Below are 64,000 nucleotides of genomic sequence, written 5' to 3' on the forward strand. Positions count from 1 at the left end.
GAGCATGTACTCCTAATAGAACATTAAGGGGGAAAAGGATGGTAGTCTTCAATTGCTTTCATGTTTCTATACCCGAGAGACTTAAAGTCATTATATCAAGAAAGTCCTTGTAACATTTGTAAGGTACTGACTCTTGGAATGTGTCCCACTGACCTCAGATAGGGCTAAGAAGAGAAAGTGTACCCGACCTTAGGCTCTTTCCTTCCCTTGGTGTATATCCAATTGCTGTACCTTTAGGAGTTAGACGTTTAGGAGCCCTAAGGTGCTAGACAATTCAAGGAGGGTGACAGCTTTCAGCATTCTTGGAAGAAGTTCTAGAACTTCTAAGGTTTCAACCAGGACCCAAAAGAGTTGCAACTGGCATATTCTCGGGGCGGCGGGGGGTGGGGGGGGCAATCTTCTTGTTTTGGTGAAACCTTGATGTGACATCTGCAATGGTAGTTACCTATTGTTGCTCAGGACAAGCCTACCCTCTCAATTCCACTCTGAGATGCTGGGTCTGGGTGTGGGCAAACCACATTTCCCAGAACCCCTTGCCACCTGATTTCCTTTTAGGCTCTGCCTATGGGGGGCACTGGTGAAAAACTGGAAGGTGGGAGGAGATAAGAAGGGCATCTCTTCCTGTTTTCAGCTACTGTGGGACTCCTCCAGTAACTGCAGTTAGTTCCAGCTCCCTGCTACTCTGGTTCTCAAAGCCCTCAGTTCAAGGGCACCCCTCAGAGGCCCGAGGCCCAGCTGCACAGTACCGTCTTAGAGGTCCCAGCACCAGAGAAGTTCTACAATGGTCTCTCAATCAAGCCAGCCTATCCTTCCAGTTCCTCCATTCTGGTAATGCTAAATCTTCCCTTGTGTTCTCTCACCCCTAGAGATGGTAGCTACTTCTTACAGTTGCTAATTTTGGGATTACCTCAACATCAATTTTATTCTTTTAGACTTCTAGCATCTGTATAACCAATTCCTTGTATTAAGACCCTTTTGTTTGAAATGCCTAGTGTGGTTTCTATTTCTTGGACCTTAGTCAATATGGTACTTGGTACCAGGATTATTTCCCACCTCCTGGAACACATGTGACTTTCTAATGCATCACAAGTACTTGCCATCTCCTCATCACGTCCATTCAGCAAAATGTCACCAATGTAATGGATCGGTGTGATGTCCTGTGGAATGTCAGGAAGACTAAGTTCTCTTCAGGCAAGATTATGGCAGAGAGAAGGATAGGTGACATAACCCAAGGCTAGACAAGTGAGGATGTATTGCTATCTTTCAAATACCTCTTTCCTAACTGGATTCTGATGGATACAGTAGCCACTTATAACCACTGCAATTCAAGGATGAACCACACTGAGGTTGCAAAAAACATGATATCTTGTAGAAAGTCTTAAATCCCTAGACTCAGAGAAGGGAACAAGATTTTAAAAATAATAATAATAATAATGCTGGATAGACAAATTGTGACATATTCATTCAATATGTATTGAATGGCCCAACAGTCTATGCAGCAAAGAAAAAGAATGAGCATACCTGCACCTAACCAGAGAGATGAATTTCTGTGACATAATGTTGAACAAAAAAACCCAGGCAAAAATGAATACATACTGTATGGGTCCATTTCTATGACATTCAAGAACAAACAAAACTATTTCTGGTGATATAAGTCAAAATAATGGTTGTCTTCTGAAGGGGGATTAGCACCTAAGTGAGGGCACATGGGAGATTTCTGGACTGCTGGATATTTCTACATCTTAATTTAGATGGTGATTACATGGATATATACTAATGTAAGAACCAGCCAACTTATACACTTAAGGTTTGTGCATTCTGTATGTGCATGTTACATCTCAGTAAAAAAGTAATATAAAAGTTTCAGTACAGACTAGACATTAAGAGTATTTATAGAATAAATGGATATGTGACTTGAGCTTTCCAACTTGGTTTCATTTATTTCCACCAGTAATAACTAGTAGAAGTTTAGAAACTTTTTGAATTGTGTACCAAGTGACATCCAGTTTAAAAATACAATTTCTCAGAATAATATGGTTTAACTCTACCACAAACAAAATACTGTGGGTCTTGTCAGTTTATTTAAACTATTTTGTATTTCTAATACTCAACCCACATAGACATTTGTATACAAAGGTAAAGATTTTATTTTAATCAGATTAGTATTCACCACCCTTTTAAAGTGCCCAACTGGACTTATCCTGTGGAGGATACACAAGAGACAGGCACTATCTCCGAAGGAGTCACAGTCTCTCTGTGCCTGCCTTTTCTGGAGACCAGAGCACAGATTCAGACTCTGTATTTCCTACTAAGACCAGACCCATGTCAATCTGGAAAGTGGGACAGATAAAATCTGTGCAACCCATCAAGATCTCTTGTGAAAGCTTATTTCCTGACTACTGGTTGACAAATGCCTTTAGTGCATCAAAGCTGAGAGAATGTGTATGTCTGTTGTACAGGCCAATTTCATGTTTATCACTGCACCCTAACACTAATAAGGTTCACAGTTATTGAGCATCTGTGACCTGCTAGTCCTATAATAGCTTCATATGTGTAAACTTATTTAAATCTCACAATAACCTCGAGTTACATAATGCTGCAATCCCCATTTTACAGATGATAGAACCAAGTCATTGACATTAACTTACTCTAGGTTCAAAGGTATTCCGTGTCAGGGCTGGAATTTGAACACAGGCTGATTCCAGAATGCACTCTCTTAATCATTACCATGTACAATTTTTAAATTGAGATATAACTGTCATATAACATTGTGTAAGTTTAAATTGTACAATCTGTTAATTTGATACATTTATATGTTGCAATATGATTACCACTACAGAGTTACATAACACCTCTACCATATCACATAATTATTTCTTGTTTGTGGTGGGAACAATTAAGGTCTAGTCTCTTATGTTACCATATATTCTTAGCCATCCAAGGTAAGAAATGATGGAAAGCTGTGCATCTGGAAGCAGGTGATTTGAGCTATTTTAATAGAGCAGTGCAGTTATATCACAGCAGACTAGGATGACATTTCAGGATCATGCAGAGAGCTTGAGCTACAGTTCCCTTTCCCAACTATATTACATTCCTGCTGCTTGCTGGATTGTTTCTTCACTTATTCAGGTTACAAATAATTAGTGCATGCCTCTTATGTACCAGGTTTTTGTATTTTGTGTGGGAAAAGAGAAAACAACTAAGACAGCCTCTTCCCTATTTCTGGCATATATTGCCCTCAGCTTCTTCTTCCTAGTCATAATTTCATTCTGCTTATCTTTGCATCAGTTTAAACTGTTGCTTACCGATGGGAAGTGACCCCAAAGTGACTTTTTAAGAGTCCTGACCTTTTGCCTTTTGGCATCCATTAACAATGGCCACATCCGAGTCCTAGCTCTCAGTAAAATGCCTTTTTTGACAGCTCAGCGCAAGGTTTGTTTTTGTTTTAATTTGGGAGTGCTTCAAATCCAACTTAGTTCCATCATTTACCTCCTGACAGCTTGATAACGAGGGAGCAATAACTCCCTTATCTGTGGGCTGTTTAATGACGATATAGTAGCGCCCTGGGAGCAATAGACTAAGGCCCTTTCCAGATGCCGTATTTTAAGACTTTCAGCTGGAAAAACCTTCACTATGTGAAATTTATTCGGATTATTTTAAGTCAGGATTTTGTCTTCTTATTTAGAAACAACAACAAAAAAATTGACCGCTGGCTTGCTGCCTCCTAGATTTCTGGCTGGGGGCCATATGATCATCTAATTTGTAGTTTTTCAGGCAGACAGAGGTTAGAAACAGGCAAAAGTGGCCTCAACAGCAGATAAATGTGTCAAGCCTGTGACAGGAATTGTGAAGACTGCTATAGAAATAGCTTTTTTAAAGTCACCCCCTGTGCTACAAAGCATAGCTGTCTGTTCCTTTCCCCGTTGTCCTTCGCCAGGTTCCCTTCGACAGTTAGGTCCAAGAGACTGATACTCAGTTTCCTCGGTTTTTGTTGCCGACAGGTAATTATGCTAAAAGTCTGTAGTAGTAGATCTTATTATGCTTGAGTACATTATGCATTCTAGAGCAGAAGGTTTTTGCTGGAAAGCTTCACTGTCAGATATGATTTGCATTTTTTACTAGATGCTTTCTTTGCTCCTTGAGGACAAACATGTTAAGGATTCCTTTGTGCATAAACAGAATAGCAAAACACCAAACAGTCTATCTGTGGGCTCGAGTCTGTGTTCTTAACAAGACTGGCATTGCTTCAAAAGAGGGCATGCCTTTGCTGCAGGACCTAGATGCAGTTTGTGTTTGGAATGGTGAGGGTGAGGGAGCAGGACAGAAACTTCGTGCAACTCCATCTTAACTGAAAACAAAAATGCCAAGTCCTCAAATCAAACCAAATAGCAAGTATTGGAAACTAAAATCACTTACTTCTAATATTTTCTAAAAACGTTTTCTATTGGTCTTTTTGAGCCCCTTGCCCTGATAAGTGCTGAGGAATATGCTTTTACTGTGCCTACGGAATAATCCTGTCCTGTGGGCAATTGCACTGAAGTCATCTCCAGCCTGGGAATTCAGGGATTCAAGACAGAGAGACTCCTGACACCAAACGCTGGGTGTCGTTTGCCCTTCTCCGTCCAGGAGGAGGCTGGCACCGAACCTGGAACATCTCCCGCGGCCCTGGCCTTGGTCAGGGGGTAGTCTTGATTTACGCTGCCCTGAGCTGCCCCTTCTTGGTTGCTTTTGAAGGCTGTGGCCGAATCGGCTTGAGCGCTTGGTAAGAAAGTCTGTGGGAAGCTGGGTGTCTGTCCGCCTCTAACTCGGGCGAGGGCCGGGCACCCCAAGAAGGCCTCTGCGCGGACAATGCTGCCCGCCCGGGCCCGCACGAAATCTCCCGGCGCACTCCGCGTCCGCTCTCAGAGGCCCGGGCGGCCCGGCGTGCACTGCGGGTCTCCGAGCGGGCAGAGCGTGACGCCCGGTTACGAGGCCGGCCGGCGCCTTTGGATCCGCTCCGCGTCCTTTTTTTATTGCCAACTCCCTGGGACTCGGCCCCACGAATGGAAAGCAGCCCTGTAAATTCAACCCCGTAGAGTAGGCGCCAGCCAATAAAATGCGCAGACCCGGGCCACGTGACAGTAGCGGGGCGGTGCTCTGGCGGCTCCCTGATCTCTATGGTTTTCGCGGCTCGCTAGAGGGCGTGTGGTCCACTGGAGGACTCCCTACATTCTTCCTCCATTACCTCACTGCCTCCGGTGGCTGCTGGGATACTGGAGGACTCGGGTCCCGGCTCGACTCAGTCCTCCAGCTGCCCGGGGAATACCTCTAGCAGTTCTTCCCTGCCGCCACCGCCGCCCCGCCGCTTCCTCCTCCGCCCGCCCGCCGGCCTTCTTCGCCCCGCCCCGTCCGCGCCGCGCGTCCGGCCCGCCCGCGGGCCCGCTTCTCTCGGGAGCCCCCACCCAGGCGCATGGCTCCATGAAGCAGGAGGAGAAGGTAGAGCGCGAGAGGTCCCGTCCACCCCGGCTGCGTCTGGGCCAGGAGAAAAGGTGGGAAACTCGGGCTGCGCCGCGCCCTCCTCCTCCTCCTTCCCCGCTGGGCCCGGCCTCCCTCGGGCCTCAGTCGCCCTGCCCGCCGGGCCTCCTTACCCGGAGGCGAGTGGAGGGGCCCGGGACGGGGTCCCCGGGGTCAGGGGCCAGGGTCCCGGGGCAGCGTGGGGGAGGGGCTCCCTGGCGGCGGGGTAAGTGGGCGGGCAGGCGGGGCCTGCGGGCCTCGTGTCCGGGCCGGGGGCAGGGGGGTCGGGAGGCAATGCTGGTGAGGGGTGGGCGGCCGCCCCTGCCCTGGGCCGCGAGGTGAGGCGAGGCGAGGCGAGGCGAGGCGAGACTCCAGCTCCTTTCTGCACTCCCTCCAGGAAACAGTCTCGGGTCTGTGTAAAGTTTGGTGGTCTCCGGCGCCGCCTGGCGGCCCCCACCCACTGTCCCGCCGCCCCCTCCCCCGCCCGGCGTCTGGATTCCACCCCCGCGGCTCGGCCCTCGCTGTCCTACCCGTCGCCCCGGCATCTCCCCAACAACCCCCAGCGCCCCGTACTCTCCCTTCCCACCCCCTTTTTTTCTTACCTTTCACCTTTCTCTCTGCCTGCTGTGCCCCTCCCCGCTCCGGCCTCTCTTTTCCCCACTCTTTCTCGTCCTTTTCTTGCCTAACTCTTTTCACGCGCACGCTCTCTCCTGTTCCTCTTCTCCCTCTTCTCTTTTTTCCCAGCCCCACCCTCACTCCCTGCTTCCTTATCCACCCGTAGCCCCCATTTCCATTATCCCTCCACCTTACACTCTTTGGGTTTTAAGCTTCTCTCTCCTTCCCAAGCTGTGGGTTTTGCCCTTCATTCCTTGTCCTCCTCCCTCCCCTGTCCTGATCTGAACTCCTCACTTTGCCACACTCCCTTACCCTTATCCCTCTGGGCCTATCCTCTTTCACTGCCCTCTCCTTGGATAGTGTGGGTGGGGCTTGGAGTCTCCTGTTTACATCTTTGGGAATAGCTTAATTTTGTACAGGGGGGGTGGGGGGGCGGGGAGAGTTGTTAAAGGATTGTGAAGAGATTTGTGCAAGACTAATAGTAAGGATGGATGACTCTTACCAACAATTATCATCTCCACCTGGGATGACAAGATGGCCTGTCCTCAGGACCTTGGCATACTGTCCAGTAATTTCTTCAACACCATCTTTGCAGAGAATTTGGGACTATGCTTGTATTCTGAAACCAGTGGAGAGCCTTGAAATGGTATATCTTGGCCTGAGAGCAAGTTTTGATCTAAATAAGTGGTGGAGGAAGTTTTAATGTGTGTCTCATGTTCAGGTTCAATAAAACCTTTGATCCTCACTGTCCTCCCTTCTTGGTGATGACGCCAAGGATGAGGTGATTCAGTGCATGGGACTGCCATTGCTGCCTTATATTTAGATTTTGAAATGTTTTGAAGTAGGGAGAGCCTGTTCCCTAGCTGTTGTTTTCTTTTTTTGTTTTTGTTTTCTAGAAATTGCTCTAGGAGTTGTAATTTTTCACAAGCTTTATCTCACCTCTGGACTGACTTGATTTTGTTCATTCACTACCCCTGAATTTCTGTCTTAGGTACAGGAAGAAGGAATGGAATCGGAAGGAAGAAAATTCATTTCAGAGACAAAATAGCTCCCCTCCTCTGTTATAGCTGTACCCCTGGCAATAGAAACTGTCTGCTTTCAGTGAGTATTTATTACCTTGGACATACTTAGAATATTTAGAATTTGTTGCTGTTAATTGGTTTTAGCCCTGTGCTAGGACATTAGGGTGTAGACTTTTTCACTGGTATTTTTCTGCTTCCTTGAGGGGGTCCTAATGTTGATGGAGTTCCTTCCACTTGTCCTCTTAAAATAAATGTGTAAAGATGAACTTGTTTTCCATAATCCCATTAGAGTGACCTAGATGGTGGTATAGTAGTAGTACACTTATCCTTTATGTTTTTAGTACGTAAGTCTAGCTCCCACCCCTTCCCAAATTACTCATTTTTTTAAAACAACCAAAGATCAACACTCAGAGGTTAATGCAGTTCCTGATCAAGGTCAATTATTGGGTCTCTTCTATACAGTTATAATCTTCAGAGAGTTTTGGAACATTTTGCCCTAAATCTGCTATGGTGATACTGTTTTCTGGAAAAATTTTTATTACTGCTGTGTCCCCTTGAGTGTATTAATTGTATGCATACACTTGTAAGATAGCGTTTTTCACAGTTCTTCACATCTTATTGGAGCCTCATAATCCCTCCGTAAGGGAGGCAAAGGACAAATATTTTCATTTTATAAATGAAAGAACCAAGGCCCAGAAGGATGTGGCACTTTGCCACAGATCACATAGTAAAGGAAGGGGAACTAAAAACAAAACTTTTGACCCCTGTGGGTTTTTTTTAAGCTACGTTGAAATGAAAATCTATAGCCCTGTGCATTTTTGTAAATCTGTAAATTAAAAAATTTTTAATTTAAATTTTATGGGTAGATCTGTATTTTGCATGGAAAATTTTCACACAGCAAGTGTTTGGATATGTGTACGTGTGTATGTTGAGGTTTCAAAAATATAGAAGTGATTATTTGAAATGATTACCAGAATGTTTGTGGGTTTTTCATCTGACTGTTTCTTGGAATAGTTACATAAGTAGGCCAGAATTACAGTTCAGGTGCCATTTCCCTACTCATACCACATAATTATTAAATTGAATTTCAGTTCAACTCTCTGTGTCACAAAGGAAACAACAACCCATTCCTTTCTGTATAAAGCTTGATTTGAACAGACATTGGGACACTACATAATAACAACAACAAAAAGCAGGCACTCCTTTTTTCTTTGCCTCTTTCCTATCTCCCAGATCTGCTTTCTTTGTTATAAGGTCATGCTCCCCAGTAAGCTGTTTTGAGGCTTGTCTTCAAAAGGTGAATCCAGATTTTTTTTCCCCAGGCTTTTCTAGATATTTTAACTTGGTTTTTGTTCAAAATCTAACTACTTTGACGCGGTATTTCCATTAGTACTCAATATATATCAAGACTTTTACAATAATAGCATATTTAGCAAGTTTCATCTCCTTGCAGTGTATATCTGTAAGCTTAAAAGAGGACTCTGCTGGAATAGAACTATGTACAACTCTCAAACAGCCCAGTATTCATACTTTATATTTTTTGGCACCTCACTGTGAACAGAACAGTGGATGATTTATTGGAAGCCATTGCTCTCCAAAGAGGAAGAGCATCAAGGTCATTAAAGTAATAATTTCATGTTAATAATAAGATCTTTTTTGACTACAAGGTAGTTCTTAATAGAATTTTATTATGAGGGCATTTATTTTCCTAGAAATTGTAAGAATTCTAAGCTATGTTATTTTTATAACATACCCTACTTACATTAGGTAGTGGTAGTATTAATCATAGCAGACACTTGAATAAATAATAGTTAATGTGCCAAAGGATGTTAGATGCTTTTCACGTGTTAGTTATTGAATGGTCACAAATAACCTTCTGTGGTATCAGGAACCTAAGTCCACAGACCTGTGACAACCTCCCTGAGTTTGCATAGCCAGTACGTGACAAGTCTGAGTTAGAATTTGAACCTAGACTGTAATCCCAAAGCCTAGGCTCTGCCCTCTGATGTTTGGAGCTGCTCTGTGAAGATGTCAGTGAACTTAAGGAGCCTTGGAAGGGAGGAGGGCTATGCTGTCCGCCAGCCAGATCAGTCAGGGTATCTTCACATCTTCCTCTCCATAGTGGTCTCTACACCTTTATAAACATCAGAAGTTTGGGGCATCTGGGTGGCTCAGTCAGTTGAGCATCCAACTCTTGATTTTGTCTTTGGTCATGATCCCAGGGTTGTGGGATCCAGTCCCACATTGGGCTCTGTGCTGAGTGGGGAGCCTGCTTGAGATGATTCTTTCTCTCTTTCTCTGTCTCAATCAATCAGTCCATCCTCTGCCCTTCTCCCCCTGCTTGCGCTTTGTCTAAAATAAATAAAATGCAAAAATATATAAATAAATAGACATCAGCAGTTTATGAGACATCATTTGTATTTACTCCTGAAATGATAAATTGTTTTTCAAGCAAATAATGTTCCAGTGGGTAGCTCTTAAAGCACCTCGTCATTTAAAAACAAAAAAAAAAATTTCTCAGGTACAGTTCAGAAGCTAGGTATGGCCTGTTAAAGGAAAGCCTTGAATCATCTTAAAACTAAATACCTCCCAAGGCTAAGTCCAGGACTAACCAGTGACTGTTGTGTTTTAGCAAAGAAAACCGCTACAAGCATAAATCAAACCAAGAAGTTAATTTAAGAGATATTTGATCTAATTTGTGGAATGAATTGGACACATTGGCTATCCATTTAGCTGTGAATTAAACCATTCCTTGGTTTGGGCTGAATAGAGTTGACATTGTTGATAAGATTTGTAATTCAGCTGCCTTCAGCTTCTGACGCACTCCACAGTCAACACCTCATGGTGGAACCAAGGATCTAAAGATTAGTTTGTGCCATAAGCATTCTTTTTATAAAAAAGACAAACTTTGGGTGGCTCATTCAGTTGAGCATTTGACTCTTGATATCAGCTCAGGTCTTAATCTCGGGGTTGTGAGCCCCGTGTTGGGCTCCGCACTGGGCGTGAAGCCTGCTTAAAAAGAAAAGATGAACTTCAGTGAAATTACCAGATTTGTAGGTAAGACTGTTGGTGTGTATACTATATGCAGGGACTGTGTTAGGTGCCGTGAAAGAAAACACAAATGCCGCAGCCTCTGAGACGGAAGGCAATGACGAGCTCAGTGCTGGCTGGGACAGAAGCGTAAGCTCCCCAGCCCAGAGCAGCAAAGCACTGCTCCGCTTCCCCAGAGGGAGGAAGAGCTACCATCCAGCTTTTATTGTGGAACCTAATGACAGCAGATCCTTTGAGGGTTGTGTGTCAGGGAGGGCGTGGTGACTTTTTCAGCAACAAACATACTTCAGTGTATTTGATGCTTGTTAGGTTAGGAGATCTTGAAAGAAGAGGTAAAACCATGATTCTTGTTCACTTTTCCAGCTTTTTGTGGAAGTATAGTTATTGTCTCCATCTGGTGGAAATCCAGTTTTAACTTGTTCATTCTCGTTGACTGTTCTAAAATGGACAGGCAGTAGGAAAATGAGATCTGCGCTGCTGGCTTTTTAAGTGGCCCTTCGGGGGCACCTGGGTGGCTCAGTGGGTTGAGCATCCAACTCTTGATTACAGCTCAGGTCGTGATCTTACAGTTTCATGAGTTCTCGCTGGCCTCATGGAGCCTGCTTGGGGTTCTCTGTCTCCCTCTCTCTCTGCCCTCCCCTGCTAACACTGTCTTCAAAATAAAAAAAATTTTTTTTAATTAAGTCACTGGCCCTTCAGTTTAGCTTTGAAAGAGTAACCAGCTGAAGGCGTGGAACCGTCTCTGTGATGTATGTGTATACAAAGGTGGTTGATGAGCCCAGTGCTGACTGGATTTTGGGAGCATTGTAAGCCACCCAGCCCAGAGCAACTTTTTACACTCAATTCCAGTTATTTCAAATGAACCAACTTCATAGTATCCATTCAAGAATGTTTCTGCTCAAAGTACCATCATTGGTAGTTTTCATGAGATTTGGGAAAGGTTAAGAACAAATGCACACGCGGTTTTAGAAAAGATAGAGTATGCCATTAGGGGTATTTGGTTTTAGCTGGTTAGTCTGTTGTATTGAAATGCTGTTCTGAGATCTCTTAGGCTGTACTCTACGGAGCCAAACTATTGGGGAAATGAGTGACTCTTTGGTCATTGGAGGACAGTCCTGAGAGTGGAGTCTGAGACTGCTTAGTTGTGGTGAGATGGCCCACTTTATTAGAGTAGGATTAAAAGCATCCCAAAGAGGGGCGCCTGGGTGGCTCAGTTGGTTGGTCGTCAGACTTCGGTTCAGGTCATGATCTTACGGTTTGTGGGTTTGAGCCCTGCGTCAGGCTCTGTGCTGGCAGCTCAGCCTGGAGCCTGCTTCAGATTGTGTGTCTCTGTCTCTCTCTGCCCTCCGCCGCTTGTGTGCTATCTCTCTCTCTCTCTCTCTCTCTCACAAAATTAAATCTTAAAAAAAAAAAAGTCTCATAGAAAAAGTTTTGATGAAGGGTGCCTGGATGCTGGATGGCTCAGTCTGTTGGGCATCCAACTTCGGCTCAGGTCGTGATCTTGCGGTTTGTGAGTTCAAGCCCCGTGTCAGGCTCTTTGCTGATGCCTCAGAGCCTGGAGACTGCTTCAGATTCTGTGTCTCCCTCTCTCTGCCCCTACCCCACGTGTGCGCTGTCTCTCTCTGTCTCTCAAAAATGAATAAATGTAAAAAAAAAAAAAAGTTTTGATGAAATTGATAAATAGGGTTGATGTTGTAAATATGTATTCACTCCCAGCACTTTGGTTTACTTTACATTCTTTACCTGTAATTCACTTGTTATTTGCCTTATGCTGACAGAATATGTAAAATATTGGCCCCCTTAAAAACATGTCTTTGTAATGATTCAGTAGGAGGGGAGATAGAGTGAGTAGGTAGACTATAGATGAAATAAGATTAGCCATATGTAAAAAATTACTAAAGCTGGTTATTTGGTTCATTACACTATCCTACTTTATGTTTGAAATTTTTTATAGATTGAAATTTATAGAACAAATTTTTGAAGAAATACCTTCTCATGTATTTTTGATGCAAAAAATCTAACTCCGCCTTTGGTCACTAATTGAGAATATCGATTGAATTGTTTCCTTAGTGGCATCCAGAGAAATGCTTGGGCCTAAGGAGCCACAAGATTTGGGTTGGTTCTATTGATTTCAGATCATAGTTTAGGTGTGGGGAGTTGTTGAATGTAATCACTTGGTATCGGTTGTGATCGTGCTCCATGACAGAGCAGTGCTTGTACATGGTGGCACAGAGGCAGAATCTTCCTAGGCTTGAGTTCACCTGCCTGCCTTGGCCTGGTTTGAAAATCCTTTCTGTCACTCCATTGTGGGGTGTTTCACCAGTCAGGTAGCAGATAACACCTGCTAAGGAACACCTGAGTTGCCACCATGTCATGACATTTCACTCTTTCTTCAGGTGTGCTTTGGTGCAGTGAGAATGAGGAAACGTACCTTTTTTTGACTTTTGTGTTTCATCCCTTCTCTTTGCTGCTTTGAACTTTGGGGCTTTCCGGACACCCTGTTAGAGCTTCAGCTCTTTAGAGGTAGTTCTGCTGCTTCATTCAACATGTGTCTTAGCCCCCAGCCCACAGTGATACACAAGATAGAAAGGCAAGAGGCCAGTGACATCTACTGTGGAATCAAATGACAGTGACAGGGGCACTGGTAATTTTCAGGGTCATGGCTTGAGATCTTGGCTTTCAGCTTAGGTTGGTTTTTTTCCTGCTCCATTTTTATTTTTATTTCATTGAGTTTTATTTATTTATTTTTAGTAATTTCTGTTCCCAATGTGGGGCTTGGACCCATAGCCCTGAGATCGAGTCACATGCACTTCCAACCGAGCCAGCCCGGTGCCTCTCCTGTTCCATTTTTGTTGGCAAGATTCTGTGAAGTATTAGGTTTGTTTTTAGTATACCCTTGAATGTAACTTGTCTTTTTTAATCATACCCTTTTTTTTTTTTTCAACGTTTTTATTTATTTTGGGGACAGAGAGAGACAGAGCATGAACGGGGGAGGGGCAGAGAGAGAGGGAGACACAGAATTGGAAACAGGCTCCAGGCTCTGAGCCATCAGCCCAGAGCCCGACGTGGGGCTCGAACTCACGGACCGCGAGATCGTGACCTGGCTGAAGTCGGACGCTTAACCGACTGCGCCACCCAGGCGCCCCTTTTAATCATACCCTTAAGAAATGACTGAATCCAGTGGATATTATTGGCAGGCGTCATTCTTCTTTGTGGCTGGTGGAAGGACCCAGGCCTTGGAGTCTGACAGATAGACTGTGGTCCAAATCCTAACTCTGCCACTTAGCAGCATGCTATCTGGCTTTGGGCAAGTTATCTTGCTTATTAAGCCTGAGGTTCCTCATCTGTAAAATGATGGTTACGTTGCCTACCTTGCTGAGGATTTGAGGTTTTGAGTATTTAATGAAATCCTGTTTAAAGAGCACCTGTTCAGAGTAAGCACTCCTCTAAGTGCTGAGTGCCTAGCAGTCCTGGCCCTCTGGGAATTTCCATCCTAATGGGGCAGTTGAACAAAAACCCAAAGTGATAAGAGCAGCTAAATGTATTATCACCTAGTACATGGCAGGCACTGTTTCAAGTACTTTATTCGTATTAAGCTCATTTAATTCTCGTAAAACCCCATGAGGCAAGTATTATTGTTGTTCCCATACTGAAGAAACTGAGTCATGGGGACGTTGATCCTGGAGGAATCTGAATTTGAACCCAGGCCATTTGGCTCTGGACGCACTATTTTTAAGAAAAATGTTCTCTTTTTGTTTTTAAATTTTTTTAATGTTTATTTATTTTGAGACCGGGACCAGGATCAGGGGAGGGTCATAGAGAGAAGGAGAATCCCAAGCAGGCTCCCTCTTAGGGCAGAGCCTGACATGAGGCTTGAACTCATGAACCATGAGATCATGACCTGAGCCGAAATCAAAAGTCAGATGCTTAACTGACTGAGCCACCCAGGTGCCCCTGTTTTTTGTTTTTTGTTTTTAATTAGAGAGTGTGCATGCATAAGTTGGGGAGAGGGGCAGTGGGAGAGACAGACAGAATCCCAAGCAGCCTCCACGCTCAGTGCAGACCCTCACGTAGGGCTTGAACCCACGACCCTGGCATCATGACCTGAGCTGAAATTGAGGGTTGGACACTCAACTGACTGAGCCACCCAGGCACCCCTCCCTCTTGTAACAGTCTAAACAAGACAGTGACATCCACGTTCAGAAACAAACTTGTCATTGGGGCTTTTATTGTATCAAGTACCTAAGGCTTTCTCAAAAAGAAGCTGTTTTCAAGTGAGACATTGAAGTGTACAAGCTATTATCCTCAGCTACAGACAACTTTCATCACACTAAGAATTGCCCTAAATACAAAAATCTGTATTTTGCTATGGATTAGCATATATCAAGAACATAAATAATACTTGTGAAATTTTTGTGTCTCAGCCTAAAGTGACGACTTGTTTGTGTAAAAATAATGGCATTGCAAATGGGCATGTAAGTATCTAATTTGATTTAAAAGGTTATAGAATTTACAATCAAAATACCGTATTATATAGAGCATTGCCTAAAAAGGCATATATCCAAATCACAGGAAAATTTAAGTATGCTTTTCTCAAGGCAGCAGAATTTTACAAACTTTGATATCATCACTATTGAAATAACTAGGATTAGGGCACCTGGGTCACTCAGTTGGTTAAGCGTACAACTCTTGATTTTGGCTCAAGTCATGATCTCACAGTTTGTGGGATCAAGCCCTATGTCAGGCTTTGTACTGGCAGTGTGGAGCCTGTTTGGGATTCTCTCTCACTCTCTCTCTCTCTCTCTCTCTCTCTGCCCCTCCTCTGCGTACATGAGTACTCTCACACAAAATAAATAGGTAAATAAACATTTTTTAAAAAAAGAATTAGGATCTGTTTTCCTGATTCTGTTGAGTCAGAGAAAGGATCTTGGTCGTGTTATAACTATGCATTTTTGCCTCTGGCTGTTTAAGAAAAAAACTTAGTAAAAAACCCTTCCTTCCTTCTGTTCACATCATCAGATGGGATGTTCTGATTTTCTCGCTTGTCCACTGCCACATGTTGTTAGGCTGAGTGGCTTTGCCTGCATCTGCCTTGCTGTGACAGGGAGGAAATGGCTACCTCACAAAAGGCCTCTGAAGCTTAGGTCATTTCTGTGAATAAAGGTTCCTACTAAGTTGTAGCTTTTTTTGAATTGGAGTTTTAAAAGGATAAAGAGATGTGTAGAAATTGGAGTGAGTTCAGAGAACCAAAGAAAATGAGCAAGGCATTGGAGAGCGAGAGCTGTGAGGACAGAGGGTTGGGAGCCTTGTGTTGGAAGGCGTGCTCTTCTCAGAATGGCAGCTTTCATATTCACTAAGGTCTAGGGCCAAAATCATACAGATAGATTTAGGTTAGTGATGAGTAAAATGCTGAAAGGATGTGGTCAATGAGGAAAAAGCATGAAAGTCCTTCTGGGGCTCTTTAAAAGTAGGGCGGGCTAATTTGGAAGTTCTAAAAAGGTAGAGAAGACAATGATGAAGAATCTGACAGGTCCAGTGCTGTCTTGCAGTCTTGAAATGTCCTCATCCATCTTCATGATGGCTGCCATCCCATCCTTCTGCCCCTAGGAGTCCTGGGCAAGAGGGGCTGTAGTTGCCTGCCTCTGTCTGTGATGATCATAAGCTTTATGGAAAGTGAAAAATAGTTCTTCTTTAGGAAAAGGTTAGGAGTTCCTGGCCTGGAGATCAGGGTCTTCCAGTTGTGTTGGTCTGAAGCCTTTTGTGACCTGGTGACCTGGATGAGAAAGAGGATTTGATGACTCTTACCCTCTCCATGTAGACCCTGTCTTTTGGTTATTTTCTCCTTTTAACTAATCTTTTGAATGAATGCTTAACCTTTCTCTTGTTGTTAGGGTTCTGCAGCATTCCAGACCTCGAGCACTGAATCAGGATGGGAAAAAGACGTTGTGTTCCTCCACTCGAGCCCAAGTTGGCAGCAGGCTGTTGTGGGGTCAAGAAGCCCAAGTTATCTGGAAGTGGAACGCACAGTCACGGGAACCAGTCCACAACTGTCCCCGGCTCTAGTTCAGGACCTCTTCAAAACCACCAGCATGTGGATGGCAGCAGTGGTCGGGAAAATGTGTCGGACTTAACTCTAGGACCTGGAAATTCTCCCATTACACGAATGAATCCCGCATCGGGAGCGCTGAGCCCTCTCCCCCGGCCAAATGGAACTGCCAACACCACCAAGAACCTGGTGGTGACTGCAGAGATGTGCTGCTACTGCTTTGATGTCCTCTACTGTCACCTCTATGGCTTCCCACAGCCACGACTTCCTAGATTCACCAATGACCCCTAGTGAGTAAATCAGGTACAGGGGACAGTGAGAAAGGCGTGACGACGTCTTTCTTGGGTTGTTCTCTTGAGATCCTGTACTTATACAAAGCTTTGGCATCATTTGGGCAGAGGGTAACAGGATTAGGACGATGAGAAATGTCCAGGCATAGCTAAAACGGTATCTGGATTCAGGAGTGGAAGAGGTCTACATTATGCTTGGAGGAGGTATAGGCTTGTTTTTAAGGTCATGTTCTAGAAATCAGGAGGATTTGGTTCTTCTGTTCTTGGTTCTTCTGTTGGTTTGTTGGTTCATATTGCAGTGGGTAGGAAGCCACACCATCACATCATTGTGGACCTGGATGTTGAAGTTCAAGTGAATTGGATGTGTCTGAGGGCCAGGCTGGAGACTAGGAGCTGTGATGCTCTTAAGGAACGTCCCCTCACTTTGTTGGTAATCCCACATGGCTGCTGGTACCCCGCCAAGAGTGTCAGAATCTGCTTTACTGTTTTCAGTTCAAGACTCTGTTATTTGTCCCAAGCTGTCTCAAGGTGTCAATGACTTAAATGAAGAATATGCAGGAGCACCTGGGTGGCTTGGTTGGTTAAGCGTTCTGACTCTGGATTTTAGCTCAGGTCACGATACCACGGTTCATGAGTTTGAGCCCCACATCGGGCTCTGGGTTGACAGTGTGGAGCCTGCTTGGGATTCTCTCTCCCTCTACCCCTCCCCTGTTAGTGCCCACACATACACCTTCTTTCTCTCTCAAAATAAATAAAAATAAAAGGGAATATGTATAATGTGAAGAAATTTCATGCTGGTGTTTTCTTCCTCCTCAGAATTGGAAGCAGGTTTGAGGTGGCTTTAGTTTTTTTCCCCTTTTTTTTTTTTTGCCTTAATGTTTATTTATTTTTGAGAGACAGAGCATGAACAGGGGAGGGGCAGAGAGAGGGAGACACAGAATCTGAAACAGGCTCCAGGCTCTGAGCTGTCAGCACAGAGCCCCACGTGGGGCTTGAACCCACAAACCGTGAGATCATGAGCTGAGCCAAAGTCAGATGCTCAGCCAACTGAGCCACCCAGACGCCCCTCTGAGGTGGCTTTAAAAGCACTGAAGAGGGGCGCCTGGGTGGCGCAGTCGGTTAAGTGTCCGACTTCAGCCAGGTCACGATCTCGCGGTCCGTGAGTTCGAGCCCCGCGTCAGGCTCTGGGCTGACGGCTCAGAGCCTGGAGCCTGTTTCCGATTCTGTGTCTCCCTCTCTCTCTGCCCCTCCCCCGTTCATGCTCTGTCTCTCTCTGTCCCAAAAAGAAATAAACGTTGAAAAAAAAAAAAAAATTTAAAAGCACTGAAGAGATGCTTTTGGAGCATTCATTGACCTAAGATGATTCATTCCTCAACTGTTAATGCCATATTGGGGCAATGCATAGCCCCGCTGGGCAGGGAGTAGAGAGGTATAAAGAAAAAATCCTCCCTCTTGGGAGACTTACTGAGTTGGCAGATCACACACACAAAGCTAAATAGTGTGTATGGCACACTGGGCAGAAAGAGAGGGGAGGTTATACCTGTGTGATTGTGTCAGAGGAGAGCAAGTATAGAGGAAAATGTTCTAACTTTTTAGGGAAGTATTGCCATGGGATACCATGGTCAGAAAATTCCTGACTGAACATGTGGAGATTCTGAGCTTTGATCCTAGTGGGATCAAATGTGTCCCTAGCAGGAGACAGACATAGATTTGGAACAGTGGGTAGTGGCTGCAGCGCTGTAAGGTATGGGCTGTTGTATTCAGGGGCTGATCTTTCCATCCTGCAGACAGTGGAATTTTTGAGGGGTTTTGAGTAGGTTTTGGGACAGGAACTTCGGCTGCTGCTGTTCAGGTGTTTACTGGAGGAAAAAGATAGGTGGCAGATCTGCTTCATAACAGTGATCAGAGTAGACAGCTTTAAAAAATTAAGTTGCTTTTAGAAGTATTTTGCTCAATCTAAGAACTAAGGGCATAGACATAGAGAAGAATCTCAGGAAGAAGAGACAGCCCTGTAACCTGTTAGTAAAATATCTGTTCCCATCAATCTAGTGTAGCCTGATAAAGCAGGACTTGGCCTAAAAGCAGAAAGTGGCAACTTCCACTAATAACAAGCTTTCTTAAGGATACATAGTTTTTCTTTTCCAAACATTTATGAGCAGGACCAGGGGCAGAAATAATTAGAACAGTGTGGGGTCGTGGGGAATGGAGAGGGCATATGCAGGTTGTGTCTTCATGAAGGATGTAACTGGGAAACATGGACACTTCTAAGAATAATTAAGAGGAGAAAGATATGGAAAATTAAAAGAAATTGAGTCCTGGGCAGAGGAAAAGGAAAATACCCCAAACGTGTCAAAGTGAACTGAACCATAGGCAAGGAGCACAGGAAGGGCAGAGAGCGCCTCCCTTCAGGCTGCCGTGCTGTAGTGTCCTCCCGTCTCCATCTGCATGGTTCCCAGGAAGCCAGAGTCCTTCAGGTAGCTGCAGTTCAGGAAACAGTCCTTTTGGGGAATAACCAAAATGAACAGGGCAAAAGCAAAGCTTTGTTCTTATCCATAACTGATTTGGGGCTGGAGAATGTTTTTTGTTTTGCTTTTTTAGTCCGCTCTTTGTGACATGGAAGACAGGGCGGGACAAGCGGCTTCGTGGCTGCATTGGGACCTTCTCAGCCATGAATCTTCATTCAGGACTCAGGGAATACACGTTAACCAGGTAATGACACCAGACGTAAGCTGTGCAGATAAATTGGCTAGAATTGAAAAGAACTACTTGACTTTATTTCTTCTAAGTGGTAAAAGTTTGAGTGTTCTTCTTTTGGTAATCAGGAATTGTGGGGCCTTAATCTGGTGAGTCACTAATCAGTTCAAGTGTAGACAGTTAATAGCATCATGTTATTTTTAGCACGTTAGTACAGATGGGTAATCAATATTCTCTGCATAGCTCAGGGTTCATAAGTATTTGGGCATATAATGTTGGCTCCTAACTCCAGAGCAGCCTCACTTCTGTTTTCTGTCCCCTCCAGTGCACTTAAGGACAGCCGATTCCCCCCCCTGACCCGAGAGGAGCTGCCCAAACTTTTCTGCTCTGTCTCCCTCCTTACTAACTTTGAGGATGCCAGTGATTACCTGGACTGGGAGGTGAGAACAGCCGCATTTGGAACTCTGCATCTCTCGTTGCATTTGGGTTCGGGTTAGTACATGGTAATGTATCTCCTTCATTGAGAGAGGGTATAAGAATGTAAAAGCTGAGTTTAGAAGCAATTGGGGGCCATATAGGGGATAAGAAAGGTGCTGTGATCTTAGAATTAGGGAAGAAATGTGAAGTCTTTCTTTTCTTGTGTCTTCCCAGTCCATTCTTTTCCCTATCCTTCTCCCACTCCTAATAGAAACTGATATTGGGGATAAAAGAGAGCATTTCAGATCCCTCTTGGCTAGTCCTTGAGTAAAAAAGTTGTTGTTCGGAGCCATATGTGAGGAGTCATGAGCCTAAATCAAAACCCTGTGATATGTTTAATGGAATAGATTAAAAGTGGAATATTTAAGATTATTGGATGAGCTACTGAAAGAATGTATTTCTGCAACCCTCATACGCGGGAGGGGTGGCTACAGGTAGACTCACAGCTTCCCTCAAGCTGAAGTTACTTCGGCTTCAATACCTGAGGAAAGAGTTAATCATGAAGAGTAGCAGGTTCTCCTTTTCTCAGACCTGGATTGAGCTCGTCAGGGGACAATGTCAATTAAGTGTGGATGACTGCAGTTCCATTAGAATAAGTAAATGCCATTTATTGGTTATTTTTTCTGTAGGTAGGGGTCCATGGGATTCGAATTGAATTCATCAATGAAAAAGGCGTCAAACGTACAGCCACATACTTACCTGAGGTTGCTAAGGAACAAGGTGAGTTGGACAAATGGAATTTCAGTGAAGGATACTATTCACACAATTACCATGTAAAGGCAGGAAAGTGGAGTGTTGTCTTTCAGCCCAACTGCAACTACAAATGAGTGCCTTTCTTCCTCTTACCATCTATCAAGTCTTAGGGAATGAGAAATAAACTCCCAAAAAGATGCAGGAGCTGAGGGTTTCCTTTGTGGCACAGTCGGTTAAGCATGACTCTTGGTCTTGGCCCAGGTCACAGTTTCACAGTTAGTGAGTTTGAACCATGCGTTGGACTCTGCTGATGGTGTGGAGCCTACTTGGCTCTCCCCCTCTCTGCCCCTCCTCCATGAGAGCGTGCATGCGCACGCCCACGCATGCGCTCTCTCTAAATAAATAAACTTTTTAAAAATTCATAAGAAATAATTTTTTAAAAAGATGTAGGAGCTGAGAAAGAAGAGAGGTTAAGACTTCCCTTACTCACCCCCTAGTTTCATTTCTTGGTGAAAAATTTTGTTTTTTGGCCCCCAAAATGAGTAGTATTTGTAGCAGAATTCCAGTAATCAACTGGATGATTTTATGGAGCTCATTGTAAAGTGAAGTTGCCTGTATCACTGGGTTTTGAACTTTTGGTCATTAATTATTGAACAATGTTATACCTAGATAAAGGGAAAACATAATCTTCCCTCTTCCACTCGCTTGCTCTCTCTCTCTCTTTCAAAACTTAGTAAGTTCAAGGGGCGCCTGGGTGGTGCAATCGGTTAAGCGTCCGACTTCAGCCAGGTCACGATCTCGCGGTCCGTGAGTTCGAGCCCCGCATCGGGCTCTGGGCTGATGGCTCGGAGCCTGGAGCCTGTTTCCGATTCTGTGTCTCCCTCTCTCTCTGCCCCTCCCCCGTTCATGCTCTGTCTCTCTCTGTCCCAAAAATAAATAAACGTTGAAAAAAAAAAAAATTAAAAAAAAAAAAACAAAAACTTAGTAAGTTCTTATAATGAGACAATAAAGGTAGGAGGTGGGTTAGATAGGTTTTCTCTTTAAAAGAATATTTAGAATACCTTTCAATGTTGCCTCTGTGTTCTGTGATACATAATTCATTTTTCTTTTGGGACATCTGGGTCGCTCAGTTGGTTAAATGTCCAACTCTTGATTTCCGCTCAGGTCATGATCTCATGGTTTGCGAGATCGAGCCCCGTATCAGGCTCTGCGCTGATAGCAGGGAGCCTGCTTGAGATTCTGTCTGCCTCTCTGCCCCTCTCCCTACTCTCAAAATAAATAGACTTTAAAAAACGTATTAAACATAATTTACTTTTCTTTCTCTCTTCTCTTTGTCCCTTTCTTCTTTTTTGTCTGTTTTTGAAAATAATATGTAAAACACAACAGTATTTGTTGGATGTGAACCTGGAATAGAGAAAAATAGCCATTTCAGTGTATCGATGAACTAATTATGTGGAGAGTGATTGCCTTATTGGTTTACATCATGGTTGTGTTTAAACTTTTTCAAAAGCATTGTGGATGTAGCATAAAAAGGAAGCCTTTTAGCTACCTTAAGGTCATAAGTCTAACATTTCTGTATAAGGAGGCACACCATAAATACTTCCTAACAGTGAGATGTGGTGACAGTATAGGTAAATAATGAAATTACTTGTGCCGTTTGAAAATTGGTTGACATAATTTAAAAATTGGGGGTAATTTTAGGGGTTTCTCTTTGGTTTCCAATTTTGATACATTTGACTTTATTAAAAATGTACAGAAACAACATAATATATGTGTGAAAAATTTTCCTGTCCTTCATGAAGGAATAGCTTCCCTCCTGCTATCAGTTCTCTGTAATAGAAAACAGGACTTCTAGAAATGATCTAAATAAAGGAAGAGCTACACAAAGGAGTATAGGTGACAGAATTTGAATTCTCTCCTCCCACAGAACAGTCTTAGTTACCAGCACTAGTCCAGCAGGCAGGTCTTAAGTTGACACTATGTTTGTTGCTAGGTAATTATGCTGGGATCACATCTGACAGGAAAGACACAGAGCAGAGGGCCTAGGGACAGCTGTTGTGTGTGTTGGGTTTATCATCTCACATCTCAGGTTCTACTTGGACTGTCAGTGAGGCAGATGGGGCTCTAGGGATGTGGGGCCAGTATCCAGGGCTCCCTTTGACTGTAGCAGACTTGGCGGCTTCTCTTCTCTTGCCGTGTTAGAACATGCCCTACTCTTGTGTCATCAAGCACTGACCTCATTGTGCCTCTCTTCTCAGACTGGGATCAGATCCAGACAATAGACTCATTGCTCAGGAAAGGTGGCTTTAAGGCTCCAATTACCAGTGAATTCAGAAAAACGATCAAACTCACCAGGTAAACCCACTGTTTCGTTTTCTTTGTCACTTTAATTTAGTTGGGGATGGATGGAGGATACTTGTGATGGAAAGGGTTAGAAAAGATTTTCTCTGCTAATGTCCCTAAAGAAGTGTGGGTCAGGTTTAAGCTGGGAGGAAGCAGTGGCAGCAGAAGCAAAGACTCCCCAGTGTCTTGGGCATCTCTGCAGCTGAAGTGATGGCAGAGCTGGAGCAGAGTTTAGGCCACGATCAGGTGGTGGGTGTCTTTGCCAGACCCAATGGTTGGGAGGCTAAGAGGGCAGACTGAGGCCAGGAACAAAGGCTCTCAGCGTAGAGTTCCAGGGTCAGTTGAAGTCACATGCAGTCAGGTGGCAGGGGATACAGGTGGTGTGTTAACAGGATAGTCAGTGCTTTTTACAGAGGGTTCCAAGAAAGGCCACACCTGTTGGGGGAGGTTGCCTCATGTGATAGAATGCACATGGACTTGGAGTCTGAACCCCAGTTCACCGCTGCCTAGCCATGACCTGAGCCGGTTACTTACTCTGCCTCTTTGAGGGGGAGGGGGACTTTGCTGTATATAAGAAGTGAATTATAATTCCTTGGGGTTGTATTAGATGTGGTAAGGTAATGTATGAAGAATTTCTAGCACAGGGCCAGGCAATAATTGTAGGTGGTCAGTAGATGTCGGTTCTCTTGCCATCCCTACTGAAATCGGAAACACTGAGAGGTTTAGCTTCTGTGGGCTTCTGTGGGCCTCTGTTGGCCCCTTCATCTGTAAAATACTGAAAATCATATACTAACCTCACAGGTCTATTTGGAAGATAACCCAGTGTTTTTGAAATGCTTTGGATTCCAAAAAAAAGAAAAACTTCAAATACAAAGCATTATTATTATTATTATTATTATAATTTATTTGAACAGCCATTTCCCTGTCAAAATTCAGGAATAATCACCTTGCAGTGGAGGAGTGATTACAGTGGGAAAGAGATGGCTCTGGGTAAGGATTGTCACACCCAGCTCCTGTGGTCTGTAGTAGGCTCCATAGGTTTGTAACACCCCATGCTTCGCATCCTGACTCATGGCTCTTTCCAGAGCAAAGCCAAAGTGCTATGAACTCTGTTCTGATGACCCTGTGATATGATATGGCATATTCATCTGGGAATTGAGACCCGTCCTATATAGCCCCAGGATCCTTTAACCTGCTGCATCAGAATTTGACCCAGAATAGGTATCTGTGCCCCTTTTAGTTATCAGTAACTTGTTTGTTGCTTTTCTGCAAATTGAGGTTGCATTTCTGTCAAATTTATCACATTTTATGCAGTAGATATGCAGTTTGCACTGGGCATTGGTATAGCCATCTTCCAATCTGCCACCCGCGTAATTTGACCTTGACATTCTTCATCCAGACCCCAGTAGCAGATTGCTTAAGAGCAGCCTGACGATAAGCATATGTAGTGTTTAAAGGTGGGATGTGCAGAAAATACATTCTCAGGGGTGAATTGTGATTGTGCTTTTTCATCTTGTTCATTTGTAATAACAACATTGTTTTCTTGTGCTGTCTTTCATTTTCTGTAAGTAAGATTGCTCTTGGTCTTCCATCTTATTCTTTCAAAATGTGGAATAAGCTTTTGGTTTTCTCTGCTGAGTGACTTTACAAAATGAAGGGTTTGAGGTTCCTAATACCCTTTCCTGTTTCCTTATACAGGTACCGAAGTGAGAAGGTGACAATCAGTTATGCAGAGTATATTGCTTCTCGACAACACTGTTTCCAGAATGGCACTCTTCATGCCCCGCCCCTCTACAATCATTACTCCTGACACAAGGCTGCATGACCAGTCCCACCCCCCTGTGGCCACCAATGGCTATGACATCATTGGAGCAGATGCCTCCTCTTCCTGGTCCAGTTACTTCTATTACTGCACCATTTTATGATGCTAGCTTCCGTTGCCAAGTCTGCCTCCAGCTGACTGAGGGGGGGGGCAGGGTTATACTGAATGAAACAGAACTTGAGGGGCCCAAGCCTTATCTCAGCCTTTCCTCAATATGGGGTTCCGTTGGATTGGGGCTCCTCCGTGACTAGTGAGAATTACCGTGTGGGTTCAGAAGACCCTTGGCATGCAGGTGCCACTGGTGATTTGCCGCCTGTGTGTTGGCCACACAGTGGAAGCTGGAATTGGTGGTCCATGAAGGCTTACCCCACACGCACCCCTACAGCCTCCCCAGATCAAGTAGGTGTATTCCCCTGGCAGTCTGGGCAACGGAGACCAACAAGAAACATTTTTAGGTTGTTTTAAATTCCTTTTTTAAACTTCCAGTTTATTGCGTACCAAGAGTTGATCACAACCTCCATGCTTCATAAGTGGACGCCATGTTAGGGTTGAGCGTGGGCACCATGAGTCCTCTAAGGCTCTTGGACAGAGACCCACATCAAGATCGGAAGCCCTTTGGATGGCGTTGCAGATCTCATTGCTCAATTAGCCTCGAAGGTTTTAATTCTCATCCCACTCTCAGTTGGATTTTCTGGCACTCTTCCTGCATCGAGTCTCCTGGTATTGAACAAAGCTCTGTGGTGTAGCCTGCTGAGGACTGGACTGGGATGCCCGTGGGAGGTCCCGAAATCATCGCTGCATGCAGTGAGAAAGGAGAGACCTCTTCCTTACCACCCGGCTACCTCACTCCTCTACTGGTAGCAGTGCCTATAGCTGGATCTAGGTTCTCAGAAGGCATAGGTGTTCAAACAAGCACTTGGGTCGGGATTCTAGAAGGACACGTTGTCATAGGAAAGAATCCAGGGTCTCCACGCTGTTTTCTTTTCAGGCAGACATCCTGAGGGACCTTTAAGCAGAGGAGTTCCTTGTCTAGTTTGCCTGTAGAAGTGGGAAGACTGTTGCTGTTTCAGTCCTTTCCAGGACTTTAGAACAAAGCTGTGTAATTAACAAGATGAATCTTTATCTTGCCTAACATGCTGGGACTCTTCACCCCACCATGGTAAAGTTCCAAATAGCTCATTTTATTCTAGGTCATTCAAACTTTCATGTGGCATATTTATCCCTTCCCCATTGTTGCTGATTCCAAATAGCTGTCAGCAAGTTTCTTCTCCCTCTTGCCTGTTCTTCACTCATTTGGTGGCAGAGTTCATTGAAGCTGGGGACTTGGAAGATGCTTTGGAAACATTGTCACAGAGGCACTGCTGAACGGATTCACAGGAAGAGGTGGCCAGTTGGAAGAAAGGACCCGGAGGGTGATACACTGGTTTTCAACAACATGCTCAGAGAACTCTTGAAGTGGATTGGGTGTCAATCCGGTGAACACAATTGTTTTGATTTAATTTATTTTTAAAGTTTATGTGGTGATGGTGTGGCTTTCCAAAATGGGCAAATATCCAAATCAAAAGAAATTTTGAGTTTTCTTCTGCCAGGAATGGGGGAGGGGGAGCAGGGACATAATCCAAGAAATGACACACATGCCATTCTAGGCATTGCTGTCTTGTTTCCTGGAAGAAATGGATGAGGGTGAGCAGATTGGCTCGGTACCATCCTCTGCTGTTCGCGAGGATCTAGAACGTGCAAGGGAAGCGGGCGGACGGCGGGGTGGCCAGGTCAGGCCACACCACCCCACCTTACTGTTGTGCTGCGTTCTCGCATCCTGCCACTTGTCCCTTGCGAGGTTAATGAAAAAAAGCTTTTGAAGATGAAGGGATTGTTTCGTGATTTCCTGCTGCTGAAAATAATAAATGTTTTGTTACAAACAAACGTGACGATAGTTACTCTTAGGTGCCATGGATTGATGTCAGGGTGGTCAGCTCTGGACTAAACCACCCACCTCCAATTTGTACAACAGTATTGATACATAGGGCTACACTCATTACTGTTCAAGTGTTCTATGTTAAAAGTTGTGTTGAATTTCTAAAGATTAAAAAAAGCAAAAAAATTGGTGCTAAACTTTCATCCCTGAGCACGCTCAGTGAGACTGGTCATGCAAGCATTTACTACAGTGCCATGCTCTTCAAGCCTGTTTTTCTTGTGGAAATGTTGCCCTATTTGTCTTCCCCAGTGTATAGTATGTTTTTTATTTTGTTTTACTGAGGGTGGGGTAGGATACCTGCCATTTATGAAAATGAACAGAAAACTTAAAAACCCACAAAATGGGGAAAAAATCAGTGCACAAGAATCGGGCTGGGTACGCCCAGCACCACACTGAAGTGGGCTCAGTGGTTTTGGAGTGAAGAAGCCTTACTCCCTGCACATTCCCTCATGCTCCCATACAAGTCCAGCAGTGGAGATGCTCGAGTCCCTCTGGCCTTGTCAGGGGGACTCAACGAGTCGACCAAGGAAAACTATTTGGCCCCATAAGAAATGCCACTGTCAGTGTCTGTCCTGAATGGGGCCTAGTCAGGAAGCAGTCTGGAAGTGTACGGTCACAGTCACTTCATGAAGATGTGTGGCAGGTGGCTCTCAGGAAAAATACTAAGTCTGGATCATCCATGTGGCAGCTTTGCATGGGGAGATGACGGCTCTGAACTCGAACTGAACTACCTTCCATGCGCTTGACCAAAGCGGTGGTGAGGGTGGCCAGTACATATGGTGTGAGTGGCAGGTGTAAAAGAGAAGGGAATGTTTTCTGCTTGGTGTTCATTTTGTCTTCGGGCTGCTCAAGCTGAACAGTAGGTAACCGCTGTGAAGGAACCAGCCCACCTTGGCCGGTTTGGTTCAGAGTTCGTTTTACCCCTAGCTGTGAGTGCCTTTTGGTCTGGAAAGTTGGCTTGTCTCATAATACCCACAGCTAGGACATTCTCTCTGTAATTATGAGTCGTCCTTGTTTTATGTTAACTAAGAGAATGTCTTTGATCACTAGGATTTGTCCGTGTTGGATTGTTTCCACTGTGAGGTTCTTAAACTTTTTTGCTTCATAATATTAAAGCAACTCATGTTAGAGACCCTTTCAACATGAAAGGTTTGTAGTTGAGACATTACATATATTTTATTGTTTATAATAAAAATCATCTATACAGAAGTCCTGGGTGTTAATTTTAATATTTGCACAAGACCTGTTTTCCATGATGTGTTAACACCTACACTTTCACTAACTGTTGATGCTCTTTTCTATCGAGATTCTGGAGCCTAGGGAGCTATGTGTTCGTCTTGTTTATTTTGATTCTTAACTTCCCTGAAGCAAGAGACTTTGTATGGCCTTCAGTGCAAAGACTTCAGACCAATTCTTTGTATTACACTTGGTTGCCTCTTGGCTATATAATTTCTGAGTGCAAATCATTGAACTCTTTAACGAAGTATTGTAGAGAATAAATCATAATGGGTAAAAACTGTTCTTTGTCCTGCCTTTTTTTTTTTTTTTTTTAGAATAGTAGTAACATTCATCTTTTTAAGTTTATTAGTGTATTTATTTAAGTAATTTCTGCAACCAACATGGAGCCCCAACTCACCATCCCGAGACCAAGATTCACACATTCTTTGGACTGAGCCAGCAGACGGTGTTCAGTCAGCCAGCATGGTTGCATGGTGTCCATCATGATCCTCATTGTATTTTTTTATTTACACTTGCATTTTTTTGTGGGGCTGGTAGCAGTGCCACTGGCTTTTTAGAACCAAATTTCCTGAACTGAGGTTCATGAACCTTTTAAAATTTGGATTTTTCTAGAAAGAAGGTTCATAGTTTTCATCAGATTTTCTTTTATAACTGATATCAAAAAAGCTAAAAGCAAGGGGTCAGGGCAGTAATGCTCTAACTGAAGCTATCATTGGGTGACCTTAATCCAAGCAAAAACCCTGGGACATATTGGTGTGGTCTAACGTTGTTGTGTTTGTTTGTTTGTTTTTAAGTTTGTTTATCTTGAGAGAGCATGAACCAGTGAGGGGCAGAGAGAGGAAAAGCAAGAGAATCCCAAGCAGGCTCCACATTGTCAGCACAGAGTCTGACCTGGGGCTCTGAGGTCGTGACCTGAGCCAAAACCAAGAGTTGAATGCTTAACTGAGTCACCCAGGTGTCTCTTGGTGTTGTCTAACCTTAAAGGGAAACATTCATTACTTTTGGACGGCCCAGAAAAGAGGCGAAGTGTTTGAAGAAAATGGCCCAGAACAGTTTTTCAAAAATACAAATACACGTGTGTTTGGACTGTCTTAAGTTTAAATCTTTATTTGCAAGGATGGTTTTTTGTTTGTTTTGTTTTTAAGATACCCAGTTCTGCGGCCCTTACCCTTAGCAGAACTCATAAGCCTGTGGCTACAGGTATAACGTGCTGTCAGGGCTGGATAATTTGGAAATAGACTACAAGCAACTGGTTAAACACAGAAATTGGTAGTAACACTGCAGGGTGTGAAAGGGATTCTCTGTTTCTTAAAGAGAAATTCTGGTTCTAGAAATTGCTGTGTGTTATACTATCGCCTGCAGTTAAACAGCATGGGATGCCATATCATTGTGGGTTTTTGGGATTGGGGGGTGGGTGGTAGGTGGTGGTAGTTAAACGTGCATAACCTAACATTTGCTATTTTAGCCGTCCCTATAGTCTTGAAATGTGAACTAAGCCACCTGATCAGAGATCGGCAGGGCTATTTCTTGTGGGAGTGGAGGTGGGGTAAGTGCTCTAAAGCTTCTTCCAGATCACTCTGGGTCTGACCTCGATTGAAGACCTGGCTTTGAGATACTTGAAGGACTTGACTCTGAACCAACACTGCACAAAGAACCATAGTAGTGTCCTGAGGAATGTAATGCAAGTGCTGTCCCTTCTGAGTGTTTTCCTCATTTTGAAATGAAGCTCTGACAAGGATTTTAGGATCTCTTCCCTCTGCTTACTTTGTTTCCATGAGGTTCTGTATGCTAGAGCAAATTAAAAAACAAGTGACCCCTCCAGTTTCAAGACTGTACCTATTGCTAGGGGAACCAAACAGGAGAGAGAGGTTTCAGATTCATCCTGTCAGCCACTCAGGTTCCTGCTGCGAATCCAGCCTCCCACCTGCCACCCGCAGTATGGCCATTCCTTCTTTGATCCCACCCTGGTCTCCGACCAAATAAGTAACCAAGGATGCTGATACTGGAATCTTTAGGCTGGCAGTCTGCTAGGCCTGAGCTCAAATCTTGGTTCTGCCATTTATATGCCAGACAGCTAGTTACTACTCTGAGCCAAATGTTCTGCTTTGTGACAGGGCTGTGAACCTCCAAGGTAACCTGCCAGGAAGGCTTTGCCCAGGCCCCAGTGTACTGCTGCAATGGCTAGATGACTATCTGGACTGTCATCCAATGTCAGATGTAGATGGGGACCACTGGGCAAGTATCAAAACCTCTGGGACCCCTAAGCTACTCTGGACATGTGGGAGGAAGAAGCATAACTATGCTCAGACCTTCAGGTCAGGACAGGCTTTCTGAAAGGGGTGGGTGCTGAAGTAAGCCCAGCTTGACCTCAAGCCCTCAAGAGGGCTTTTCAGAGAGAGTCTTAACAGTTCCAACACAGGGCACACTGCCCAGATGGGCTTTAGAATCCAAGAGTGGGACTCTCAGGGCAGCCTCCAGGAAGTTGTTGTACCTGGAAGGCAAGGGTGGTTTGCACAGTTACATAACCTCCCCACATCCCCACATCCCCATTCCGTTGTATCTCTAGAGATTGTATTAATAGTGAAAGGGAGGGGGTCACGTGTTTATTCCTTTGGTTCCCTTTGTACACTTACCAGGCGACTTCCAGCAGCGGGTGCCAAGATTTTTTTTTTTTTAATTTTTGAGAGAATAGATGAAATTGGGAGATTCTTAACATTAACTTTGAATATAGGGAGAAGTGGGAAACATATCAGCATACTATATTAATGGCAGAATACCTGGGTCCAGGAAAGACATTAGTGATTCAGTCTACAAGAGATTCTTTGAGAAGCAGACCAAAAGGTTACAAAAGTTGTAAATTACTATTTTGGTTGAAAAAAATGTAGAGCAACATTAATAAAATATGTATTACAGCAAACGTGTTTGCGTAAGTTCTGTATAATTAGTGTTTTCCTTCATTTCCCAAGAATTATATGATGAAAATAACATTTAAGGAAATTGAAATATGAATTTACCTCAGAGTGAATATTCCTCTTATGTACCTGATAATTTCATTCATGTTACTACCCCCCATCTGTTTTGACTAAATGTTAAAGAACAGTTCCAGTGCCCACCCCTGCTCCTCAGATCTCTTGTGACTCACCTACCCCCAACCACAAGTAACTTTTTTCTCTATGTATCTTAAAAAAAAATTTTTTTTAATGTTTTTATTTTTGAGACAAAGACAGAGCATGAGCAGGGGAGGGGCAGAGAGCGAGGGAGACACAAAATTTGAAGCAGGCTCCAGGCTCTTAGCTGTCAGCACAGAGCCGGATGCGGGGCTTGAACTCACAGACTGTGAGTCTGACCTGAGCTGAAGTCAGAGGCCTAACCGACTGAGCCACCCAGGCGCCACTCTATGAATCTTTCTATAGCATTTTCTTTCACTTTCTTTTCTCTGACCACTTGCCATTTTCTGTCTTTTATTATGGAAAATAAGTCCAGATTTTGCATCAGCTGCTTTTGGTCATCTTGTGGGGACATATTTATGACTGAATCATCTTTTTAACCCCAGGGCTTTCCACATGAGTGTTTATAAAGGTTTCCTGAATGAAAATGTTGTAGACCATCCACCTTGCAAACATCACAGTGTGCATTAATTCTCTCCTTACTTTCACCTGTTCACTTCTTTCCTGCTGTGTGTATATACAAGATACCAAGTGTTGGGGCGCCTGGGTGGCTTGGTCGGTTAAGCGTCCGACTTCGGCTCAGATCATGATCTCACGGTCCGTGGGTTCGAGCCCCGCGTCGGGCTCTGTGCTCACAGCTCAGAGCCTGGAGCCTGTTTTGGATTCTGTGTCTCCCTCTCTCTCTGCCCCTCCCCTGTTCATGCTCTGTCTCTCTCTGTCTTAAAAATAAATAAACGTTAAAAAAAAAAAATTAAAAAAAAAAAAGATACCAAGTGTTGGGTATCCAGCTTGATGTTGGGCCAGCACATGGTAAGGTCCAGTAGGTATTTGGTGCTCTTAATGGCCTGTTGGTTGGACAGATGGAAGAAAAAGGCCTATACTGAGTTCCAGGCCCATTTCCCACACCCAGCTGCTGCATGTCCCCAGACTCCTCATCAGCACATTTGTCCTGCACATCCAATGAACCGTGTAGGAAAACATTTTCAAACAGTCTGCCTATGCTATGTAACCTACTATTATTTTACCCAGTAATTTTCTTCTGGAAATACAGATATACAGCAAATTAATTTTGTAAAAATTACTATATTTATAAATCAAAAGAACACAGATTACATATTGTCAAGTAATATATATATTTTTAATGTTGATTTATTTTTGTGTGTGAGAGAGAGAGCACGTGTGATCAGGGGAGGGGCAGAGAGAGAGGGGGACAGAGGGTCCCAAGCAGGCTCTGCTCTGACAGCAGAGAGCCAGATGTGGGGCTGGAACCCATGTTACCCATGAACTGGGAGATCATGACCTGTGAAGTCTTAGGCTGAACCGACTGAGCCACCCAAGGCGCCCCTTAATTCATCATTTGTAAACACAGTTTAAAGGACAACTAAACACTGTTCACCACAGAGACAAATAATGCACTAATTCCTTCCTTTGTTGTACAATCTTCTATTTTCTCTCAAGCCGAAAACAGCATCGTTTTTCATTTGCTTACATTTCTGTGTATCATCCAAATGTTCCAACAGATGTATTAAAGGTCTCTCAGCATCACTTCCCACGTGCTCAGAAGTATCAGAATAATTCACTACAAATCGATCACATTTTTTAAAATACTTAAGCGTTCAAAGAAATTCCACTGTGTTTTCGGCGTCACTAACCCAGCTTTCCATCAAAAGGAGTTCCTAGGGTCAATTAGCGCGTTCCCGCGTTTCATCTAATCCTTCCCCCGGCTCTAGGAAGCAGGCCTTACGACAGGCGAGGAAGCTGAGGCTCAGAAAGGTCAGTTGACCAGTCCGAGGACGCGCGACAAAGGAACCCTCGGCTCCCCAAAAAGCTCCGGGACTCCGTCGCCCTTGTCCGCCTGGGCATCCCAGAGAGCCGCGCCACCCCCACCAGCTTCCTGGTGGAAGCCCACCCCATCCTCTGCGACCACGCCCCTTCCGTGGCCGGGACCCGCGCTTCCGCTTCCGGCGGTGTGAGTGGGACGTGCGGCGTGGTGTGGCGTTTCGTGGCGATGGCGGCCGGAGGTAGCGATCCGCGGGCCGGCGACGTAGAGGAGGATGCCTCACAGCTTATCTTTCCCAAAGGTGGGGCTGGGGCTGCGCGACTGCCCCCGCTGTCCCGAGTGGTCGCCGCAAACCTGGCGTCGCCCCGTGCCTCGCCCGAGGCCGCGGCGGATAGCTGGGCGGGTTCCCGGCTGGGAGACTGGCAGGGAGGATGGGGGATGCGGCCGTGGGAGGGGCCTGGGCCCGCACGGCCACTGTACCTCTAGAGGGGCCAGTCGGATTCCACGCCTGCTGCCTTGGAACCGTGGGCGCCCCGCTCCACGCCACCCCTGAGCAGCCCCTTGCTACTCGTTTAAGTAATTTACCCGATAAACTGCGAAGTGCTGCAGGAATGTGGCAAGGATGAACAAAGCGACACTAGTTAAAGTGGTAAGGACATCATTAATCATTAATGTGCCATTCCAAGGGCGTTTGGCTGGCTCAGCCAGTAGAGCATGCGACTCTTGATCTCAGGGTCATGCGTTCAAGCCCCACATTGGGCAAGGAGCCTATTAAAAAAAAAAAAAAGGTAATGTAAGGTTGCAAAAGGAAAAAGAGACTAGCGTGGACTGAACTTCCGATGTGTGCAGAGTGACTGGGCCTTTTAAAGGCAGAATAAAGAAATGGGGAGGAGGTGAGTGGGGTCTCCATAGGATCAGGGAAGTGAAAAATTACAAAAACCGGGAAGGGGGGGGGTTGGTCGATTTGAAACCCATTTGGTTTTGTTAACTGGTGCCTGCAAGAGTTAGACTTCTCCTCTCCCACAGCTCTTACTGTGAACTGACGGAGGCCCTACCTTCAGGTGTTGGCTGGGACAAACAGTAAATTTCTTGGGCAGACTTGGGTTTTCAGAGGCAGGAGCTTTAAAGGGGCTAAGGTCATCCTAGGAACATGGCCTTGAGCTGTTAGAAATTATGTTAGTGTTTTGTTAAAGTCTTTCTGGGCCAAGGTTGAGTCCCAAAAGGAGGACTCAGAGGAGCCTGGCTAGAGTTTGGGTCAAGGAGAGCCTTTGTCAGAGGACTGCCTACAAGTACAGCACATTTTACTGTCAGGGAACTTCCTTTGTGCAGTGTGATGTATTTTATTTGCAATCCCCCCCCCCTTTTTTTTTTTTAATTTTAGTTTTTTAATTTACATCCAAGTTAGTTAGGTTATAGTGCAACAATGATTTCAGGAGTAGAATCCTTAATGCCTCTTACCCATTTAGCCCATTCCCCCTCCCACAACCCCTCCAGTAACCCTCTGTTTGTTCTCCATATTTAAGAGTCTCTTGTGTTTTGTCCCCCTCCCTGTTTTTATATTATTTTTGCTTCCCTTCCCTTGTGTTCATCGGTTTTGTGTCTTAAAGTCCTCATATGAGTGAAGTCATATGATTTTTGTCTTTGACTAATTTCGCTTAGCATGATACCTCCAGTTCCATCCACCTAGTTGCGAATGGCAAGATTTCATTGGTTTAGATTGCCGAGTAATACCCCATTGTATACATATACCACATCTTCTTTATCCATTCATCTGCTGATGGACGTTTGGGCTCTTTCCATACTTTGGCTATTGTTGATAGTGCTGCTATAAACATCGGGGTGCATGTGTCCCTTCGGAACAGCACACCTGTATCCCTTGGATAAATACCTAGTAGTGCAATTGCTGGGTCGTAGGGTAGTTCTATTTTTAATTTTTTGTAGAACCTCCATACTGTTGTCCAGAGTGGCTGCACCAGTTTGCATTCCCATGAGCTGTGCAAAAGAGATCCTCTTTCTCCACATTGTCGCCAACATCTGTTGCCTGAGTTGTTAATGTTAGCTGATGTACTTTATTTGTAATTTAGAAGCCAAAAATAGGCAAGAACCTTAAGATTTTAAAATAACCATATTTTACAGATAGTGGAAAATGCAAACTAAATCTTCACAGTATCCACCTTAACAATAACCTTAAAATTACCCAATAATTTTAAAATTGTTATATCCACGATAAAAACTGAAACTCTACACCCTTTTCACCCAGAGGAAACTACTGTAAACAATTTAGTGCTTATCCTTCCAGACTAATCTTATGTTTATTTATTAATAGATACATACAGTATTTTTCTTTGTAAAAATGAGATTATACAAAAGAAGTGCTACAGCCTTTAAAAATTTTGACGGTGGGGGTGCCTGGGTGACCCAGTCAGTTAAGCGTCCGACTTTGGTTCAGGTCATGATCTCACAGTTCATGAGTTCCAGCCCCAAGTCAGGCTCTGTGCTGACAGCTCAGAGCCTGGATGGAGCCTGCTTCAGGTTCTGTGTCTCCCTCTCTCTCTGCTCCTCCCCAGCTCGTGCTCTGTCTCTCTCTTTCAAAAATAAATAGACATTTAAAAAATTTTTCTTTTAATAAAGAAATTTTTTGACAATATATTGTGTAGAACTTTTTTGTTTTTGTTTTGTTTTTAAACTCCAGGCCCATCGTGGGGCTTGAACTCATGGCCTGGAGGTCAAGAGTTGCTTGCTCTGCGGACTCAGCCAGCCAGGCACTCCTGTCTTATTCTCTTAAAGGGCCGGATATACTTAGTGGTTTACCATAATACTATTTATCTGTTGATAAGCATATAGGTGGCTTCCAGTTTTTTATTTCATAGGCTCAAGGTCAAATTTCCATAGGATAGCTTCATAGAAGTTTTTGGCAGAATAGAAGTGTGTGTGTGTGTGTGTGTGTGTGTGTGTGTGTGTGTGTATGTGTTTAAGTGTAATAACTGAGACAGAGATGCTTTCTTAATGTATGATAAAGCTTATTGTACTTGGGTTTTATCTAGGTACTTTTTATTTTTTACACTCTGAAAATATTTGTTTTGATAAAGGCAGGTAGCATCTGGTACACATGAAAATTTTATTGAATTTGGTATAATTAGATCTTAGATTCTGTCAAGTAATGGTATGTCAGAGTTCTGAATATCTCTTATCTTTAACTTCTCAGCTCATATGTGGGGAGGGGGGTGGGGACACAGTGTTTATTATGTAGTTTAGAACATGTGAAGATGTGGGCACCTGGTTTGCTCAGCCAGTAGAACATTTGACTCTATGTCGGGGGTTGTGAATTCAAGCCCTATTTTGGGGGTAGACTTGACTTAAAAAAAATGTGAAGATATATAAAAACAACAGTAAGTACTTAAAAGTTAAGGAAAGCCTTTGCTGTAGATAGCAAGCAAACAAATGTGTGCTAATTCATTGTAGGACAGAAAGAATGCATGAGGCAACTGAAAGCATCTGAGAGTTTGTAGTGGTAGTTTTCACAGCATGTTTGCCTGAAAATACAATTTGTCCTTTATCCATGTGATATAATTAACAGCAATTCTACTGAAAAAACTAGTAAGTAAGCCATTTTTTCCAAAAATGTTTGTATGATCCCAGTCCCTCCCTCCCTCAATTAAAGAAATCCCCTAGAATATTTTGTACTAGAGAGAAAATTTTGTAGTAGAAGACTATCTGAAATTGCTACCTTTATCATAATGTTTGTAATGAAGCGTCCTCAAAATTCCCAGTGGAGGGGCCCCTGGGTGGCTCAGTTAAGTGTCCAGCTTCAGCTCACGTCATGATATCATGGTTTGTGAGTTCGAGTCCTGCATCAGGCTCTGTGCTGATAGCTCAGAGCCTGGAGCCTGCTTCGGATTCTGTATCTCCCTCTCTGCCCCTACCCTGCTTGTGCACGCGTGCGCACTCGCTCGCTCTCGCTCTTTCTCAAGAATAAACATACATTAATTTTTTTTTTTTTTAATAAAAAAGAAAATTCCCAGTTGAGGTACTGGTCAAGGAATATTTTTCCTTCTTACAGGAAGGAATTGATAATTTGGATGAATTGATAAATAATTTGGATTAATAAATTGTGGCTTTGGTTCTTAAAAGATCAGTACAGAGGAAGAGTAACATGCATAGTTTGGCTGCTTTGACCTTTCATTGTTTGAAAGGAGTGAAAGTGATGTATAAATAGTACTTGGACATTACCCTCAGTAAAGAATAGGAACAGGTGACTTCCTGGTGTTCTGACAGTTCTGTTCTGTTACATTTAACAGGTAAATTTTGCTTGGTACGGAAAGGGAGGCATATCTTACTTGGCCAATTTTCCAGGAGCCTTAAAAGCAGCAATAGCTGTAACAAACATGGAGATGATTCTTACTAGTAATTCTTGTTTAGCCTATTGGTTTCCATTTTCTTTTTTTTCTTTAAGTTTGTTTATTTTGAGAGAGCTTGCCCACAAGTGGGGGAGGCGCAGAGAGAGGGAATGAGAGAATCCCAAACAGGCTCTGCAGTGTCAGCATGGACTGGAACTTAGAAACCGTGAGATCATGACCTGAGCTGAAACCAAGAGTCAGATGGTTAACTAACTGAGCCACCCAGATGCCCCTGATTTCCATTTTCTGAGTCTGTATCAATGCAGCAGCCTCAGAAGTTGAGATTAACCCACTTTTTAGCTGCTGCTGCTTTTTTTTCTCTTATGTCACTTGTGACTGTCACTTCAGAGATGTGGAGTCCTACACTCCTAATATTTACTGCTTTCTCAGCTCATTGCTTTGAAAGCAGTAGTTTCTTCACTTGTACATCACTTCACCAGTGAGTAACAGGCAGTGACCTGGGCTGGACAGGAATTGGCTCTGAGTTCCTCTTGTTCAAATTCTGCTGACCTCGAGTAGAAAATAGCTTTTTGGTGCCTTTTAGATTCAGAAGTAATGAGAACCTTGCAAGTAAAAATACTGTTTCCTCCTGCTGCCACCCTCCCCCAGCACAGACTGTTGTGGAAGCAGAGTGGAGCTCTTGTCACCTGGCCCGAGAGAGGGGGGCCACCCCTCTGATCGTGGTATTAGTGATTTCCCGAGAGTAAACATACCCAGATCCCATGGAAATGCTAAATTGCATGTAATTTTGGGTTTTCCTCATTAGTCTTCATCAGTGTGGGATTAGAAACATGAATCCATGTTTATGAATGGTTCCTATTCTGGAGGAACTCCCTGATAAAGAAAAGGCAGAAACCAGCTCTAATACTTTATAATAATTATTAGGAATGTATGTTTCTGTGGGATGCAAGGGAGACACTGGTTTCCCAAGGAGATAATGTTATTCTGAAAATATAGGGAAAGTTTGCCATATATTATGGAAAAACCTAGTTTTTTTATTTATTTCTTTTAAAACTAGTTTTTAAAGACTGCTTACTGGTATTCTTACTGTTCATGAGGATTATTATAATTTTTTTTTAAGTTTGTTTTCAGAAAGAGGGCACAAGCAGGGGAAGGGCAGAGAGAAAGAATCCCAAGCAGGCTCCATGCTGCCAGTGTAGACTCCAGTGTGGGACTTGAACTCACAAACCTTGAGATTATGACCTGAGCCAAAATCAAGAGTTGTACATTTAACTGATTGAGCTACCCATGTGCTCTAAGAGGATTTTTTTTAATGTTTATTTTTTATTTTTGAGAGCAAGTGTGGCAAGGGCAGAGAGAGAGGGGACAGAGGGTCTGAAGCAGGCTATGCGCTGTCAGGCTGATACCAGTGAGCCCCATGCAGGGCTTGAACTCATGAACCATGAGATTATATATAACCTGAGCCAAAGTCAAATGCTCAACCGACAGGATTATTTAAAAAAATTTTTTTAAATGTTTGTTTATTTTTGAGAGACAGAGACATGGCACGAGTGGGGGAGGGGCAGAGAGAGAGGGAGACACAGAATCTGAAGCAGGCTCCAGGCTCTCAGCTGTCAGCACAGAGCCCAACGTGGGGCTTGAACTCATGAGCCATGAGATCATGACCTGAGCCTAAGTCAGATGCTCAGCAGACTGAGCCACCCAGGCGCCCTGACTGAGGATTATTTTAAATGAGCGAGCCCAAATGTCCATCACATGATGAATAGATAAAAATGTGGCATGTGCATATATATATAATATATATGTGTGCATACACACTCGTACACACTCAGTGGAATATTACTCAGCCATAAAAAGAATGAAATCTTGGCTATTTACAATGACATGGATGGAGCTAGAGAGTATAATGCTAAGTGCCATAAGAGAAAGACACTGATTTCACTCATATGTGGAATTTAAGAAACAAAACAGATGTACATAGGGGAAAAGAAAAAAAGAGGGGCAAATCAGAAAACAGACTCTTTACAGGAAAAAAAAACAAGGTTGCTGGAGGGGAAGTGGGACCGGGGGGATGAGTTAAATGGGTGATGGGTATTAAGGAGGGCACTTGTAATGAGCACTGGGTGTCATGTATAAGTGATGAATCCCTAAATTATATACTTGAAACTAATATTACACTGTATGTTAACTCACTAGAACTTAAAAAACTTGAAACTAAAAAAATAAATGGGTATCAAGGGCAGGAGATTTGTGTGATGGTAAATATTTGAAATAGGTTTAGTTGGTAAACTACATAAGACTATGAAACCTGGAAGGTAGGGAGTAGGGACTTCTGGCCTCAGGCCCAATGCCAAGTACGTGATCTGGGTGAATGAGTAGATAATAGATTCATTCAGCTACTAAAATAGAATTGGGGGTGCATTATTGTGTGTTTCCAAACCCTTGGCCCTCCCTAATGTATAATAATTATTAAAATTGAGGGTATAGTATTAGTATTATGGAACTACATTAGGAGCTCATGCAAGCTAAAGAGAAATAATTGTTGGTTATGCTCCCTTTTGGAATCAGTAACTGGCCTAATTAGGATAATGACGTGTCATTATTTAATAGCACGTCCAGGTCAGGTTCTTTGATGTTAGAAACTGTCTGGCCCCACTGAACTAAATTTTAGTCTCATGAACTCTTCTGTGCCTTGTGGTAGGCAGATCTGGCTGAAGGTGAAGCTGTGGGATATGAGGCCTCTGGATTTATGCAGGGACGCAAACTTGCTGTTAATCTCGAAAGCAAAATGAACATTTAGAAGCTGTCTTTTGAAGGAATATTTTCAGCTGACATTTGTGCTTCTCACAAATAGAGTTTGAAACAGCGGAGACACTACTAAATTCAGAAGTTCACATGCTTCTGGAGCATCGAAAGCAACAGAATGAGAGTGCAGAGGATGAACAGGAACTTTCTGAGGTCTTCATGAAAACTTTAAATTACACAGCCCGTTTCAGTCGTTTCAAAAACAGGGAGACTATTGCCAGTGTCCGCAGGTGAGTGCTAAAGGAAAGTTTTTATTAATCCAAATTCGTGGATGTCTGAGCGTAAAATACTTTTGCCTCCAGCACCACCAGCACCAGCACCCAATGGGCATCATCTATACCATGAACGTAAGAAAAATAATGTCTTTGTCAGAAATTTAAAAACGGCTCTTTGATCACCAAAATGCTCTTTGATCACCTTTTCCGGTACCTGAAATCCCCGTGGTCATCCTGTACAGTAACCACTATTGGCAGTTTGTTGTTATTCTTCCAGATCTTTTCCATGCATTCACATGCATATATATACCTATAAACAACACACAAGTGATTTGTGATGGTGGTTGTTTTAATAAAATGGGCTTATTTATTTATTATTCACCTGAAATGTCTTCAAGATCTTTTTTTTTGTATTTTAATTTTAATTGTTTTTAATGTTTATTTATTTTTGAGAGAAAGAGACAGAGCATGAGGGGGAGGGGGAGAGAGAGAGAGAGGGAGACACGGAATCTGAAGCAGGCTCCAGGTTCCAGCTGTCAGCACAGGGCCAGACGCAGGGCTCAAGCCCATGATCCCCGGGATCATGACCTGAGCCACGCAGGCTCCCCTCAAGATCTTTATATGTTTGTAAATATAAATCAGGAGCTGTACCTTTCAGAAGGTGGATTTTAGCATTTTTTCCCAAGGCATTGCTTCTCCCATCCAAGTACTAACCAGGCCCGACCCTGCTTAGCTTCCGAGATCAGACGAGATTGGGCGCGTTCAGGATGGTATGGCCGTAGACAAGGCATTGCTTCTCAAATTGAGTTGGATGTAACCTGGGAAACAGTGATGCTCTGGGGCATATAGCAGGCCACAGGAGAAACATCTTCCTCAAGTAGCAGTTTAATTTAATGGTAGGTGATTTTAAAACATTTCTACATTAAAACAAACAGATACCAGCATACTGTGGAGTAAAACAAAAACTGTGTATAAATTCTTGAGTTAAATTACAAGACTTAAAACCCTACTTGTAGATGCAGAAAGTCATTTGAGCCCATGCGCCCAGGTCGCCTAGGGGTACTTGTTTGCTCTGTTCCAGAGAAAATGTTTGAGAAGTACTGTCCTTAGGAAAAGCAAGTGTACAAAAAAGATGTATATACACATACTTTTCAGGGAGATATTTCTAATAGCCAGTGGTAAAAAGAAAAAAAAGAAAAGCAACCTAAACATTCAATAGTAATTAAATAAATAAAGTAGTAAATCATTTGGTGAACTACTATATTGTTTTTCAACGTTTATTTATTTTTGGGACAGAGAGAGACAGAGCGTGAACGGGGGAGGGGCAGAGAGAGAGGGAGACACAGAATCGGAAACAGGCTCCAGGCTCTGGGCCATCAGCCCAGAGCCTGACGCGGGGCTCGAACTCCCGGACCGCGAGATCGTGACCTGGCTGAAGTTGGACGCCCAACCGACTGCGCCACCCAGGCGCCCCTACTATATTGTTTTTAAAATTGTGGTAGCGGGGCACCTGGGTGGCTCAGTCGGTTAAGTGTCTGATTTCGGCTCAGGTCGTGATCTCACAGTCCGTGAGTTCAAGCCCCGCATCGGGCTCTGTGCTGACAGCCCAGAGCCTGGAGCCTGTTTCAGATTCTGTGTCTCCCTCTCTCTGACCCTCCCCCATTCATGCTCTGTCTCTCTCTGTCTCAAAAATAAATAAAGGTTAAAAAAAATTTAAAAAAAATTGTAGCAAATGAAAGATGTTGACATGTTAAGTGTGCAGAAAATGAAGGTGATAAAATTGTATCTGAAGTATACAGTCTGTTCTAGAAGGTGTGGGTGTACACACTGAGGAAAGATTGGGGGGGAGTGTGCAGTGTTGGGCCTGTGAGGTGACCTGAGTAGATGAAGGTAGGCTTATACCTTTGTGAATAAATGGTCTCAGGATTGTAAACATGTTGGTTCTCCCCAAATTACTGGATATATTTAGTGCCATTCTGCAACCTCAAGGAAATGGCGGGGGGGGGGGGGTGCGGCTAATAAAATGATCTTAATATTGTAAGAATTGTCAGAAAAAATTTTCTAAGAAAAATGAAGAAGAATTTGCGTAAATGACAACAAATTCAAATACAATTCTATCATATTTTGTGTGAGTCCAGTATATGGCATTGTAGGTTAGTGGGGAAATACTTTAAAACAAAGTTTGAACACTATATCACATTTTTAAAGTTTATTTATTTTGAGTTGGGGAGGGGCAGAGAGAGATTCCTTAGCAGGCCCCATGCTGTCAGCACAGAGCCTGACATGGGGCTCTGTCCCTCAAACTGAGATCATGACCCGAGCTGATATCAAGAGTCAGACATTTAACCGAATGAGCCACCCAGACACATACCCCCTCCCCCTTTTTTAAGGTTTATTTATTTATTTTGAGAGAGAGTGTGGGAGGGGCAGAGAAGAGAGGGAGAGAGAGATTGCCAGGCAGCCTCTGCCCTGTCAGCACACAGCCTGTCTCAGGGCTCAAACTCACAAACTGTGAGATCATGACCTGAGCCGAAACCAAGAGTTGGACACTTAACTGACTGAGCCACCCAGGCACCCCTGAACACTGTATCTTACACCGAATTTAATTCCTCAGGAACTAAGGATTGGAATATAAACCATGGCGAATAAAAGTGTTATGTGACAGTGTGAGTGAATATATGTATTATTTTGGCTGTGGTTAGTAGGACTTTAAATGTGGGGAAACTTGAGTGATTTCAGTTGAATATAAGCTTTGTGAGGGCAGGAACTTGGTCGTATTCATCACTGTCAGACTCATTGTGGGCACTAAATAAATACTGAATAAACAAAAGAATTTGTATAAATATCTTTAAACTCCCCTACATCAAATAAAATGCCGTATGCAAAATATAAGTATAAATAAACAGGGAAAGAATTGGTATCCTTAATATTCTTTTTTTTTTTTTCTTTTCTTTTTTTTTTTTTTTAAATTTTTTTTCCCTCAACGCTTATTCATTTTTGGGACAGAGAGAGACAGAGCATGAACGGGGGAGGGGCAGAGAGAGAGGGAGACACAGAATCGGAAACAGGCTCCAGGCTCTGAGCCATCAGCCCAGAGCCCGACGCGGGGCCCGAACCCACGGACCGCGAGATCGCGACCTGGCTGAAGTCGGACGCCCAACCGACTGCGCCACCCAGGCGCCCCCTTAATATTCTCTTAATATTGAAAACTCCCAGCAAATAATTAAGAAAGAGGTGACACCAGGTTTTGAAAATGGACACCGTCTCCAATTAGAGGCTTGATTTGAATCAGAACTTTAAATGGCTAGCTAATTCACATGAAATTATGCTCATCTTCAAGGAAATCAAAAAATGGTAAAAGAGCTAAGTAGATTTGAAAAGATTAGAAAAAGGGGCGCCTGGGTGACTCGGTTAAGCGTCTGACTCTTGAATTCAGCTCAGGTCACGATCTCGCAGTTCCTGAGTTCAAGCCCCATACTGGGCTCTCTGCTGTCAGCGTAGAACCCACTTCTTGGATCTTCTGTTCCCCTCTCTCTCTGCCCCTCCCCTGCTTGTTCTCTCTCTCTATCCCTCTCACTCTCCCTCCCTCTCTCTCTCAAAATAAATAAACTTAAAATAAAGACATTCATATCCTCTGGATAATTTGACTTCCAGGAATTTATCTTTAAAACACACAGTAATTGGGGCACTTGGCTGGCTCAGTTGGTGGAGCAGCCAACCTTCTATGTCAGGGTTGTAAGTTCAAGCCCCATGTTGGGCATAGAACTTAAAAATTAAATCTTTAAAAAAAATACACAGTAATCAAAACTAAATCACACAGTAATCGATCAAATACACAAAGAAGTACACATAATGTTCAAAAAGCGTTACTTAAAATGAATAATTGAAACAGTTGAAATGTTCAACAGCAGGAAATTTGATATATAAATTATGGCACAGCCTTTTAGTGGAGTGCCATCATGTTCAGGGTGCTGTTATGTGTGTACTAATAGGAAAACAGCTGTGTTGTTGATTGGAAAAATGCCAATCACAGAATGACATTTGTTATGACTCATTTGTTTTAAAAAAGAAATTACAGAGGAGGGGAAAGTGATCTCCATGGAAAAGTTAATACTAGTTATTTCTGGGTAGGATTTCAGGTTATCTTCACCTTTTTGATATCTTTTGTATTATTTATGAGTATATGTTCATTTTACAACAAACCCCTCCACACACATACCTACACTACACTTCTTTAGAAACCTCTTCCCAAGTGACTAAGTTTACAATATTTTCTTTAGAAAATGGATATAGCTTTTTAAATGACAAAAAGTGATGAATGTATGAGTGAATATTCTAAAACAGAAAAGTGTTTGGAATGATACGCTAAGATAATAACATTGATTTTGTTTAGGTAGTGATATGGGTAGCTTTTATTTATCTGTCATGTATTTTCTAAATTCTGTGTGATAACTAATATGCTTGTAATAGAATGATACGCACGGTAAATGTTTTGTTTCCGAACAGATGTTTAAGGTGTTCTCTGAAACCAAATCCACCATGGATGAGCTCTCTTTTAAGAGCTATATGTGTGAAAAACCAAGATAGGATTTGACAGTGTTTTATACAATTTGAATTAGAACTGTGCATTTAAAATAAGATGCTGTTTGCACACATATTTGTACAAAGTAAGGTTTGCCTATATTTATTTTGTAGATAAGTTTAAAAGAGAATTTCCTCCTTGTCACAATATCCAAACAAGGGAGGAGAGAACAACAAAATAAATTCCTGAGGAAAAGGTTGTGTAGTCCTTAAGGTGTATATGGTGGTTTTTCAAAAGTTAAAATGACAGGGCTTCTCTTGCCCTGTGTGCTCTGCTCACTTTTGTGGCCTCTGTCTGATTTCACTGTAATTTCCTGTTCTCCAGGAACAGAACAGGAAATGATCTGAAAGTGTGATTTGGCAGCCAAGCAAACTATATGAAAGATTGCAAGTGCTTTGCTTGCTTACCTTTCTTGCTAAGTACCTTTGGGTTCTCTTTTTCCTAGTCATCATTCTTTGATTTTTGTTTGTTTTGATTCTCTACTCCGTGATCAGCTTGTTGCTCCAGAAGAAGCTTCATAAGTTTGAGTTGGCCTGTTTGGCCAACCTTTGCCCAGAGACTGCTGAGGAGTCGAAGGCTCTGATCCCAAGGTTAGTACCGGCTGTGCTGAGTTCTGTATGTTGGATAGATTCCTACAAGTAGAATTAGTGTGTCTAAATGGTGTGTGCATTTAAAATATGGACTGAGATCATCAGCATTGAATGGAGTGCCTTTTTTAACAGGGTATGAAAATGATGGTTTTATAGCACACCAACTGTTAGCAAAAATGTGGAACAGCTGAATCTTTCATACACTGATGGTAGGAGTGCAAATTAGTACAGTCACTCACTTTGCAGAACAATTTAGCTACATCTAGTAAAGTTAAAGATGATTATACACTGACCCAAAAACCATTCCTGGGTACATGCCCTGAAAGCAGCTCATACAGTTCATAAGAAGGCATGTATTCTAGTGCTCATTACTGCATTGTTCGTGGTAACAGAACTTGATAATCTGTCAAACGTGGGCATGAATAAAAAAATCGTTTATATAGCAATGAAAAAATTAATGAACTGGAATAACATCAAATACCAAAATGAATTTGGAGTGAAGAAAATTGTAGAAGGATATGTACAGAATGATGCCGTTTCTTATAAAGTGTAAAAACAGTGCTGCATATGACTTGAGAGAGATAGATAATAGGTATAAAATAAGTATAGAAATGATAAATACCAAATTTAGCATAATGGCTAATTCTGGGGAAGGTTTTTGATAGGGAGCATACACAGAGAGCCATTCATTAATTTGTTCTGTTGTGTTTATCAAAGAAATCTAAATCAAGTAGGAGTAACTATTAAGGTTACCTTATTTTCTATACTTTTTAAAATCTTTGAAACACTTCATAATGTTTCTAAAAGGAATGGCATGCAGGAAGTACAGCTGAAAGGGTAAAGGTGTCAGCATTTAGAGGTAAATGGAGAAGTGGGCACAGCGGTGCTCAAAGATCAGTGTGTTAAAAAGAGATCGGGAACATTGTCAGTCGCTGAGACACTTCGTTCTTTTGGTTTTCTTCTCGTAGCCTGGAGGGGCGGTTTGAAGATGAGGAGCTGCAGCAGATTCTTGATGATATCCAGACCAAGCGCAGCTTTCAGTATTAATCTCCAGATACCATTCTGCTGCTGAGGGCACGACACCCCAGCCCAGCACCACTGTCCCGGTCTCTGGAGCTGACTTACACAGAAATTGTATGGCAGAAGACACTTGGTGTAGGTTGCTGTGTCGGACTTGACTAGTGGACCTTGATAACCTGACCTTGCCTCTCAGAAGGGTGAGATGGGGTGATGTGCTCATATGCTACACTGTTGACTACCTCATACCACGGTTTTGGTCCCGGTGGTATTTCTAAAAATTTTTTAAGTCATCTCTACTCCCAGCGTGGGACTTTAACTCATGACCCCAGGATCAATTGACGCATGCTCTACCAACTGATGCAGCCAGGTGCCCCCTTTTTAAGATTTTATCTTTTTAGCTCCTGTGTTATTTTTGATTCCTAAGATTTCGTGTTTAATAATTTCAATCTGTTTATAGTTCTTAAAACTAATAGAATGTATAAAACTGGTATAGGAAGCAATAGTCTTATCTCAGTGTGAAAGGAAGAATTAAGGGGGGCCCCTGGCTGGCTCGGTCAGTATAGCATACAATTCTTGATCCCAGGGCCATGAGTTCAAGCCCCATGTTGGGCATGGAGCCCACTTAAAAAAACAAAACAAACAAAAAAGCCCAAACAGGGGTCCCCAAATATAAATGCAAAAGGAAGAATTAAACCAGATCTGTATCGTCATTTAAAATTCTTAAAGAAAGGAGGATAGTCATGACTGTGAGACAGCATTGGCATCGTGCTTAACCTGGAAGTCCAGGAAGAAGCTTGCTGGAAAGCAGTTACACCTGAGGATAACTGCCAAGCATCATGGAGCCCATAGCCCTGAGGTAGATGGGTACTTGGCCTTTTTTCTTGGACTGTTGCAGAATGTAGGTTTGGAGGCAGTGGTCCTTAAGCACTATTTTCTCACTCCCAAATTAAGATTTTTTTCCTTCATAGGCCAAACTTGAAGGTTTGAACACTTTGAAGAGTCTTTGAATGGGACATTCCAGTCCAAACCTCTGGCTTGCTACTCAGTAGGTGTTCTCTGATGAGGGTGACTTGGAAGGAGGGAGCCTGCCTCTTCGGGAGCCACTACAGTGCAGTCACTCGATGTGAAGCTAGTTGGGGGAATCTCTTTAATAGCTAAACATTCTAGCTGGGTGTACTGCAGTATCATAGCCAATGAGGTTTAGCCACGGCACAGATACTGGTCACTGAAGAAAAAAAAAAAAAGCTAAACATTCTAGCTTTGATATTTCTGAAAGGAAATATGCCTGTTTTCTTCACAATTTGGAGATTTTTCTTTAGAGCGCTTGTTGGCTCCAGATGAATGTATGATCCAAAAAAAGGTTGGAGAGACAACAAAGTTTGTTTTGTTTTGTTTTGTTTTGTTTTAAATAGGTTCCACATCCATTGTAGGACTTGAACTCCTGACTCGGAGAACAAGAGTCTTATGCTCTACTGACTGAGCTTGCCAGAGGCCCCAACAAAGTTAGCTTTTAAAAGGTAAGATAATTTGGAGTGCCTCATTGGCTCAGTCAGTAGAGCATATGATTCTTGATCTTGGGGTCATGAGTTCAAGCCTCATGTTTGGTGTAGAGTTTACTTAAAAAATAAAATAGTTTGATATGTGCTGGCTAAGGCAAAAATAAGCTTTATAAATTCTTTCATTTTCTGAAATGACACAGTTTATAAGTCATTGATATTTAGTATTTGAAGGAAATCATCTTTTCATCCTTGGCAACTTCCCTTCTTTGAAACTCATCAGTGTTCTGGGTTATAAAATGTACATGCTAATAGTATGTATTCCATAGATAATTTTGAGAAGATTGCTAAAAAGAGCCTAATTAGTGTCTGACATCTATTACGCCCCAATAAACGTTAGCTCGTATTAGCATCTCGGTCAGATGAGCAAGTAGACATAGGTAGTTAGCTTGCTTCATAGAAATTAGTGTAGGAATTTGGTAGCATGCCACTGGTACTGGTATCAGGCTATGAAAGCCAAATTACTTGGATCCGTAGAATTGTTTTTTTTTTTTTTTTTTTTTTTAATTTTTTTTTTAATGTTTATTTATTTTTTTTGAGACAGAGAGAGACAGAGCATGAACGGGGGAGGGTCAGAGAGAGGGAGACACAGAATCTGAAACAGGCTCCAGGCTCTGAGCTGTCAGCACAGTGCCCGACGCGGGGCTTGAACTCACGGACCGCGAGATCATGACCTGAGCTGAAGTCGGCCGCTTAACCGACTGAGCCACCCAGGTGCCCCCGTAGAATTGTTTTTAAAGAGAGGCAGTAACACGTGTGGCTTGGCACCAACTAGTGGCACAGAAAGAAGAGACCTAAAAGCAGACCTAAGGGACAGTCTAGGCCCGTGTGCTATATGGCAAGGGAGCAGTGCATTGCCGCCCACGTGCCAGTAGTCTGTGAGCCGCCTGAGCCCAGAGTTAGGCACTGATGAATGGTAGTAAGATGATCAGAAGTACTAGGGAAAAAAGAACAACAACATATCAGGGAACTATTTGTAAAAGCGATGTCATGCTATGTTACAGATTCAGTCTGGCTAATGTTCTGCTGGACATTGTTTTCTGCAGTGCGGTCCCAGACCACGTCTTACAGAATCATTAGGAGACCCTGCATAATCTTTAATCATCTGTGACACATGGTGAGGCTCACTGTACTGTGTTTGCAAAAGCTGAAACAGAACCTACTGAGCATTAAAACAGGGATGTCATGTTGTCAAGCCATCATCAGAAAGCTAAGTTAACTGGAAGAAACTTTTCTGAAGATTGTAGTCATTCTGGTTTTATTAAACTTTATTAAACTTAAGGTTTGAAAAACAGCCTTCCTGAATGGAGCCTGAACAGCACAAGCTGTTTTTATCAAGCATTAATGTTTTAAGTTTATTTACAGAACCACTGCTGCCCACATGAAGACCTGCACGTGAATGGTGGTTATAGTGTTACTCATAATAGCCCAAACCTGGAAACAATCTGAATGCCCACCAACTGATGAATAAACAAAATCTGTATCCAAATGGCAGAATACTATTTAGCAATAAAAAGGAACAAACGTACAAAAAGCACAAAATTACTGAAGCCCACAGGATATGCCGGTGGTGTGACATTTTTTCTACTTTTTGTTATGAAAAGTTTAAACAGAGAAGTTCAAAGACCGTACATTGGGGGCGCCTGGGTGGCGCAGTCGGTTAAGCGTCCGACTTCAGCCAGGTCACGATCTCGCGGTCCGTGAGTTCGAGCCCCGCGTCGGGCTCTGGGCTGATGGCTCAGAGCCTGGAGCCTGTTTCCAATTCTGTGTCTCCCTCTCTCTGCCCCTCCCCCGTTCATGCTCTGTCTCTCTCTGTCCCAAAAATAAATAAACGTTGAAAAAAAAAAAAAAAAAAGACCGTACATTGATCACCTATCATCACCTACATGTAACATAACGTTTGTAATATTTACTTCATCTCTATTTTTGCTAGGAAGCAGTTGAAAGCAGTTTGATGCTTCATTGAAATTACTTAAGCTTGCACTTTTAAAAACACTTTATTGGGGCACCTGTGTGGCTCAGTCAGTTGAGCGTCAACTTCAGCTCAGGTCATGATCTTTTGGTTCACAAGTTTGAGCCCCGCATGGGGCTCTGTGTTAATGGCTCAGAGCCTGGAGCCTGCTTTGCGGATTCTTTGTCTCCCTCTCTGTCTGCCCTCCCCCACTCGTTCTCTCTCTCTCTCTCTCTCTCTAATATTAAAAAAATTAAAACTAAAGCACTTTGTTCTGGAGGTGCCTGGGTGGCCTAGGGTTAAGCGTCTGACTTCAGGTCATGATCTCATGGTTTGTGGGTTCAAGCCGCACATCAGGCTCCATGGTGACAGTGCAGGGCCTGCTTGGGATTCCTTCTCTCTCTCTCTGTCTCTTTGCCCCTCCCCACCTCAAAATGAATAAACAAAACTTTTAAAGTTTGGGTAAACTTTAAAAAAATAATGTTTTGTAAGTAGCATTTTTGCACTTGGGAAAGTCGACCAGAATTACCTGGTATTTCTCAGTTCATAATTCCAATTTTTGGGGGGAAGAGTTCTGAGCCAAGGTCAGACCCAGTGTTGGTATAATTTAGTATTCTATGAAAGCAGTTACGATTAAGGGTTTAAACTAACACTTGTGAAAAATATACATGTGATTACTGCCATTAAGTCGCCACAAGGAACCCTGACGAATACTTCTATGCAGCCCTGGATGAAGATCGACACTGGGTAGATCTGGGTCCCAAGTAGCACTTGCTAGTAATGTGTCTGCAGTCTTCCTTCCAGTCAGCAGGAGGGCGCTTTGGGACTAGAGGCAGAGCCAGGTGAATGGTGACAGTGAAGGCAGGTCTGTAAGCCACCAAACCTGGAGTAACATTCAGATTTCAGTCATGTGTGACTCCTTTCCCCATTGCATGGCACTGAGTAGGTACTTAGTAAATGTTAAATACACATCCCCCATTTTGAGAAAGGTTAGTGTGGAGCTGCAGGGAGAAGCGAGAATGCACCCGAAGTAGTAAAATAAGAGCAGCAGTTCCATGAGATAAGGTGGAAGGGCCGGACAAATAGTCCGGAAGACACCTGGGAATCTGGAATGACAAGTCAAAGCTGTCCAACGAAACTTTGCAAGACTGGAATATTCTATGCCCTGTCCACCACGGTAGTTACCAGCCACAAGTAGCAATTGAGCACTTGAGGCTAGTGTGACTGAGGAGCCAAATTTTAAATTTTACTTAGTTTTAATTTTAAGAAAACAGTCACCAGTGGCTAGTGGTTACTGTGTTGAACAGCACAACTCTTGGCTCCCAACGCCAATGTCCTACAGGCCATTGAAATGAAGATTTCAGCAAGATTAATTCAACAAAAGTAGTAGTGATAATCAGGCCATTAATCAAAATTTGGTCTCCAAATTTCTGGGGTTTAAAAATGTATATCATTTTCTATACACCCCTGAGTTTTTTGTTTTTGTTTTTTTTTTAATATTTGTTTTAGAGCAAGCAGGGGAGGGGCAAGGAAAGAGAGACACAGAGTCCGAAGCAGGCTCCAGGCTCTGAGCTGTCAGCACAGAGCCCAATGCAGGGCTCGAACTCATGAACTTCGAGATCATGACCTGAGCCAAAGTGGGACTCTCAACCAAGCTGCCCAGGTGCCCCTGAGTTTCTGTATAATATAAGTTCTGTTTTCAAAAATCTGCCTCTACTAGCGGGGCATCTGGGTGGCTCAGTTGAGCGTCCAACTTCGGCTCAGGTTATGATCTCACAGTTCATGAATTCAAGCTGCGCTTGGGGCTCTTCTGCTGTCAGCACAGAACCCTCTTCAGATCCTCTGTCCCCCTCTTGCTCTGCCCCTCCCCCGCTTGTGTTTTCTCTCTCTCTCTCTCTCTCTCTCTCTCAAAAATAAACATTTGGGTACCTGGGTGGCTCAGTCAGTTAAGTGTCTGATTCTTGATTTCGGCTCAGGTCATGATCTCGGTGAGTTTGAGCCCTGCGTTGGGCTCTGCACGAACAGTGCAGAGCCTGCTTGGGATTCTCTCTCCACCTCTCCCTTTCTGCCCCTCCCCTGCTTGCTTGCTCTCTCTCTCAAAATAGATTAACTACTTTAAAAAAATATACAAAAGACAAATCCCCCACGTTATCACTTAATGAGCAACTTCCTTGCATTAAGTGCTGTCCTGTAATGATCTAGGAGTAAGACAGGATGCCAGCTCTCCAAGTCTGCAGCCTCAGTGAGACATAAGGAGATGTATTTCCTGCTTGCCATGCTTTTCTGTGTCAACCTGCCTGGTATTGGAGTGAGTGTTACAGCCCTGCCTTTATCTTCCTTGGAAAGTTGTACCTTCTGTATATTTTTTAGGTAGTCACCCTTAAAACTGAATACTTCCAATTGTCTTACTAAAGTCTTAGCTCTCCTAAGTAACACAAGGACAATGGAACGCTTCAGTTCTAATCACATTATCAGCTCCTGAGTTCCAACCCCCTTCCCTTTCAGGCTATTTTTGTCCAGGACTTCAGCTTGACCCTGTTTTTACCAGGGATGCACACATCTACATACATACATATTAGTTGTTACTTTACAGTTGATGCATGGATTTACTCACATTTTTCTCAGCTTATTTGCTTATTGTTCTCTCCCTCCCTTCCTCCTGGTTTGTTCTCTTTTTCACAAAGATCCTTCTTTGAATCAGTGTGAGGGTAAATGCTCTCAGCCTGACTTTGGCCAAACATGTCTTTTAATGTCATTCTGAATAGTAGTTACAGGAGTCCATATTCTATATAGACATTAACTTTCCAGGGAGCTTTTATTTCTTTTAATTATTTTGAGAGAGAGAGAGTGAACGAGCGTGAGTGGGGGGAAAGAGGAAGAGAGAGATCCCAAGCAGGCTCTGTGCTGTCAGCACAGAGCCCGATGTGGGGCTCAAACTCATGAACCATGAGATCATGACCTGAGCCATAATCAACAGTCTGACACTTAACCAACTGAGCCACCCAGAGGCCCTCCAGGGTACTTTAAAGATCATGTTAGTCCACTGTTTTATGACCTCTTTGTTGCTAGTAAGAAATCTGACAGTCCTAATGTTGGTAAATAATGTTTCTAGTTGCTTTTTTGATTTTCTTGTTTGTTGTGTTTTACAACCTCACTACAAGATATCTGGGTATGGATTCATTTTTATTTTCCTCTTTTATTCCCATTTTACTTATCCTCTTAGGGGTTACCGTGCTTCTGTGAGTGAATTCATGTCTTTTATGATTTGGGACAAGTTCTTAGTTTTTGTCGCTTTAACTGCAGCTTCTTTTCCATTCTCCCTTTTCTCTCCTTGACTTTTATTAGATCTAGATTTGGTTTTCTGATTTTCTGTATCTTGACTTCTCTTTTACATTTCTCATTTATTTATACCTTGATGCTATATTTTGAATGATTTCTACAAATCTATTTTTTCAATCACTAATTCTCTCTAGGTATGCCTAATTTGCTCTTTAATGTGTCCATTGAGGTTTTTTAAACAACTTTATTGAAATAAACTTGTGTACCATAAAGTTCACTCATTCAATATGTACAGATTAAAAATCTTTAGTATATTTACAGTGTTGTACAACCATCAAAACAGTCTTTAAGTTTAGAATATTCCATCACTCCACATAGAAGCCTTGTATCCATTAAGTCACTTCCCATCACTCTCCACCATTCTCACACTCCTCAACACTAACCCAAATTGCTTATTTCAATAATTACAGTTTTCTACTTCATGATTTTTAATTTGGTGTCTTCCAAATCAGCCTGTTTTTTTAATAGTGTCTTATTTTTGCATCATGGTTTCTATCGTTTCTTTTGAATATATTTTAAATATATTTTTTTTTCAGACTCTTTGGTTATCTCAAGTTCTTGGTGTATATTCATTTGTTTTGTATTAATTTGATCTTTAATTGTGGAAACATGCCTGCACTGTAGGACTGTTTGTGTGCATGTCTCCAGGCCTGTAGCATCAATGGCCTGGGCACATTTCTGACAATCATTTCTCAGCTGAGGCATTCCTACACCATATGGGCAGTGTCAATTTGAATACAAATCCACATGTGGCACATGTGCCAGGTTTTGATTTCTCAGGGAGACTTTTTTAAACCCAGGGCCAGGAAGACAAGGACGTGCGTCCTTGTGGCCAGAGCCCACCTTTCACTGAGAGGACAGCCCTTCAAATTCCTGGGCTTCCTGAGCTTGATGCAGGGGGTCTCTGTGCTAATTTCCCAGCTCTGAGAGCTAACCTGGAGAGTAAACTGAAGGAAGCTGCTAGCCAGTCAGGCCTGACACCACCTCACTGACCCGAACCAAAGTTGCTGCAGCATCAGTTTGAACTTGAAACTGGAAGCTCAATTGTACATTGTTCGTTCTTTCTCTCTCTCTCTCTCTCTCTCTCTTTCTCTTTCTCTCTTTCTTTCTTTCTTTCTTGGGTGGTCATGGCAGGCATGTTCAATTAAAGTATTTCTAGGATTTTGTGTCTTTAGGAGTGTAGCATGCTGTGATGCTCAAGATCACATGCGTGTGAACATGTACAAAGTGAGATGACTTCACACCCTACCTGTCCTGCAGTTCAGCCACAATGAACTTCTCAAGGGTCCAGGAACCAACCAGGTTGCCTGTCTTGAGCATAGCATGCTGCTCCCTCTGTTTAGAATGTCCATCCCCTTCCTCTCCACTTGACAGTTGATTTCTAGCCTGGCAGGACTCCGCTCAGCCTTTCTCTGAAGACTTTAAAACTCCTTGCAGACTCAGTTGCTTATTTTTTCCACCTGCGTCTCAGCTGCATCCCACATGGCTTTCATTAGTTGGAAAGTGTGTGCTGAACACCTGTTACCTTTCTCAGACACTGTCCCAGTAAACAAGGATACAGGGATGATAAGGCCAACAAGATCTTTTCTTTCGGGAAGCTTGCAGTGTAGTAAGAAGAGATACTGAGTGATTACCAGCAGTGATAAATGCATGAAGAACACAGGTAACAATGGAGTGACTTCCTGGGGGCCTACTTGAGGTTGGTCGGTCAGAGGCTCCTCCTAGGAGGACAGAAGTCTGGAGACAGAACCTGCAGGGCAGAATGAATACAAAGTGCAATGATCCTCAGGTGGGAATGAGCTTAGAAGAAACAAAAAGATAGTGGGCCTGAGGTCAGTGTGTAGCTATGTGGGGAAGGGTTGTGTGAAGGGAACAGCTTTGGAGAGAGAACTGGCAGGGGAGATGGGGAGTCAAGAGAGGATCGGAGACGGAAGATGCTTTGTGCATGTTTATCTGTTGATAGGAATGACCCAGGGGCTGACAAATTTACTACTTGGGATGGAAGGCAACTGCAAGAGCAAAGCCCACATAGAGGAAAGAAGAAATTGGGTCTAGTGCCTAAGTAGAGGAGAGGTACGATAAGAACAGAGATGGTTTATCTGTTTTCATAGGAAAGAACGTGGAGAATGTGGACATACAAAGCATGCATGTAGGCTGTAGGCTAGTAGATTTGGTCATGTGAAGACAAGTGTCACTAAGTTCATTAACTACAGATATTCCCCAAGGAACCATATGATTGGAGGAGGGGGGGAGGTGGAGGTGGTTCACGGCAGGTAGTATAGACAAAAGCCCACCAATATAGATCAAGTACCATAAAAATGTTCATGCTCTGACCTAGTGATTCTATTTCTTGAAATTGTATATCAAATATCTGGAATACAGAAAAAGCTCTGTCAAGAGCTGATTTCTTTTTCTTTTATTATTAAAAAAACTCTGGGGGGGGGGTGCCTTGGTGGCTCAGTCAGTTAAGCGTCCGACTTCAGCTCAGGTCATGATCTTGTGGTTCATGGGTTTGAGCACTGTGACGGGCTCTGACAGCTCAGAGCCTGGAACCTGCTTCGAATTCTGTGTCTCCCTCTCTGCCCCTCCCCCCACTGTAGCGCTCTCTCTCTCTCTCTCTCTCTCTCTCTCTCTCTCATAAATATAAAAAAATTTTTAACGTTTATTTTTGACAGAGACAGATCATGAGCAGAGGAGGGGCAGAGAAAGGGAGATACAGAATCTGAAGCAGGCTCCAGGCTGAGCTCTCAGCACAGAGCCCAATGTGGGGCTCAAACCCATGAACTGTGTGAGATCATGACCTGAGCCGAAGTCAGATGCTTAACTGACTGAGCCACCCAGGTGCCCCTCTTTTCTTTTTTTAAAAATAATTTCCCCGTAGGCTCTGTGCCGACAGCTTAGAGCCTGGAGCCTTCTTCGGATTCTGTGTCTCCTCTCTCTGCTCCTCCCCCGCTCGTGCTCAGTCTCTGTCTCAGAAATAAGTAAACATTAAAAAAATTTTTTTTAAGATATAAATAAATAAAATAATTTCCCTCTATCCTTCTGAGGTGTTTTTGGTGTCGTTGTTGTTGTTTTTATGTTTTACTTGTTTTTTGAGAGAGAGTGTGAGCAAGGGAGGGGCAGAAAGAAAGGGGGACAGGGGATCCGAAGCAGGCTCTGCGGTGACAGCAGTGAGCCCAATGCAGGTCTCATGAGATCATGACCTGAACCAAAGTTGGATGCTCAACCAACTGAGCCACCCAGGCACCCCAACTGATTCCTTATTCCGATAGAGAAATGGTGTGGTATGTTGTGATCAGTTGTTAATGAAATATTTCTCACCTACTAAACAGGTGAACTTCTTTCAGGAACTAAATGGCTTACAACCCAAGTATTTTGTATTTTGTATTTGATGGACATTTAAGGACATTATGCTATGTGAAACGTCAGAGGAACACAAATATCCTATAATCTCACTTATATATGGAATCAAAAAAACGCAAACTCAAAGAAACAGAACAGATTGTTTTGTCAAAAGTTGGTGTGTGTGTGTGAAATGAGTGAAGGTGGTCAAAAGGTACAGATTTCCAATTATAAGATAAATAAGTCCTGGGGACATAATACCCAGCATGGTGACTATAGTTAATAATACTGTATTGTATGTTTGAAAGTTGCTAAGAGTGGATCTTAAAAGTTGTCACCACTGGAAAAAAAATTGTAACTATGTGAGGTCATGGATGTTAAGTAAATTTATTGTGGTGATCATCTTACTATATATATATAATGATTAATACAATGTTATATGTCAGTTACCTCAATAAGGCTAGAATATATATATGTGTGTTTGTATATACATATACACAAAACATTTTTTATAAATATATGTATACACACACACCTTTAAAAATTTTTTTTTATTTTGGGACACCTGGCTGGCTCAGTGGGAATAGCATGTGACTCTTGATCTCCAGGTTGTGAGTTGGAGCTCCACGTTGGGCATGGAGCCTACTTTAAAAAGTTTTTTTTTTTTTTTATTTGACTTAAAGTTAAAACTAGATACTTGAGTAAACACACAAAAGAGGTAAACATTTGTACTTCCAAAAGGGATGTTTGAGAACTGAACTTGCCTTCTCATCCAGGTCAGTTTACTTCAGAGTAGGCAGAAAGTGCCAACTGTTCAGCCCCCCTTCCCCTTATGGATGTGGGAGCTCTGGATCTCATGCCTGCTGACCCCTGCTAAGCCTGCACTCACTTGGATAGACAGGAGCAAAGGCCTCAGCTACCTGCCGTGATACCAAACTGGCTTGGGCTCTCTGAACAGCACAAATTGACGAGTCCAAAGGAGAGTTCCAGACAAGCCTTTACTGGGGCTTGTGCTCCAGCACAGGACAGACAACACAAAGGAGAGTCTTCAGGCTGGCTCCCAGAGGAGAAGTCTCCCAGAGAGCCTGATAGAGACTTAGGTGGGAAAAGGGTAATATCTAAACATGTAGGAGCAAGGATTGTTTGTTTTTTCCACTTAAAGGTCATGCTGCTTCTTGCCTCACACGTCTAATTAGCCTGTGAAATCTCCACTCCTGGGCATGATTTTTAGTATTGTAATGGCGGACAAAGTCGGTGAAAGGTCAGCGTTGGCATCTATCTTAGCGCAGACTGGTTTGTTCCTGTTCTGCCAGCGAGCTTCCATTTTAGGTGACTGTCCCCTCCTGAGCTCTATTACTCAGGGGTTGGTTGGCTCAGCTCTTCTGCAGACCTAGCAGCAGAACACTGGATTCTGTGGTTAGGGGTGAGGGGGCCTGATTCCAGTTCCTGCCTTGCCTCATCAGGGCCCCTGAGAAGGCTTCAGCAGTTTCAGTGCCTCCTTTTATGGTGCCAGCCTGCTGTTGTCCCTCCTAGTCACCAACTTCCCGTGGACTGCAAACTCACAGCTGGGTGAACTGCAGCTCTACATCTGGTATCACAGCTTTCGACATCTCTGTTTGCATTTCAGGATCGGATGAAGAGGCTGCCAGTTGTATATGCCTCTTTAAAGTGGAAAAACAAAACCGTTAGCTGTATGTCCTGTTCTTGGCGGATAAAAACGGACTGGTTTAAATCATAATCATAGCTTGCTTCTCTGTGTAAGATTGCACAGAGGTAGCTCTGGGATTCTAACTAGGATCTGATCAGAACTCCCCTTTTCAGAAACTTGGCTTCTGCCAGTTTCTAATTTTCAATGAGCAGGGGTGGTTTTCAAAATGTTTAACAACTTAGGGGCCATTGACCTTAGTGCTGTCAGACATTAAGCCTCTAATGTCTTAAGGGTAAGACAGACCAGGGTAAGGTCCTGGGGAAATGGGGAGTGGTCAGAGGTTACTTATGAAAGTATTTTGATATTTTAGTAATTGGTATAGCCCTGGGGTACTACTCAGCTGAATCTCCTCTTTCTGTCTCTCTCATACACGTACACACACAGGTCTTGTAACTCCCAGATTTATTTGCATTCAAAATAGAGAAAGGATCTGGGAATGCAAGCTGGTGCAGCCACTCTGGGAAACAGTATGGAGGTTCCTCAAAAAACTAAAAATAGAGGGGTGCCTGGGTGGCTCAGTCGGTTAAGCGTCCGACTTCGGCTCAGGTCATGATCTCACAATCCGTGAGTTCCAGCCCCGCGTCGGGCTCTGTACTGACAGCTTGGAGCCTGGAGCCTGTTTCAGATTCTGTGTCTCCCTCTCTCTGCCCCTCCCCTACTCATGCTCTGTCTCTCTGCGTCTCAAAAATAAATAAAAACATTAAAAAAAAAAAAAAAGTAAATATAGACTACCCTATGACCCAGCAATTGCACTACTAGGCATTTATCCATGGGATACAGGTGTGCTGTTTCGAAGGGACACATGCACCCCCATGTTTATAGCAGCACTATCAACAGTAGCCAAAGTATGGAAAGAGCCCAAATGTCCATCGATGGATGAATGGATGTGTATGTGTACATATATATATATACATATATATGTGTGTATATATATATGTATATATATACAATGGAGTATTACTCTGCAGTCAAAAAGAATGAAATCTTGCCATTTGCAACTACGTGGATGGAACTGGAGGGTATTATGCGAAGTGAAATCAGAGAAAGACAAAAATCATATGACTTCACTCATATGAGGACTTTGATGAACATAAGGGAAGCGAAACAAAAATAATATAAAAACAGGGAGGAGGACAAAACAGAAGACACTCATAAATATGGAGAACAAACTGAGGGTTACAGGAAGGGTTGTGGGAGGAGGGATGGGATAAATGGGGAAGGGGCACTAAGGAATCTACTCCCGAAATCATTGTTGCACTATATGCTAACTAATTTGGATGTAAATTAAAAAAAAATAAAAATAAATTAAAGAAAAAATAGAGAAGGATCAAGGGCAGCCTGCCTGTGAGCCCAGGTGTTTGTGGCTAGGCACTGTTAAGTGTTTTCTATATCTTACTGAAACTTCACACAACACTTGGGGAATTTTTAAAACACTCTAACGCACTTAATGCTTTTATGCTCTCTAATGCTTTTACAATCTTTACACCGGGTCTTTCATTCAACACGTTTTATTATGTGCCCACCATATCAGGCTGGGATTAAAGAAGGAGACCAAGATAGGAAGGTTCCAGCTCTGCTGGAGCCTTCATGCTAGTGGGGAGAGACAGACAAGAAAAAAAACCCCAACTATGTAGATTAGCCTGGGAACAAATGCTACATTAGATATAGTGCTTGGGGGTGGCCTTTTTGAGAAGATGCTATTTGATCTGCCAAAGATAGAAAAATCGGTGAGAGGGGGGCGGCAGGGAGAGTTCCAGATCAGGAGAGAGAATGCTAAAAGCGAAGGCATGAATGGGGGTAGGGGTACTGATGCAGAGAAAACAAGCTGAAATGGCTGGTGCTTTGTCAGGGAGAAACTCAAGAGTTGAGTTTGAGCCCCCACACTGGGGTGGGGGGGGTGGTGGTGGTGGAGATTACTTAAATAAATAAATAAAAAATACAAGAATACATAATATATAAAAATATATATGTAAATATAGATTATATATATATATAAAGTTACCTAAGTGCTATCAAATGAGCACTCATTACATGATTGTTCAGAGGTGCCTGGCTGGCTCATTTGGAAGAACATGTGACTCTTGGTCTTGGGGTTGTGAGTTTGAGCCCCACATTGGGTATAGATATTACTTAAATAAATACTGTTCAACCATATGACACAAAACCATGAAGCTGTTAAAAGTTGAAGGACATATCTGTGTGTGAACTGAGAAATTAAAAGAGTCAAGATAAATTGTCACAACAGAAGCAAGGTAAGTTTGTATAGTATCCTATTTATGTAGAAAAAAAAATCTTGTGTACAGTATTTTCACATATGTGTCTTTGGAAAGGTACTCTCTTTGGTAAGCGTGGCGTGAGGTGAGAGAGTGTGTGAGGGTGAGAGAGTGATCCTCTTCACTGTTTTCCCTTTTTGTACCTTTAAGTTTGTGCCATTTGCATGTATTAATCCCCCCAAATCAACGAGGCAATTCTTCAACCTTTTATTTAAAAAAAATTTCAAATACACACAAAAACAGAATTGCGTATAATGAACTCTCGCCTATCACCTAGCCAACTTGTGTCATCTAACTCCCTCTTTCCTCCCTTTCCCCCTTAAGGATATTCAGCTATTAAAAAAAAAAAAAAAAAAAAAGAACATTCCTCAGATCGTTGCAAACCCTTAATTTCCCAAATTCTGAAAAACTGAAAATTCAGGTTGATTTTGAGAAATTTTTGCCAATGTGTTTATTCCTTTTATGGAGGAGTGCCTTTTTGGATGTCCTTACTTAATCATACCTGCTGATGTCCTTGACTGGAATATTTTAAACTTTTTTTTTAAGTTTCTTTCTTTATTTTGAGAGAGAGTGAGTGTGTGTGCATGCGTGCACATGAGTGTGAACAGGGAAGGGGCAGAGAGAGAGAGGTCAGCACAGAGCCAGATGTGGGGCTCAATCCCACTAACCACGAGATCATGACCTGAGCTGAAATCAAGTATCAGACACTTAACTGACTGAGCCACCCAGACACCCCTATTACATCATTGTATATATCATTTAACACACAAATAATTCAGAATGTAACTAATATGAAAAGATTTTTAAGATTTAAATATCATTGTTACATGTAAAAAATTGAATAGTTCTTTAATGCCATCTAGTATCTACCCAATCCATGTCCAAATATATCCAGTTTTTCAAAAATTTTTTTACTTTTTCTTTTTTTTTTTTTAAAGTCCATTTGTTCAGTTCAGGATACAAATAAGGGCCACACATTGCATTTAGCTAGCATGTCTTTTGTTAAAAAGAAAAATCACAGGTCCAAAACGGAGTCACTTATTCATGATAGGCCACGTTGCCAAACTGAGGTTTAATACTTAATGTAATTGTTGTTTCAACTTCCTCCAGAAGTGCAATCTTACCTGGTCAGTCAGGGATTTTCTGGCCAGCACCAGTGAGGTAATCTGTCATATGGGCCAAGGTTAAGCCAACCCAAAATATGCTACTTTGGCATACTGATTATTTTATTTTATTATTTTTACATTTATTTATTTATTTTGAGAGAGAGGGAGAGGGAGAAAGTGCTTTCAAGAGAGAGCAGGGGAGGGGCAGAGAGAGAATCCCAAGCAGGCCCCAAGCTGGCAGTGCAGAAGCCCAACGTGGGGCTCAAACTCACAAATTTTGAGTTCATAACCTGAGCTGAGATTAAGAGTTGGAAGCCTACTGACTGAGACACCCAGGTGCTCCATGGCATACTGATTATTTTAAGTAAAAGTTACTTAAGAAACAGCCAATGCTGAAAAAGATGTCTGATGCCCCTTTGTCTCCAGAAAACAGGATAGAAATTTCCCTCGTGAATTGCATCCTTTCTACACCAGGAGGTAATGATATATACTTATTACCAGAGGTAGGGAATTTAGACCTGAGAAGGGTATATAAATAATGATGCTACTTTATACTAATTTACTGCCCCAACACAAATTCAGTTTAAAATTCCTTATTAATACCATGTGATTTCATTCTTATGTGGAATTTAAAAAACAGATGAACATATGGGAAGGGGGAAAGAAAGGAGAGGGAAACAAATCACAAAAGAATATTTAAAAAATTTTTTTAAATTTATTTTTGAGAGAGAGAAAGTGGAGGAAGGGCAGAGGGAGAGGGAGACACAGAATCCAAAGCAGGCTCCAGGCTCTGAGCTGTCAGCACAGAGCCCAACCTGGGGCTTGAACTTACAAACCTTGAGATCATGACCTGAGCCAAAGTCTGCACTTAACCAGCTGAGCCACCCAGGCACCTCCACAAAAGAATCTTAACGACAGAGAACAAACTGAGGGTGAATGGAGGGAGGGGGATGGGGGATGGGCTAAATGGGTGATGGGTACTAAGAAGGGCACTTGTAATGAGCACTGGGTGTTGTATGTATGTAAGTGATGAATCACTGAATTCTATGCCTTGAAACCAGTATTACACTGTAAGTTAACTAGCTAAAATTTAAATAAAAATAAAATTCCTTACTAATTGAAGCTCATGAACATGAATTTTCTTTGTCCTGTCAATTCCTCAAAGATTTATTGTCTCTTTGTGTAAAAACTACAAAAACTGCCTGCCCTACTAATTTGTTTGGTCTGAATTTTGTTATTGGGCCTTCTTGCACATGTAATTAAATTGGCTTTTTCCTCCTCTTAATCTGTTTCAGGTCAATTTTATTCTTAGACTAGCTAGAAGAATCTTGAAGGGTATGGAAATTTTTTCCTTCCCAACACTGTGACAGGGGCCCTCTCCATCCCCCAAAGGAAGTTGAGATATGAAGGTGATCTTATCTGAAACAATCCTTTCTTTTCTTTTGCTAACTATCCTACCCCATTTCTGTCTATAAAACCCTTCCTTTTGTATAGCTCTTTGAAGTTCTTTTGTATTTGCTGGATGGGATGCTGCAGGATTCATAAGCAGCTTAACAAAGCCAATTAGATCTTCAATTTTGCTCAGCTGAATTTTTTTCTTAAGTCTCTAATTGATAAATCAATCTGTAACAGTTCCATGCCTCTATTTTTTTTAAAGTAAGTTTTATGACCCAGGTGGGGCTTGAATTCACCATCCCAAGACCAAGACTCCTGTTTTATGGACTGAGCCAGCCATGCACCTTGATGCCTCTATTCTTTAATAACTTTTCTTGGAGATAGATCACTTGTATAGAATTATATAGAATATGACTGTTTGTATACTTGTGGTGTTATCTCCTAGTCAATTTAAAAAACATGGGGCACCTGGCTGGCTCAGTCGGTTGAGCATCATTGAGCTTTCAGCTCAGGTCATAATCTCATGGTTTGTGAGTTCAAGCCCTGCATTGGGCTTTGCACTGATGGTGTGGAGCCTGCTTGGGATTCTCTGTGTCTCTCTGCCGTGACTCTGCTTGCACTCTCTCTCAAAATAAATAAATAAATAAACTTAAAAACAATAACAACAAATTTCCTGGGGTGCCTAGCTGGCTCAGTTGGTAGAATGTGCGACTCTTGATCTCAGGGTTGTAAGTTTGGGCCACATGTTGGATGTAGAAATTGCTTAAAAATAAAATATTAAAACAAAACCATTTTCCTGGCATGACTCACAAGATTAGAGGTATGAATAGCTTTTACTTATGATTAGATTGATCCTCTAATGCAGCACATCTTAAGACTCTTCAAGGATCAGGATACTTTAATATGCTTGAATGCCTTCCCTACCACTTGGAGCTGTAATATCTAGGAACGGACCACTTGCTTGTCATTTTTCTTTTCTACCTTTAGAATTCTACTTAAGGGTGGATGCCTTAAGGTCACTCTCCTGACTCCATTATCCAACTTCAGCTTCTG

The 64,000-nt window shown here is 42.8% G+C and overlaps 2 protein-coding genes across 4 annotated transcripts; both read left to right on the forward strand.

The window, feature by feature from the left end:
- Positions 1-5,124: 5,124 nt before the first annotated feature.
- AMMECR1L (AMMECR1 like) lies at positions 5,125-28,039 on the forward strand. Of its 3 annotated transcripts, none has more exons than XM_045479365.1 (8): positions 5,125-5,528; positions 7,100-7,209; positions 16,073-16,517; positions 19,116-19,226; positions 19,537-19,651; positions 20,318-20,408; positions 22,640-22,736; positions 24,423-28,039. In XM_045479365.1, the coding sequence occupies exons 3-8, from the start codon at positions 16,111-16,113 to the stop codon at positions 24,532-24,534; spliced, it is 933 nt and encodes a 310-aa protein (XP_045335321.1). In that variant the 5' UTR covers positions 5,125-5,528; positions 7,100-7,209; positions 16,073-16,110; the 3' UTR covers positions 24,535-28,039. The 3 variants fall into 3 exon arrangements, with proteins under 3 accessions (XP_045335321.1, XP_045335322.1, XP_045335324.1); XM_045479366.1 differs by lacking the exon at positions 5,125-5,528 and adding an exon at positions 6,595-6,754; XM_045479368.1 differs by lacking the exons at positions 5,125-5,528; positions 7,100-7,209 and adding an exon at positions 13,041-13,058.
- Positions 28,040-32,880: 4,841 nt separating this feature from the next.
- On the forward strand, positions 32,881-48,331 carry POLR2D (RNA polymerase II subunit D). The gene is made up of 4 exons (XM_045479383.1): positions 32,881-33,008; positions 39,920-40,100; positions 45,162-45,257; positions 46,226-48,331. Exons 1-4 carry the CDS (start codon positions 32,936-32,938, stop codon positions 46,302-46,304), a joined length of 429 nt encoding a protein of 142 aa, XP_045335339.1. The 5' UTR covers positions 32,881-32,935; the 3' UTR covers positions 46,305-48,331.
- Positions 48,332-64,000: the final 15,669 nt, after the last annotated feature.

The sequence above is a fragment of the Leopardus geoffroyi genome, chromosome C1, assembly GCF_018350155.1.
Source record: "Leopardus geoffroyi isolate Oge1 chromosome C1, O.geoffroyi_Oge1_pat1.0, whole genome shotgun sequence".
NCBI lineage: Eukaryota > Metazoa > Chordata > Mammalia > Carnivora > Felidae > Leopardus > Leopardus geoffroyi.

Coding starts and splice junctions, on each gene's coding strand:
- AMMECR1L (XM_045479365.1), top strand. CDS start 16,111: ATGGGAAAAAGACGTTGTGTTCCTCCACTCGAGCCCAAGTTGGCAGCA. Junction 19,652..20,317: donor GTGATTACCTGGACTGGGAG/GTGAGAACAGCC, acceptor TTTTTTCTGTAG/GTAGGGGTCCATGGGATTCG. Junction 20,409..22,639: donor TGAGGTTGCTAAGGAACAAG/GTGAGTTGGACA, acceptor CTCTCTTCTCAG/ACTGGGATCAGATCCAGACA.
- POLR2D (XM_045479383.1), top strand. CDS start 32,936: ATGGCGGCCGGAGGTAGCGATCCGCGGGCCGGCGACGTAGAGGAGGAT. Junction 33,009..39,919: donor ACAGCTTATCTTTCCCAAAG/GTGGGGCTGGGG, acceptor TCTCACAAATAG/AGTTTGAAACAGCGGAGACA. Junction 45,258..46,225: donor TCGAAGGCTCTGATCCCAAG/GTTAGTACCGGC, acceptor TTCTTCTCGTAG/CCTGGAGGGGCGGTTTGAAG.